The sequence below is a fragment of the Arachis ipaensis genome, chromosome B8 (assembly GCF_059453495.1).
Source record: "Arachis ipaensis isolate K30076 ecotype BB chromosome B8, ASM5945349v1, whole genome shotgun sequence".
In the NCBI taxonomy this organism is placed as follows: domain Eukaryota; kingdom Viridiplantae; phylum Streptophyta; class Magnoliopsida; order Fabales; family Fabaceae; genus Arachis; species Arachis ipaensis.
The window spans coordinates 137,460,102-137,523,050 of NC_142443.1; the positions used below are offsets into that span (position 1 = coordinate 137,460,102).

The 62,949-nt window shown below is 34.7% G+C and overlaps 3 protein-coding genes and 2 pseudogenes across 4 annotated transcripts; 4 read left to right on the plus strand and 1 right to left on the minus strand.

Moving 5' to 3' along the window:
• Positions 1–2,631: 2,631 nt before the first annotated feature.
• LOC148549998 (uncharacterized) lies at positions 2,632–3,293 on the minus strand (annotated as a pseudogene).
• A 27,286-nt stretch (positions 3,294–30,579) lies between these two features.
• LOC148549999 (uncharacterized) lies at positions 30,580–39,592 on the plus strand. Its single transcript, XM_088496190.1, has 10 exons — positions 30,580–32,246; positions 32,757–33,230; positions 33,345–33,646; positions 34,343–35,062; positions 35,143–35,421; positions 35,622–35,783; positions 35,900–36,838; positions 36,929–37,144; positions 38,188–38,448; positions 38,794–39,592. Exons 1-10 carry the CDS (start codon positions 30,854–30,856, stop codon positions 39,142–39,144), a joined length of 5,097 nt encoding a protein of 1,698 aa, XP_088352316.1. The 5' UTR covers positions 30,580–30,853; the 3' UTR covers positions 39,145–39,592.
• Positions 39,593–42,129: 2,537 nt separating this feature from the next.
• LOC148550000 (uncharacterized) lies at positions 42,130–44,100 on the plus strand (annotated as a pseudogene).
• A 473-nt stretch (positions 44,101–44,573) lies between these two features.
• On the plus strand, positions 44,574–45,885 carry LOC148550001 (uncharacterized). The gene is made up of 3 exons (XM_088495895.1): positions 44,574–45,157; positions 45,234–45,426; positions 45,514–45,885. The coding sequence occupies exons 1-3, from the start codon at positions 44,574–44,576 to the stop codon at positions 45,883–45,885; spliced, it is 1,149 nt and encodes a 382-aa protein (XP_088352021.1).
• A 3,121-nt stretch (positions 45,886–49,006) lies between these two features.
• LOC107614542 (synaptotagmin-4) lies at positions 49,007–56,418 on the plus strand. 2 transcript variants are annotated; one of them, XM_088496191.1, is made up of 13 exons: positions 49,007–49,377; positions 49,613–49,715; positions 49,831–49,883; positions 50,178–50,298; positions 50,847–50,974; positions 51,635–51,736; positions 52,310–52,384; positions 52,830–52,909; positions 53,259–53,409; positions 53,752–53,982; positions 54,574–54,855; positions 55,022–55,135; positions 55,999–56,418. In XM_088496191.1, the coding sequence occupies exons 1-13, from the start codon at positions 49,273–49,275 to the stop codon at positions 56,143–56,145; spliced, it is 1,692 nt and encodes a 563-aa protein (XP_088352317.1). In that variant the 5' UTR covers positions 49,007–49,272; the 3' UTR covers positions 56,146–56,418. The 2 variants fall into 2 exon arrangements, with proteins under 2 accessions (XP_088352317.1, XP_088352318.1); XM_088496192.1 differs by having other exon boundaries at positions 49,280–49,377; positions 49,585–49,715.
• Positions 56,419–62,949: the final 6,531 nt, after the last annotated feature.

Below are 62,949 nucleotides of genomic sequence, written 5' to 3' on the forward strand. Positions count from 1 at the left end.
GGCAATTGGCGGATTTCTTTTTTGTAGATGGACGATAGTCCAACCACCGGAAGTGTGAACACCATGACTGCCGAGAAGCAGCATCTAGCAAAATTACTTGTATGGGAGAAAATCACTTGTATGGATCAAATTAGTCATGTTAGTTGTATGGTAAATTATGTCTATAATCTTAATTATTAAACTACCCTTTAGCTTTTCTAATCTGTTCTCATTATGTTCTTCCTATAATATATCTTAAATCATGTAGCCAAAACAGAAAATTAAAGGGGATCTTGATCATGGTAAGAGGATATTGCAGTGCTCTTAACAAAATCCAACCTGGTGCCATACCCAAGGTATGTTTATTCTATTCTGTTTTCCATGGAATCAGTCATATTCTATGCTCATCTGGTTTCACGTTGTTCTTGTTGATTATCACGACTAATTGTTGGACTTGAACTGGTTTATTAGGTGGTTGAAGCCCCCAGTGATGTTGATGTTCTTTCCGATGGGAAAGCACTATCTGTGTATCAATACTTTGAAAATGTGAGGAACTTTCTTGTTGCTCTTGAGAGATTGGGGCTTCCCACTTTTGAAACTTCTGATTTGAAACAGGTGATTATTACTTTTTTTTATTATTATAAAAGAAATGATAAATGAAAGTATTATAAAAGAGATTGGGGCTTTCCACTTTTATTATTATTATTATTATTATTACTTAGCTGGTGGAAGAGGCATGAATTCAATTAGCAGCTTGCTAAGTGGTATTTACTAGTTTCCTCACTCTCTGATATTCTAATAACAATTAATATATTCTATACTCCCCGCATCATGCAAATTTTCTCATTGGGTAAGTTTGTGCCTTGCCTCACTTCAATGCCGTGTGTGAGTTAATCTTGGGTTTTTACTACATATTCTGCAAATGTTGATATTGCTTACTGATTGCTATGGTGAAAAGTGTATATTAGAAAAGATGTTTGTCACAGTTCCACACGTTTTTCTTTTTAATTTTTTTCACTTTCTCATTATTTTGAGCTGCTGTTATCCATGCATATCCCTATGTTTTGCAGGACCCACTGGTTACGAAGGGACCAAGATTGGTTCCATTGCTTGGCATAGATGTTTGGGAGCATGCATATTACTTACAGGTAAAATTTCGGGCTTGGTAGTTAACTGGTGATGGCATGATTGTTGTAATGACATTATTGAAGGCCTGTTTTTCTTTTCAGTGTGATGGTTATGATTTACGAAATGTTGTGTTAGCAGAATTTTCAAAGTTTCAAAGATTTCAAAATACCTTTCCTTGTATAAAAGTTGTTATTATCATTTTCCTTATGTGCTGATAAGTGGCTGAGAAAATTTGCTTCCTTTCTTAATATATTCTTGATGATTTTATTGATTGAGATGTCTCTTCATTATAAGATGAAATTAAATAAGTAAATGACCCTTTTCTCATAGGAAGCTAGAGCTTTACTAGGAAGCCTTGAATATCAGAAGAGTAATTTTGAAGCTACACTTCATGTATTTGAAGGAATAGACATTGCTGCTGTTGCTCCAAAGATGAAAATTTCTATATCACTTATTCCTGCTGCACTTTATTCTTTTTTATTATGTTTTCAAATTATATTTTGTTGTAGGAATTGAATCAAGAGAGTGAGATTTCATCGCCAAAAGAGTTAGGAAGTAGGTCTTCTGGAGCAAGCAATAGAGCAGCATGAAATATGATGGAGATTTTATGTATTAAGAGTTACATGTTATGACATTTATAGTTGAAAAATTATGTTATGTTTGATACTTTGTATAAGAGTTATTACTTTTGATTTTCAATACTAAAAAATCATATATTATGTTTAATACTTTGTTTATGAGTTATATAATATTTTGTTTATGGATTATGATTTCTAATAATAAATATTATTTGTTTAACACGATAAAAACGAGGGTAAAAAATTGTATTTTTAAACGATAAAAAAAAGTGTCACTATTAGGGTTAAAACAGCGGTTTAAAAATGACATTTTAACCAACCAAAAGCCATTCTGTAAGGGTAAAAATGGCGGTTCAAAAAATGCTGTTTTAACCGACTGAAATGCCACTATTAGGGTAAAAACGGCGGTTCAAAAAGGTAATTTTAACCGACTAAAATGCCATTCTGTGAGGGTAATAATGGCGGTTTAAACTGCCATTTTAACTAACCCTTAAACCGCCATTTTAACCCAGCAGAAAATCACCGTAATAACCAAAATGGCGCTCTGAATTACAGCTTTTTTGAAACCGCCGTACTTGGTAATAATGGTGTAACGACCCAATCCCCAGTAAGTCATGATCATACTAGAAATCAAGTGTCACCAACTTGTTCACCTGAAACTTTTACTATTTATTATTAAGCCTGTAATCAGGTTAGCGTACTATTGAGTTTTGAAAAGACTTTTACTTTATATAAAAAGATTCGCGAGAACAGCTAATTAAACATACACAAGCTAGCATTATATATACTCACAACACATAGCATAGACCATACATACGCATACAGGTACTATCGTATATATATATATATATCATAAGTTAGCATACCACCCTTAGAAACATTACTATGTACAAATCGACACTCCGGGCCCTGGTTCGTACAGAAAACCCCTAAGCTGGCGCCCGGACTAGCCTAGTCAACTATGTACACCCTACTCTCTCAGTGAGTCTAACCAAAAGTGAGAGATTAACACAAAAGCTAGGCTAATACAAAAAAACTATCAAAAGGCACAACCGCAGCTCCCAGGCCTCAGCTATCATCGTCAGAGGAGATCACAACCACATCAGAACACTCCTCAGGGTCCTCGTCCTCATCATCGGAAATCTCTATAATCTCAGGAGGGGCGCTGGCACTCGTGCTACTGGTTTAACCAGCACTCGCCGGTCCACTAATAGAGGCGATAAGTGGCTCCTCAGAAGATGGCTCGGATGAAGATACTGAGATCTGCTCCACTGGGATGTCCTCCTCCGGTACAGGCTCTGGAAAATGCTCCTCCATGGGCTCAGGCTCAGGGTCCGCCTGATCCGCAGGCTGATCGGGATGCTGGTGAGGCATCGGCCCATCATGAAACGGGTGAAAGGGAGCATCTGGGTGGAGCCACTGCAGTGGGAACTCATAGGGCATGTCGGGGTTAAACTGTGGAGTGTCAATCGGGTGATGGAAAGGATGATCACGCAGAATGTACATACGAGTCCTAATCTCCGCAGCTACTACATAAAACCTATGCTGTACAATATCCTCGTATATATAGGGAGGGTCCATCTCGTAAAATATAACTCCGGTCTCCATCTGAAGGGGAGGAAGAGAAGGGGTAAGAACTGGGGGGTTCTTAGTAGGGTCGAGGGTAGTTAGTTTAGTCAGGATTACCACAATTCAAGTAATTCACAATGAACTATACAAGAATTACAGAGAAGCATCTAATTACCACAATTCAGAGTAACAGTGAGGAATGCATAAACACAGGAAGGCAATCACAGATAATTTCACCATATCAAATAAAATGCAAATGCACAACAAGGATGATGCATGTCTGGTCCTATCGCAGGTAATGAGCTCATTTGTCGGTTTCGACCCGCGCCCGACGCAATCCGACTCGCAAGTCAGATAAGGCATTCCAGCGGCATAACCTCTGCAAGTTTCTACTTCTTGCAGGCGCTGATTCTCCAGCTGAAGTATGCCGAACATGACCTCTGCAAGTACTTGCAGGCGCTGATTCTCCAGCTGAAGCATGTGCCACTTTCTCCTGGAAGTCATTCCATATACATGGAATTCTCGTACAATTACACACACATCAAGCCCACGGCCTAACTTTTCACAACGACACTATAACTATTTACTCTCCGTCACTCTCTTGTGACCTTTTAATTATTTCATAATCACACGTGCCGGTTTGTCTTCTCTCTTTCTTTTAAAAAACAAAACTAATTCCCCTTTTTATTTTTAACACAAATTCTTTAACATTTTTCAAGATGTCGCCAAACGGAATCCTTCGACAAAACTCAATTACTTTTAAAGTTCACTAAAACTCCTCCAAATAAAATTCTTGAGTCAAATTCAAAGCTTCAGCCCCTTTTCATTTTCAAATCAAACTTAAACATAGTATTTTTCTTAAATAATTTTAAAAATATTGAATAATTCTTTTTTTTTAAATAAATCAAAAATCAAATAATACCATTTCTCAAATTCAATCTTTTTCTTCTAAATAAATTTTAAATCAATTCTTAAGGTTTATAGCAAAATTTCGGCGGCACCTCCCCTAAAATCCGGACTCTGCCACCCTTCTCGGGTTCCATCCAAACCATTTTCCACACTCTTTTCAAATCATTTCCAATAAAACAAACCGGCAACTTTTAACATTTTCAAATTATCCTTACCGTAATCCAGAAATCACAATCATCAGAATAACTCAATTCCTGGCTGCACTTAAACCCTCCAAACCTCAAACTTATCACAAACATCGATATAAATTCAACCGACAAGTAATCACGACATCAATTCACTTATCAAATATCAAATTAACCGATAAAATTTTACCAAAACCCTACCTTCGTACGAAATCAAAATATGCGAAGCTTCGGGGAAGCCTTCTGACCGAGCTGCTGAAGGGAAAAACGTCCGGAATCCTCCGTACCTCCTAGAACTCCAGTTGACCAAACTCAAGGGGTAGAGGAGCTACGTCACCGTCGACTTCCACCAGACAAATATAACGCCAACACGTAGAGGAGGAAGATACGAACACTTTTATCGGATTAGATTTTTTATTGGAGTTACGAATCACAAGAAATCAAAGCCGGAAAGTTTTGGGAAGCTCACGGTTTCTTTTCTTTCTTTTGGTTATATGTATATATACATATGCTGAAATGCATATAAGTAAGTTTCTTTTCCTTTTTCCCAAATGGCTTCGGCCACTTCCTTTTTTTTTTTTTTAAACTTTAATAATAATAATAGTAATAATAATAATAATAATAATAATAATAATAATAAAAGATCAATTTAAACTTTGTCTATTAAAATAATAATTTTTTTTTTAAATAACCAATTATTTAATTTTTTAAAAAAATCCGGAGTTTTACAAATGGCGGTTCAAACCGCCGTAATTATTCAAAAAAACCGCCGTTTTTACCCAAATTTTTTGTAGTGCATGTTGGTTTGGTAATGTGGAAGTTGATGTTCGTTGATGCCTAATTTGTATACTAGAGTAGTGGGAGCGGCTTTAGGTTTAATTTAATTCTCTGAATTAATCTTAACTTGTTAATTTTCGAGTTAATTATTGTCTTATTATTGATTATTGTTTATTTTCTGAGTTTTTTTGTTGTTTGAGTTAATTATTTTTTGACTTATTATTTATTGTTGTTAATTTTTTGAGTTTATTATTATTATCTAAGTTAATTATTTTTTGAGTTAATTAGTGTTGTATTTTCTGATTTATTAGTTTAAAAATTATTGAATTTAAATATTTAAAATTAGACATTGAATTTTTATACTAATTTTTAAAAAATTTAAAATTTAAGTTTACTGTCGGATAAATTTATCGGTAGTTATTAATTTAATTATTAATTAATAATATATTGCCATCAGATTTACCGAGAGATAAATTCAACGATAAAAATTACAAACGGAAATTTTTCAATGATAATTGATGGCGGACGAAAAAATCCATCGATAAATAATTGTCGACAAAATTTATACTATCGTATTTATTCCGACACTAAATATAATGGTAAATATATTATCGATGAATTTGTTTTATAAATCCACCGATAAATTCAACAACATCTAACAAATTTTTTATAGTAAATTATTCTATTTTAATCATTATCCACTTTCTTTTCTCGTTGTCTTTCTATAATTTTTTAAGATTAACTATTATGTATTAATAGTTAAAAACATTATACTATTTAATTAGGTGTATATATTGATTGATAATTTATAATTGATTGAAGATTAGAATCAAATATAGAAAGAGAGTAAAAATTTCGTTTAAAGAAACTTTTTTTTTTTTGAAAAAAATTACAAAAATAAAAGAAAGGAAGAAAAGAAAACATTTTATAAAAATGATCGCATTAATGGTAGTTATCTCATGAATGCACAAATATAGAAAAGTGGAGTGAAACATAATTTTAACCATAATTAATAGAAAAAATTTACATTTGATATCATACAAAAAAAATTAGACTTAATTTGAATAAATTTCTTAAATAAATTTAAAAAAAACTTAAAATATAAGAATTTTTATTAATAACAATTTATGAATAAATTATTCTGTGTTTAAATTTTTAGTTATAAAAGTATTTATTTTAAAATTATAGTGATTGAATAAATAACTCAAAAAATATAATTTTTTTACATAAAAAAATAGATATTAAAATAACAATGATAACAAATACTTTTTAATATTGAATGTTGATTTTACATTCTAATTTCATTTGTTTTTAAATTGTTTATACTCATCATTCAAACTAGTCTCTTTCAAGAACTTTGTTTTTAAATTTATCCAACCAACTTTGTTAAAATGTGTTCTAGATCTATTTTCAACCACCATTTCTTCTTTACATATTTTTATGAATATAATAATATTTTATTTATTTCAATCAGTTTTAATTTTTTTTTTCGGACTTGCCAATTTCATGAATTTATTGAGGGAGAACATAAAAAAATTAAACAAATATTCCGTACATGAAGAGATACATAAAAAAGTGGAGAGATATTGTAAAATAAAGGAATGATCCTATTGAAAAAAAATGGTAAAAAATCAGCACTTCTAACAGATGAAAGTGAAAATGGTGAAAGACTAGTACTTCTAGCAGATAGAATATTGCGTAAAAATAATGATAAATGGCCAATATTTCAAACAAAAATAAGAAACAGTTTTCACAAAGCTAAGAATGAAAATAGCACAATGGATTTTTTTTATTTTGAAGTAAAAAATTTTCCTTTTAATGAAAGTGATAAAATAATTTTTGAAAAAGAAAAAGTCATTTTTTTTACTTCTTAAAAAACTCTCAATTAACTTCTTGAAAAAATTAAAAACGTTTTTTAAAAATAGTACCAAATACGCTTAATATAACTTTTCATAATAAAAAAAAACTTTTGCTATTTTTTAAATAGATTCTTAGGCTGCGTTTGTTTATAGAGACAGGACACTGAGACAAGGACACTGATACACAAAATTGTGTTTGGCAGAGGAGATATAGAGAGAGATAGTGTGTTCAGAGACACTGAATTAGTGTATTTTGTGTCCATCTTGACAGGAAGAACACAGAGACACTAACAAAGACACAACTTATTTTTTATTTTTTCTTTCATTATTCTTGTTAATTTTTTATAATTATATTTTTTATTGTTATATTTTTCATCTCAAATTTTTTGAATGAAAAAAATGAGAATAAATTGAATTTTTATAATTTATTATAATTTATCATCAAACAAAATACAATAATACAAAATTTTGTATCTCTGTTCATCACTATCTTATCCTATCCTATTCTTTGTGTCTTCTCTTGTTAAGAACAAACGCAGGTTTAATTACTTAATAAGAAAAAGTTATGGAGTTACAAAAGTGGTTAAAAAAAAAAAAGTTATGCGGTTACAAAAATGTCTTATTCATTACCAAATCGTTAATGCCTCGTTTGATGTTTGTGTGATTTTGTTGAATAAATGTTATTCCCCAAAAATTTCTAATTATATTTCTTTGGGGAATTAAAGCTAAATTACTGTTGGCACCATAATGCTGGGAGAGAAACTAATTTAATTTGATGGTATACTCTTTTTTGAAGCGCATGTGTCGTTGCAAGAAACAACAATGCATGGATGGATATGGCAGTGGAATAGTGGATAGAGTCATCTACAGAGAGGTCACATCCTTTGACAGAAACTTATTCAGTCCCGATCTTAGGATACTTAATTGATTGATATTACTTTCACACAACAAAAATCAACTCAAAATCAAAGTTTCTTTATTTCCCATCAATCCTAATTGATGATTGATTAATGCATTTGCTTTTGTTAATATGTATTAAAATGTCATGAACACTAGACGTCTCTATATATACATGAGCTTATTTAATTATTTTTTATTGCATGTTTTACTTATTTCTACCGGCGGCAAAAATAATATATCCGCAATTTGAATTTTTTTAAAATAAATAAAAAATTATATTTACTATTTTAGACAAAAATAATATTATATAACCAATAAATATAATATTTATTATGTTAATATTTAACTAACAATAATTTTATTCATATTTATAGGTATGTGTATATAAAAAACATATAATTTATTCTTATGTTTACTAAGAATTTACACTTATATTTTTTTAAAATTTACATATATAAATTAATAAAATTTATTTATTAAAAATAATACAATATTAATATTGATTACATAATAACTAAAATTACTTAAAAACGATGACCTCCTAAAATTTCTCATAATAAATTTATAGTCACAACTTATAAACAAGAGAGAGAAAATAATTTTACACACACCACTTGTGAAATAGGAGCCATTTAAATAAAGATCCTTAAAATATTTTTTAATATTTTTTTATTAATTAAAATTCAATTACACATATTATTAAACCGTGTTATTTTATTTCTATCAAAATTAGATTAGATAAATTGATTTAGCAAAAAAATTAGTAAATTACATCTTAAATTAGTCTAAATTAATAATTTTTATAAAAAATAATTACAATATTTCTATTATAAAAAATGACAAAAATATTTTTATTATTATTATTATTATTTTGAAAATCCTAAATCATAACCTTTCTCATCTTTCTGTGCCGTTATAAGATTAGGATTTAGGGTTCTCAAATTTAACTAAATAAATAAATAAATATATCTATCTATATATATATATATATAATTGGAGTATTTTATTTATTTTTTATAATAGAGTTATTGTAGTCATTTTATATAAAAAAAATATTAATTTAGACCGATTCAATATTTGATTTACCGATTTTTTTGGCCAAATTAATTTATCTAATCTAATTTTGATAAAAGTAATACAGTTTAATTGATTATATGTATTAAATTTTAATTATTAAAAAATATCTTAAAAAAACATTTTAAACATCTTTATCTGAATAATTTCTTTGCGAAATAAGCTTGGAGATTTTTTTGCCAAAAAAAAAAATTTTTGCTAGCAAAATAGAGCTATTTTGCATTCCAAGACTGCGAAATCATGGAGAAGAGCATTGCCTTGACGAAGCCCTGCAAAATAGATAGAAAGATATGATATTTTAGAGGCAGTGACTGCAAAATCATAACGAAATACCATCCATCCCACTCTATATATATACTAGAAAATGAAAGTGGTTCAACAATCTTATTTCTTTTTTGTTTCACACAAATAAATTTAAAAAATGACTATTAAACGGGAATACAACCTGTCCCATTCTATATATTAGGCAGATTAATTTTATGTTACGTATATATAAAATTAGATTTATTATATAATAATATATAATAAAGAGTGATTTTATTTTTTTAAAGGTACAAGATCTTTGTTTTAAGATTATAAATTGTAATAATAGAGATGTAATATATATCTAGAAATATTATAATTAATCTACAAACACAACTTGATATTATCTTCCACGCTGCAAACATGATGCCCTTATATGTGGAATCAAAAGCATCCAAATATTGAGATATCTTTGTAATTTTTTTTTCAAAATATATATATATATATATATATCTTGTAAACAAATCTTTACATAACTGATCATGAAGCCCATTCTGAAAATGAAGAGGGAGCGCCTTATGCTTTGAATTGAATGTATGACAATAAAGTTTATGATATATATTGTAATGCGAGTGTCAATTAATTATTATGGCATGCATGATTAATATTTATTGACACCTATACTTATTAATTTATGAACAGCTTTAAAAAGTAGTAATTTCTAAGTATAAGGTTTTGTCTGTCCTTAAAAGGGTCGTTGATTTCATCATTCCATTAAGAGATAACATGTAGAATATTTACTAATGATATCGTACACAACAAAATGATTAATTGGGAACATACACTATCCAAAATAATCATATATGGTTTTACTTGATAAACTAATTATTAAAGTATCCTTTGGTGAATACCTTCATTGATACCCTTTTCTCTTAACTCTTCTTCAACTACTACATGTGGCTCTTGGATAGAGATGAAAGTGAGCCAATTTGTTAACAACTAAACTGAGTTTATGAACTTGTAAAGTAAACTTAAATCTAAATTTTAGCTTATATATTAAATAAGCAAAATTTAAATTTTGATAAGTTTAATATTATAATAATATATAATTTTGCACACATATATAGTTCTTATATATATAATTATGATAGAGGAAAGAAAGCTCTATGCTGACTAGTTTGATGCTTTAGGTGTTGGGTGTGATTAATTGCTGTTTTTGGGTTTTGATGTGTTGTGATGATTTCTGGGCTTGGTGTTCTTAGAATTTGTGTTGGCCGTTTTAGTTCTTATGATTCAACAACTTGATCAAATATTTTTATTGAAGGATTTGAGATCATTAAGTTAATTTTTGGGTATTGAAATTCAAAACACTAAAAATAGTATCTTGCATCTGTCACAAACTAAATACATAACAGATTTGTTGTCCAAAGTTGGCATGGGAGAGGCATCTCCAATGCCAACACTAATGATTTTTTCTCTGCGACTGTTGTCTTCAGGAGCTGAATCTTTTGAAGATCCTAAGTTATTCCGGACAGTGGTGGATTCCTTATAATATCTGACCATCATCTGTCCAGATCTCTCTTTTGCGGTCAACAAATTAAGTCAGTTTATGCATGCACCCCTTCTTCTTCATTGGAAAACAGCAAAGAGGATATTAAGATACTTGCAAGGGACAAAGGAGTTTGGATTGACATTTCACAGATGCAATGATATAAGGCTCTATGCTTTCTTAGATTCGGATTGGGCTACTGATATTGAGGATCGCAGTATCTGGATTTTGTGTGTATTTTGGCACTAATTTAGTGTCCTGGTCTTGTAGGAAGCAATCTACTGTTAGTAGGAGCTCTACTGAGACAGAATTCAAAAGTTTGGCATCCTGTGAAGCTGAGTTAGTCTGGCTTAAAAACTTTCTTCAAGAGTTAGATGTTTCCCTTCCAACTCCTCCCACTATTTACTGTGATAACCTTAGCTAGTTCTGCTTATGCACAACCCAATCTTGCATGACAAGACCAAGCATTTTCAGCTTGAAGTCCAGCTGATTCGAGACAAATTGAGGGACAACTCCCTGCATGCTGTACATATCCCATGGATTGAACAAATTGTAAACATCCTCACCAAGCGATTATCAACTGCTGCCTTTGAGAGATTACGGGTCAAATAGCGAGTAGCTTTTCGACCATACTCCAGTTTGAGGGGGAGGTGAAGGATAACAAAGATAAAGATTGTAAATCTTTATTAGAAACAGAGTATTAATTTGGTTAATTAGTGGTTTGTTATTTACTCTCTCTCTTATGCTAGTATATATATTAGTAGTTGACCCTTTAAAAAAGTGAGAGCATTGTATTCATTTTATACATCTCTAGGTATTTATAAATCAAAATTTTTTTTTCTACTTCGTTTTACTTTCCTTTCCTTTCTCTATTTTTTGATTTATTGCTAAATTAGTTAGTGTTCCAAAACTTCTTTACTTTGTAATTTGTAGCTGGTGCTTGTGTTGTGTGGTTTGTTTTGATTCTTATAGGGACTCTAAGGCTCACTCCCACATTGGAATCTAATCCAAGTGAGGACTTGTAGTATTGGAAAAAAAAAAAAGAAAAGAAAAGATATATAATTAATAGTTTTGTATACATAAATTATAATTTATTTATATAAAATTATAGATTATGCTAATGTTATTTGAATCATTTTGTGAGTTTGAATTAGCTTGTGAATTTTTTGTAAATTAAATTTAAATTTTACAAATAAGTTCAATTATTATTAATGAGTTGAGTCGTATGTCAAATTCAAATTTCATAAATTAAATTTAAGTTTATTCTAATTCGACTCAATTTGATTTATTTCTAGTCCTATTGTTAGGTAAATATACTTATTTAAAATAAAAAATTAATTAAGTGATGAAATGAGAAATAAATTATTATTATTAAATTATATTTTGTATTATGTATGACTGTAAACCCATTACCTTGACAAAAAATCATTAGTGTCTCATTCTTTTTACTCTATGAATTTATTTACTTTATTAGAAGAATTTTTTTTTTTTTGGTGTACTACTTTATTAGAGGAATTTAATTCAATAGAATTATAATAATTAATTCCTCTTTTTTTGTCGCGATTATTTTTTCATTAGTATCGTATTGCTCTATGTTTTTGGGCTTGATATCCTCATGTTTAAAAATAAAATTATTGTTGATTTCTGATGACAAAAACATTGGCCCACAAGAAAAGCCCAGACCTAATTTCAACCTAAATGATACGGTAAGAAATGTGTATTAGGGGAGCTAAAAAGTCTAGTGGTATACCAAAAAAAAAAAATGTATAGTGTGAGCATGAATCGTGGCTGAGGCATGTGATGCAGTGGCAAGAGTATTTGCCTCAAACTAAAGCCACAATGGTAAATAGAAGCATTAAAGTTTTCTCCAAAATTCGTATAATATGACAACGAACATAGAAATATTAACGTTCAAAAACTTTTTTATAAATACTAGAGTAGCGTAGCACAATTATACACCACACATCTATTTATTGTTCTTTTCATTTCTATTTCTCATTTTTCAATTTTTTCTTTTAAAGTTATCACAAAATGACAACTGAACACGTTAATGTTATTGTTTATCTTAATGCAACAATTAGGCTTAATAATAATGATAATGCATATTTCGAATGCAATTATCGAAATATAATGCAAACATGCAATTACAATCGTTGATTGAGCCGAAAAGTTTAATTCTAATAAACATAAATTTATTGGGGAGGAAATATATAAAGAAAATAGGATATTGATCTATATTTATCGATGAAAATCAAAGAGTGCTTATAAAGTGTTTTGGATTAAAGATGACGAATATGTTTGTGCTATGTTCGAAGTGCATGGGAAGATTGTGGCGTAATAAGCGATGGAGTTTTACATTGAGATCGTAGACATAGGTAAAAATTCTTCATCTTCATGTTCAGGCATGTTGAGTTATACCACTACGCTGGATGCGAGCCACACCCGAAAAACCGACACTGGAGTGCCAAAAGAAGCGTCGTTTGTACCACCTCCTCTTTCCTCTCGTTTGCAAATTCCAAGCCATCATTCCACATTAGACTTTGATGCTATGAAGGTTGATCTATTTTCTTTTGATCCTAGGGGTCCCTATGACTACAACTTAGATAGGAGTGCAGAGTTGCAACCCGAGTAGAGATTCTATAACAAAGAGTCCATGCACCTAGCCAGAAATAATTACAACCTTTGAAAAAGATAATTGAGTCTGATCGGATGAAATATCACTATCGTTGCAAGCATTATGCAGCTGATTGTAGATGGATCATTCAGGTTGCTTATTAGCAGAACCTTAGATACTAGGAGGTTCACAAGTACGAGGTAAACATATATGTTTGGCAACAACTATGTCCCAAGACTACATCCATTAAAGACTACTACATGTAATATCGACAATAAAGTAAATATAAATCATAAACATAACAACTATCTGCCACGTCCTCTACCTCGATCATCTCCTAGCACACCATAGGTCCCACATCCTGGAGGTTGTACCTCGCGCCTAGGCCGTTGGTATGGTGGAACTGGCTGTGGGAGCTTTTGCTATTATGGAATTGACTGCTGGAGATCGTGCTATGGTGGAACTGATTGTAGAAGACGTGGCTATGAGCCTGGAGTGGAAAAGCCAAATAAGCTCACATCAATTAACATCAGCATCTGGAAGTCAAAGAATGACCCAAATCCTACACGACCTGTGCCTCTTAGTGGCGACATGGACAACGATAGTGGAGTCTACTCCAATGTGATGGTTGGGATCATAGGTTGTGTAAACACCTGCTGAGCGGATTGCGAGTTTTGTCCCTAGTGATATGCTATTGCTAGTCTCTGCATCTCCTCGTCGGAAAAAGCGGGCCAAGTAAAATATCTCATACATATCGACCTTATCGTCATATGCTGCCCCTAATGATGAGACAACCTTGAAGTTAGAGTGTATTTGTCATTGATGCTGAGTCTTATGCTGGGACAGATCTAAAGTGCATACACCGTCCATCCCTCCTTCGGTTGGCTCCTGCTATCGGTGGTACTCAGAAGCTTCCTCTTACTCTACATCAAGCTACGCCCCTATCCTGCCTATGACTTGCACCGGTGTGTGCCCGTTTCTGCCTGTGCCTATGATCAGGATAGTCATCAGGAAGAATCTGAGGCACACAAGGTGGGACATGAGCTGGGCAATCCTCAAGAAGAACATGTATCAAGGCCGCATCCTGTCGAGCCAAGAGCCTACTACGACATGCACCCCTCACCAATCAAAGTACTCAACTTACGGTTGCATATCCGTCCGTCGGAATGACAATTGCTTGACGATCAGGTTCAAATTGTGCTCCCCAAGCACTATACCATATAGCAAGCTCGGTCGGCCACCACTTGTCCTCGATTCTCACATTCACACGCAACAAACCGTCGATGCTTACTGGTCACTCTAGAATGTTCTATTGTCCTACAAATTAACGCAACACTCAATCAGCATGGTAAAACTTTATGTACTGGAAGCAGACAATAAGCAGCACAACCATCCAAGTCAGCCTCTCACAATTACTCCTTATCCACATTAGTGAATGAGATTGTAATTGAGGTGAATTGTAAACCATCCACTAATATTACAATAACAAGTGTATAGATGATAAGACAATAAAGTATGATAAATAGCAATGAACAACGAATTAAAAATAAAAAACAAATTTATAACCCTGACAAAAGGAACAAAGTCCAATTGCTACTTCCAGTGTATCAATTTTTGTCCCGTGTCGTCTCTATGCTGTAACCTAAAGAATCAAAAACCATAAGCCTTTTAAGAATGGTTTTAATACAAAGAAAGGTATGATAAATACTAAATAGTTTAATATCAAATTCATACCTGGCAGCTACCAGAAATGATAACGTGTCTCTGTTCGGGAGACACCTTATAGTCTAGGAATCTGTGATATATCTAGGACATGAAAAGAGGGATATAACATGCTAAGTCGAAAATCCTTTGTTCCAAATTTAAAATCGAAAAAGTTGTTTTTCTGGCTCTTGCATTGAGATTAATTTTGTTATTAAATTTGTTAATGTGGAGGCATATGCAAGAGAACCAAATACTCTTAAATATAAAAAGTTAGGTAAGTTACGGTATAAAAGCTTATAAGAACTAGCATTATCTAGTTTAGTGCTAGACAACCTATTATTAGGTGAATAGTGTGAACAACTGCGTATTATCAAAAATAATGTGAAATTCCTGACTGAAATAACAGTGTTCTAGCAACACCTAAAATGTGCTGGTGTTTTCGCTCTACAATCCCATTTTGCTCTGTGTTTCTACACAAGAAGTTTGGTGTAAAATGGCAGTTGATGAAAAAAAGATTTTAGAGTGAATTTTGTCTCATTGTCAGTCCTTATATACTTAACTTGTTTTTCAAATTGTACTCTGACAAAATTCACAAAATTAATAACCAATTGTGATACCTTAGATTTACATTTCATAAAAAATCCAAGTAAATCTGCTCTTGCCACCCACCATAGTAAAAAAGTACTTATGTCCTTTATTAGAAGGGACAGACATTGGACTCCAGATATCCATATGAACTAAGTCAAAATAATCTTTTATTTCAGTTGTACTAAGATAAAAAAAATAATTTCTTTTGTTTTGCAAAATGACATGAGTCACAAGGGGTTTTAAAGCAATACAATCTATAAAAGGATAATATTTCTTCAGTAAAATCAGTTTATGCATGGGTATGTGTCCTAATCTAAAGATGTCAAATGTTGTTGTGCTCAGTGTGTGAAGGTGTTGTGTGATGAGTAGTAGCCGTAGTTGCCGCCAATGAAGCTTGCTTTGTTGGAGGAGGGAGAAAGTGAGAAAATTATAGTTATCTACTCATTGTGTATAATATTTCTCTACACTTAACAATGCCAATTATCTTCGATGTGGATCGATCTTGTATCTCACACCACTTATGATTGATTAACAGTTGGCAATTTAAGTTTGAAGTTAATTTTGACACAGAGATTGGTTTGAAATCAAAAGAGAGAATGTACAAAATATTTTTGAGAAAAAAAAATTAGAGAATGTGATTATGCCAATGATGATGCTGACAGTTTTGGTCTCATTTGGCAATATCACATTTATTGGAGCAATATTTTAAAGGTTTGCAAAATCTTTTAAGTCGAAAGTCACATGATTTATTGCACCAGAGTCAATGACCCATAGTGCAGATTTTGGAGTGATAATGCTCATAATTCTTGCATTAAAATGCAATGCGATGGTTGTACCTGAAGTGGAGGTCTAAATAGAATTAGTCAAAATTTGATTTGCATTATGAGGTTATTGCTGCACACTTTTGTCTTTGATAAACTCTAACAAGACAAATCTTTATTCTGGAGTGGACTCAGATCTTGATGTTCCAATGTTCTCTTGGAAACAATTGAGCTGAGATTATTTGTCATTGAGTATATTATCGTGGTCCTTAGTGATCAAGTGATTAATTGTGATGTTATGTTTCTGCCGTTGCTGAAAATGGAAAAAGTACCCATGCTTCTTATAGCACACATCTTCTGTATGGCCTTACTTGTTGCAATAAGAGTATGCCATTGTTGCAATAAGGGTTTCATTGATCTTGAATCGAACTTGTGTTACTCTTCAAAATTTGAGATTGAAGATTCATGAGTTGATGGAGGAGATTGACATTACTCTGGTTGTCAAAACCACAACTCATCTGTTCACCATGTCTACCATTTTTTAGAAATCAATGAATCACAGAGTAATAAAGATTCAGATCTTCTTCTTCTTTCCAACTCGTTGATCGGTACAGTTATGTTTACTAAAAAAGAATTTTGCGAAATAGCATCTCATCAAACTCTGTTGGATGAGTTTGAAGGAAGAGGTAAGAAAGGGAAAAAGAAAATGTAAGAAAGAAAATGACGTCATCAAACTCTATTGACAATTATTGACAATTCACAACTTAGTTGCTCTCCACACTCACCTCGCCTTCAAGTATGGCTCCAAGTGCATCTATCACCAACTCCTATGGGTCACAGCCATACTTCTAGGAAAGGGATTTTTTTTTTTCCAAAGTTAGGAGTGAGACTCGAACCCGCAATTTCTAAATGAATATGGGGAGACTATGTCATTAGCTAAAACTACATACTTTACACTAATTTAAAACAAACATATTCACTAATCTAAATAAATGAATTTCAAATTTGACTCTCTATTATCTTAACAACTAAAAATTAATACTAACATATGCAAACAAATTTATATTTATACTAAGTTAAGCAAAAAAAATTATCAAAAATTTACTTCTCATAATTAACAAAAAAAAAAAAATACACACTACAAACTTATTCGTTTAGATGTCCTACAATGTGTCTGTCTTCATTCAGTCGATTAATGTCGTTATTACGCGACATTTTCTCCCACTCCTTTTCTTTTCTCTTCTTCTTCTCCTTTCTTCATCTTATCTTTTCCACTTCTCTATTGATCTCGGTGCTCTTCTCTCCCTTTCACACAAAAGAAATTTGGCAAATGATTTTGTTTGAAAAACTCTAGCAAGGGGCACACTATTTATAGCCGCTACTGTCCCAATTTTACTAGTAATAAAAGCGCAAATTTATTCTTTTTTTCTTTCTGATTTTCATCATAAAAAAAATGAAATTAAAAAAAAATCTTTTTGCAATATTTTCGCTGCCAGTACTCACACAAATATCATAATCTACATTTTTGCCTCAGTACCAACGAAATTATAACTAAATATTTAAAATAATAAAAACTTGAAAATCGATTTATTTGAATAAATAATTAATTTATTTTGTTTAAATAAAAACCTGCATGTAATTTATCCGATATTATTATTATTTTTTATTTTGATAAAAATATTGACATCTAAGTTATATAAACCTCGTTATGAAATTTAATAAAAATGCAAGGGATTTAATATGAATTTTGAACATTTTTATTTTCTAAATTTATTCAAGAAAAACATAAAATTAAGAGATAAGATAAGATTTTATTTGATTTCTAAAGTTCCAACTGTTTCTTAAGCTTAAATCACATATTTTTTTCCCTTAATTTTATATCCATAAATTTAAATTAGTTCTTTACTGCTAATCTATGACAAATGCATTAGCACTCCAAAAAAAAAAAAAAAAAATACAACACTCTTTAAAATTTAAAACATAAATCCTCAATTTTAAAATTTAAATTATAAATTTTAAACTCTAATATTTAAATCACAATCCTAAAATCTAAACTCTAATAAAAATTTTTAAACTTTAAATTTAAACTATTGTTATAAAATATAATAAATAAATAATTAAGATTTGTCTAATTAACAAAAAATGCAATACTCCTTACTTAATAAAGACGATTTAAAAATAGACCCTAATCTAGTTAATAGAATATTTATATGAGAAATTCTTGGGACTAAAATTTTTTAGTATTTTTGGTCATTATTTGACTAACAAAAATACTAAATTATCTTTAACAAATAAATTTTATTTATTCACGTGTGTAAATCCTGTAAAATATAAATGCAAACTGTATTATTTCATGTATGCAAAACTCTAGTGAATATAGGTACAAATTATATGTTTTTTGTGTGCAAAACATATGTAAATATAAGTGTAAATTATTGTTGGTCAAGTGCTAGCCAAAAATGATAATATTTGATGGCCATGTAACATTGCTCTATTTATATATACGATTAAGAATTTAATTTTAATGCACTGATCGTGTAAACCATTTTACACAATAAGTCAATCAAGTCTGTATCTTTAGATCACCATCACGTATTGATTATTGAAAGTAGTTTTTTTACTAATGTGATGATATGTAATTAAATGCACGTGTAAAATTCTTTCATGTTGTAAATGCATTAAAATTAAATTCTATAATTAATTATCATTGTAATAAACTAATAACTAAATCAAGTTAAATATCTTTCCTGTCATGTGTTAAAGAGTTTAATTTTGATACACTATATAAAATATTTTACACAATTATCTAACTACATTTGTATTTTGGATGATATTCATATGATTAATGTAAAAAGTAGTTATTTTTACTGACATAACAATACATAATTAATTGTATTTGTAAAATTACTTTATATTGATAGTACATCAAATTAAATTCTTAGTTATATATCTTATTAACTAGATGAATAATAAGATAATCCACATCTGGTCAACGCCCCTTGGGTTCGTCCACACTCTACTAGGATTTCACTGCGCCACCTCCATGGTTTCACCTTTCTTTGTCTTTTCTTCGTCAAAGTCTTTTTCATCTTCTTCTACTTTCTTCTCTTAATTTCTTTTCTGTTTCTAATTCACCCCCACTTGATTCCCTAATTTTTGTTTCCTCTCCCAATTCATCCCTATGCTGAATTTCTCTTTTAATTCACTTCATTTTCTAATTCACTCATTCTATATATCTTTTATCTCCAGAATAATCAAATACCAATTCTGGTTTTCTCTACACTATAAGCAATAAATCAGATACTCAAAACCCCATATAATTGACAGTGATCAGGAAGAGATCGTTTTAGCTGATGAAGATGTTTCTGAAGGAATTCAAACCTGTATACGAAGCTTGTCTGAAAGGATTTTCTCAGATCGGATCTTTTCTATAGGTACCATGGAAGGAGTCCTTTATGCAATATAGAATAAACCAGAAGGATTCAGAGTAGTTGAAAAATCCAGGAACCGGTTTCAATTTTTCTTTGAGAATGACTCGTGACTCGAAATGAGAGGGGTTCGCCTTGGTTATTCAAGAGTTTTGTTTTTCACATTCGTAGATGGAAGCAGTTAGTAAACATGGAGGATAACCACATCTCTTCTTTTTCTGCATGGACACGATTTTGGAGATTGCCTGAACAATACAAAATGCTTGAGATTGGCCAAAAATTGGGTGGGAGACTTGGTCAAATTAAAGATGTTGCTCTGTTTGAAGTTAGAGACAAAGATATACGCATAGTGAATGCTAAAGTGGAACTGAACGGTGATAAAAGAATGAGGGATACACTGAAATTGCTTGATCCTAATAAGAAAATGCTGAAAATTGGAGTACGCTATGAACGTATAGGTGTGTTCTATACTTATTGTGCGAAATTAGGGCATGAACCTAAGAACTGCCAATTTTTTATTGATGATTCTACCTGAAACAATATCAAGGAAGATAAAGTTGGTGAATGGCTTAAGGCAGATCAAATCGATAGGCGTTTAACTGAAAAGAGAGCTTCCTTCAATCCTAATCAACCTTGGGATGGTTCTGTTCCAGCTCAACCGAAGAAAAAATCTCCACCTGCTCGACTTTTTGATAGTTTCTCAAAATTGAGTGTGCAAGATGATTATATAAAATAGAACAATGAAGAAATCACTGCCAATTTAGGTTCTAGAACAGAAAATGAGGGTGAATCAGAAAATACTGGTATGGCTACTGATACTATTTCTTCTTCTAATGCTTTATTGGAGATATCCTATCGCATGAATAATGACCAACACAATAACAACATCATGTTCAAGCTTAGAAAGAAGAATAAAAAACCAAACCTGAAACAACTTGCGAGAAAGTCTGTGATAGGTTTCAAACGGAGAAGTGGAGGTAATGTTACTGAAGATATTTCAAAGAAAATTTATCTCAATGATATTGTCTCTGATGCTATGACGGTGGAGGGTGCCAGCCTTCAAGTAATACCCAAAGAAATATGAAACTGCTCTTGTAAAATTGTCGAGGTTTGGGAAGATCCCTGACAATCCACAATCTTAAAGGGATTTGCAAATCTTACTCCTCCGATGTTGAAGGAAAACTAAAATCTTGTGGTTTTAAGGAATTGTTTATTGTGGATCCAGATGGATTATCTGGGGGGGGTGGGGTTGGCAATGGCATAGAGGGATGATTGCACTGTTTAGATTTTACAGCATGGTAGATTTTTCATTGCGGCATCAATTTTGACAGCTGGTTATAATGATCCCTATGGTGTTCAAGGTATTTATCTCAGTTCAAATGATCAACATAGAATGTCTTAGTTTGCTGAATTAACTTCAGTCACCCAATAGTTCGATGGTAAGGTTGTGTTAATGGGTAATTTTAATGCCATTTCATATCAATTGGAGAAAGCAGGTGGGGGTGTTAAATCTCCTTATTTTATTGAAATTTTTAACAGTTTTATTGATGATAATTCCCTGATTGATATTGGTATGGTCGGAAGACCATTCACTTGGTCGAATAGACGGAGTGGTGATGAGTTGATATAAGAAAGACTGAACCGATTTCTGGTAGGAGTTGATTGGCAACAACTCTATCCCAATGCATCAGTTCTTAGACTGTCAGAATTAGGATCGGATCACTCCCCTCTTCTCTTAGACTCTAATCCGAGAACTGAGATATCTAAATGGTGATTCAAATTCCAAGAAAGATGGTGTTCCAATGATGAAATAAGGAAAATTATCAGAGAGGTTTGGCATGAATAGATTGATGGTTGGGCCATGTATATCCTAGCTCAAAAAATAAAGTGTTGTCAGTATAAAATTGTCAGATGGCAGTAAGAACACAGATCTAATTTTAAGGTGGAGTTTGATTTACTACAGTCTGAATTATTAGAGGAACTTCGTTTATCAGGAATTCATGGAGACGACATCATTTCAGAAATAGAGGACAAACTTGAGAAAGCATTGTAAAATGAGGAATCTTATTGGAAAGATAATTCTAGAGTCAAATGGCTCAAATCCGGTGATCAGAATACAACTTTCTTCCATCAGAAATTTAGAAATTGAACCCGAAGGACTAAAATTTGACAACTAACTGGCAGTGATAGTGAAGTGGCTATTCAAATGCTGGTATTGTTTCTGTGGCTGAATCTTATTTCAAGGACATCTTCTTCTCCTCTTGTCATGAGAACTCTGAACCTCTGTTTACTAATTTTGAACCTAAGATTACAGCTCACATGAATTGTAGGCTTCAAAGACCAGTGACTATAGAAGAAGTGAAATGTGCAACATTTAGCATTCATCCTCAAAGTGCTCCAAGAGATGATAGTATAACATCAAAAATTTTTCAAAGCTTCTGGAACATACTTAGTGGTGATGCGTTTTGAGTAGTTAAGAGCTTCTTTTCAGGGGACAGAATTTTGAAGAGTTTTAACCACACTCAGATCTGTCTTATTCCCAGTATTTTTTATGCTAAAGATATGACTCAGGTAAGACCAATAAACCTATCCTCAGTCTTTTACAAGATTATCTCTAAAGTACTTGTACATAGACTTCAGGATATGATGAATAGACTAATTAGCCATACGCAGAGTACTTTTATTAAAGATAAATTAATCTATGATAATATCCTAATTGCTCATGAGTGTATGGTGAAATGGCACTTTCTTTGGTTTATATTGGAGAAGTTTGGTTTTGACTCCTGGTGGATCATGTGCATTCGAGAATTAGTGACAAATGTTTCTTATTCTGTCATTATGGAAGGACAACCCTATGATTTCTTCAAACCAAATAGAGGTATTTGACAAGGAGATCCTCTATCTCCCTATCTTTTTCTTTTCTGTGCAAAAGGTTTCTCCTTCTTGCTAGACAAGACAGAACAAAACAGACTAATTCAGGATCTTTAGATACATAGGCGATGTTCCAAGGTCAACAATCTCCTTTTTACTGATGATTCCATCTTATTCTGTAATGCTAATCCTGAAGCATGTTCAAACATCCTGCATTTATTGAATTCTTATGAAAGCATCAGTGGCCAGAGTGTAAATCCTAATAAATCTCTGTATTCTTTAGCCACAACACTCCCTCCACTACTCTACACTACTGGCTAACTCTATGAATATTAATCATATTGGGGCCCAGGATAGATACCTTAGTTTGCCTTCTACAGTCTTTAAATCGAAAAAGGCTTCTTTTAGTATGATCAAAGAGAAGGTTCGAAAAAGAATCCAATGGTGGAAGTGCCATCTTCTATCATCGGGTGGTATTGCTTAAAGAAGTGGGAGAAGCTATTTCTATTTATACATTGTCTTGCTTCAAATTGCTTGATGGTTTAATTTTGGAAATTTACTATCTAGTTTCTTAGTTTTGGTGGGACAAAAAGGTTTTAAAAGGCAGATGGCTTGGATTAATGCTGAAGGCCAAGAGGTAGGTTTAGAATTTCACAAATAGAATTTTTTTGTTGCAAGTATAGTCCAAACGAACAATTAGCTCTCAATCAAAGTTTACTTCAAAGATGTCACAATCAACACAAAATAACCGGGAGTTTTAAATCCCTAGTCGTCTCCCTCGGACTATGCAATTTAGGTGTACACAATTTTTTCTTGTGAATTCATGGGGGTTTTTTAAGTATAAAATGGAAAATATGAAAGAGATTAACGAATAAAAGAACTAATACAAGATCAAAAAAGGAAATTAATGCAAATAAAAAGGAAACAAGGTCAAAACTAGTGAAAATGCGATAAATACATAAAAGAGTCTTAACTTGGGAATGAGAATTAAGTAATTCTATCATCGTCATAACCACAACTGTGGCAATTATGACGAGTTAATCTCACTTCGTCAATCCCTAACATCGAGGAGTAAGTCAAGCAAGCATAATTGACCTTAATCCATAAGTTCAAGCTAACTTACTAATTAACTTAGTAAAAAGCTAGCATCAATGGAAACAAGAGCCAATTAACAACCCAAGGATTACCACTAAATATCGGGTATTATGACTCTAGTATTGTAGGAACTCATTTCCTAAGTCAAGGTGTGAAAATCTACTCAAAATCTATAGTTGGCATTTTCACAAACACCTTGTGGGTATAAAAACAAAACATGGTAAATTGCAAAGGAAAGTAAAACTATAACCAAATTATTAACAATATCAACAATAGAAATCCAATCAAGCATATATAAATCATAAAAGACCAAATTGATGAGCGGATATTTTATACGCTTTTTGGCATCATTTTCATATTGTTTTAGCTATGTTTTGTTTAAGTTTTATTATATTTTCATAGGTTTTAGTACTAAATTCATATTTTTGGATTTTACTTTGAGTTGTTGTATTTTATGATGATTTTAGGTAATTTCTGGATGAAATTGAGGAGTTTTGGCAAAGTCCGATTCAGAGGCAAGGAAAGCAAAGCAGATGCTGTCAGATTCTGACCTTCATGCACTCAAATGAGCATTTCTGGAGTTACAGAGGTCCAAATGATGCGCTCTTAACGGTGTTGGAAATCTAACTTCCAGAACTTTCCAGAAATATATAATGGTCTATATTTTTCTTTGAAAGAGCTTGCCCATATTGGGCATTGAATGTCAAGGAGTTACCCCATTTCTGGCGTTCAACGCCCCAAAGGAACCTAAGCCAGCATTGAACGCCACATTCCACCCCATTCCTAGCATTCAATGCCACCAAGAGGCACAAGGCAGCGCCAATAACCTCCCAATGGGTGTTCAACGCCCATTCCTCAAGTTGGACGCCAAACTCATCCCAAGTACTCAACCAAAGTGGGCCCAAGAGTTTATTTTTTTGCACCTCTAGTATAGTCTATCATAATTCTGTACTTCTTAATTATTAGGTTATCATATATAGAAAAAAGATCACCAATGTTAGAGATCTTTGCCCTTTTTACATTTTACTATTACTTTCTGTAAGCTATGAGCAACTAAACCTCATAAGTTAGAGTTAGAAGCTATGCTGATTCTCATGGATTAATAATATTACTGTTTCTATTTCAATACACGTTTGATTCCATTCTCTTGTGCATTTTCATTCTTCATCTCATGAATTGAGGATGAACCGTGACATTCATCCTTGTTCTACATGGGATCCGTGTGAGTCTTGACCCGGATAACATTGAACCACAACTAGAAAATGCACTGCGGATTTCAAGAGAGTGCCTGGGTGACTTTGGATAAGTGACATAAAATTCCGTTGACCGTGGGTTGCTGAGGTCTCTATGGCGTTAAGGCTAGAATCTGAGAAGCAACATTCCCTGATCCGGAAGATCCGACCTTGCCTGTGGCATTTTGAGTAGGATCGCGAAGGGGAGTGGATTGCTTAGGTCTTCACCTTCGACTATAGTGGGAAGCCATGAGTTAACTTGATGAGAGGACATGAGTTGCTCGGATATGATGGACTGCTATGGTTTAGAAGAGGCTAACTTGATGAGGATGCTACATGAGTTAGTCAATTACGACTGCCATCGAATGAATCACTGATTATTGAAGTAGGTAGTAAGAAAAGTTAATCCAGAAAGAATACGCATCTTTGAAGACTTAACTGAATCTCTATCACTGTTCTTACACCAACCTGGTATTTCGTTCTTTACTATTTTATTTATGCTTTCAAACAAACAACCATCTTTTCTAATCGTTTGACTAAGATCTACAGGATAGCCATTGCTTGCTCAATCCAATAATCTCCGTGGGATTCGACCCTCACTCACCTGAGGTATTACTTGGATGACCTGGTGCACTTGCCGGTTCAGTTGTGCGGAGTTCAATTTCGTGCACCACAAATTCATCAACAAAAGATTCAAGAAATCAAAATAGAGCAAACTAACAAAATAACTTTATTATAAGAAAGCAAGAGTAAATGTGACGTAATTAAAGAGAAATTAAAGAGTACTTATAAAAGAGATGAACAAAATCCAAGATCAAAACTAATACTATAAAATTCTACAATGAAATTTAAGTAAACCCTAATAGAGAATTGAAAGAACACTACTCTACACTACTCCTACTCCTAATTATCTATCTAATGTGTGTAATGTAGCCTCCCAAAGTGTATGTTCATTTTCCTTTGATATAGCCTTCAATTTGGCTTCAGCAACTCCAAAAATTGGGCCAAAAGGCCCCCAAAATTGCGAGCCACGTGCTTCATTAATGAAGTCACGCGCTGGGACTTGTGCGTACGCACACTTGCTGATTTCTCTACTTGTGCGTACGAACAAGAGGTTGTGTGTACGCACACTTCAGTGTGTGCTTCTCCTTTGTTTTCTTCATGTGTTCTCCCTTCTTGCATGTTTCCTTCCACTTCTACCAAACCATTCTTGCTTATTGGACCTGAAATCACTCACACAACACATCACTGCATCGAATGGAATAAAAGTGAAATTAAAATGATCAATTTAAGCACAAAAATACATATTTTCACATTTAGGTTCAATTTCGGGATAAAACATAAAAGTATGCTATTTTAGTGAATAAATGTGAGTTTATGTGATGAAATCCGTCCAATTCAAACAAAAATTATCATCAAATATGGACTCATCAATTAGTTGGGATACTATAACTCACCCACGAAGAGAAGGAGGCCTTGGATTTAAAGATCTCAGAATCCAAAATCTGGCGCTTTTAGGCAAACAGTTTTGGTGGCTCGTAACACAACATACTTTCCTATTTTCCAAAATCCTAAGAGGTAAATAGTTTAGCAATGGTAATGCTATAACTACATAAATTGGAGTCTTACCTTCTTGGGGATGGAGGAGCATATTGGAAGGTCGAAAGATTGTTGAAAAAGGTCTTAATTGGGCTGTGGGTACTGGAGAGAATATCCGAACCTTTGAGGATCCTTGGCTACCTCCTCCGTATCCTTTAATGATTTTTGACATGCCAAACAGACAGATTATTTCTGAGTTTGTTCCAAGAGTTAAAGACTTAATTTCTGAAAACAGGAATTGGAATCAGAATCTCATTCAAGAATTATTTCCCCAAGACGTATTGTAATGAAATTTGAATAAATCCAAGCAATATAATACAGCTTCACGTTACAGAATTAGCTATTTATTTCACCATCCACCTTTGGAGCTTTGCCCTAATTATATGCAGCAGAAAAAGCCGTGGATTGATCTATGAAAGTTGAACTTGCCTCACAAAATTAAGCTATTTATCTGGAAAGCTCTCTATGGTTGGCTTCCGTTGCTTGCTCAAATTCACCACCGCATCCCATCTATATCGCCAATATGCCCCTGATGTCATAAAGCAACAGAAAGAATCACTCATTGTTTAATCGATTGCTCTAGAATCAAGGAAGTATGGTCTCAGAGTTATCTTTGTGACTGTGTTTCCCCTCAGAGCCCTAACGACTTTTGGACATGGTGGACTGCATCAACAGAGATGCTTAACCCGTTGAAGAATGCTGACTGTAATTCTCAATTGCTTGCCATCATTTGCTGGAACTGTTGGAAAGCTCACAGCCAGTTAATTTTTGAAGGTTCTACTTCAATGCCATCTGCCATTCTAACAAGGTTTGTCAAGTTGCTCTGTGAAATCCAAAGAACTCCCATTTTAGATCGTCATCTCCATGAGGCAATCTCTTAATTTCATTCAATTTGATTTATCATTCTTTCTTCTTTAAGATTTTTCTTCATTTTTCGACCATGCACCGTTATATGAATACTTTCAGTGTATTGTTTTGAGAAATTTTCACCTTTTATTATGCTGTCCATGCTTTTAGACATCTTTATATTATATTTTTCAATAATTAATGAAATATAATCTACTATTTTTGAAAAAAAAAACTAGATGAATAATAAAAAAAATTAATTTACAACTATAAAATTTAAAACATAACTAAATATATTTAAAGTTTACTTTTTTTTATTTTTAATGTTGACCATGTGTGTATAACAAGAAGAGAGTGTAGTGGTGTGATCATTGATATGGTATATAACAAAATTGTGGTGTGCAAAAATTGTACCCACTGATTTATGTTGTTAATTTCTTAAAAAAAAATTAGATTCTTCTATTTATATATTTTAAAAATAAAAAAATTTAAAATTAAAATTGAATCACCGAATTTCGTTTTAAAAAATTTTGAAAATTAAAATATTTTTTAAATTAAAATAAGATCCTTTAATTTATGTTTTTGAAAAATAAAAAAAATAAAATATTTTTTAAATTAAAATCGGAATTTACAATTTTATTTTCTCTAAACAATTCCTATATTTTGATAAAAAAATATAAAAAATAGTATACTTAAATCAATTCTATTAGATAGACAACGAGAGTATAAATAATGTGAACAACAGGTTGTACTTCTAGACTCAATAATTATGAAAAAACACCTCAACATAATTTCACTTTTACCTTTTCCATTACTTATTTTCACCCACATTAAACTCTAAACCCTATTTCCACTGCAGTCTCCCACCGCCGTCTCCTCTGAAATGCCATCCACTATCGTCGGTCAAAAAGCTGCAGCGTGCTATCGTCGCCACCTCGCCTAGAACAGAAATGTTGTTCCATCGCTACTCCACGCTGCACTGCTGCCTCTCCTCCATGCCGCACTGTCGCATCTCTATCTCTCCTGAAGCCTGTGAAGTGCCGTTGCTACCTCCGTCCCTGCTCCCCACAGCGGCACCTTGCCTTTGTCCCCAACAGTCGCGCATTCTCGACGAGTGAGATGGCCATTCATCGCCCCACTGCGTCGTGCACAGCCGCACCGCCCTACTATTCCCCTGCGACGCGTATTCCTTGAGGAAGAAGGCCGCCCATCATTCAGCCGCATTGCAAGGATGCGACGCGTCTCTACTTCATCCTCGTCTTCGTTCACCTACCCAAATGGTATGATCCAAATAAACATCCACATCTTAGTGAAAAGAACCATCCGTATACATAATAAAATGAACATCCGATTTAGTTGATAAGAAATAAATAACGAGACAACAGCTACGAGAGACACCAGGGTCGCAATACAACAGCGGCAGCAATGGCACAAAATTGTGAGAGAGCAGTTGCGACAAAAATAAAAAAAGATTCAAAATTATGATCAAACATAATTAATTTAAAATTTTATTTTTAAAATTAAAATTAACTTTTTTTAATCTATTGTTTATATTATTCAAAAAAAATGTTGTTCCCCTATACTTTCTCTACTTAAATATTACAAAATGTTTCCTTTAAAATTCAGATACTAAAAGTCCAAAATTAAACTAATTATTAAGTGATAATTCATTACCAAATTGTTCTTTTTCTCTAGGCTTGGCAGTGGAATAGCCAAAATGGACCGATCCAACCTATTTAAATTAGTTTTATTCTCGGATCAGAATATTTTAGTTTAAAACGTTTGTGACTAGTTTATGGGTTAAATAGAATGACCTGTTTATTTTTTTATTTTTTTTATAATATTTAACAAAAAAATCACTTTTTAATAAAAAATATCTTAAATAATTATGGTTCATTTTATTCACGGATCATAATATTTTAGTTTAAACTGTTTATAACTAGTCCGATGAATTAAATAGAATAGTTTGTTTATTTTTTTATTTTATATTTTAAAAAATATTTTAACAAAAATATTACTTTTAAATAAAAAACTTAAAATAAATAGTGAATTTTTAGTTGATAGATTGAATTTTCGAATTAAATTATAAAAAATATTAACAAAAAAGTATTAATTTTTAAAAATTATAAAAAAAATTAAACATACCACTTATTTATTGTGCAAATTAACTTATTTAATTCGTCATTTTTTTTTGGAATTAATCGAGTTCATCTCGTCAAATGGATAAACAGACTTGTGTGATGGATTTAATCCATTTTGATTGCCCTACTTGGCAGTTGGCAGTAGGCAAATTGGCATGACATGAAGCCGAAAACCCTAATTCTCCTCCCACAAACGATGACGTGGCCCCTTTGCAACGAAGGATCCAGTTCCTCCCACCATGACCACGTGCGTTCATTATTGGGCATTCGAAGCCCAATAAAAGGCGTCATGTAACCCATAACCCTATTTTCAGTCTATTCTTAACCCAACCCATTATATTGTTGAGATAATTATTTTCGTGATTAAACACTCACCGCAAATAAAATTCATGTGTAATTTTATTGTACCACATTTCTACTATCTCATCAAACATGTTAATAGGAAGGTCAACAAATTTTATGTTTTATTTATTTTATTTACTAACCAAACACACTAATAAAATAGAAATTCCCTGGACACATTTCATACATTTCATTGTTATCCACATTCCACATCCAAACAAACTTTAATTTAAATAATAAACATTCTAAATTGATCTTCAAACATTTGAAAATTAAACACAATTATATCCTTTAATTTAATCAAACACAATTATTATATTCTTTGCAAATATTTCAAAATGTATTTTATGTTGTTATACTTTTATAGGATAGGATATACCTAAAAACTAAACTTTCCAACATATTATGTACAATTTTTTTTTATATTACCATGTAAATTCAAATACTACATAATCTTTTAGTAATTAATATACAAAGAGAATAAATATATATCTTTTATTGAAGGAGAATAAACATATTAAGATTTAAAAGCTAGAGGTTAATTAAATTATTTATATTAATTAATTAATTATTAATTATAAAGTGAGTTTGAAAACAGAAAATAAATTAGAGATAGAAGCGCAAGATTGCTATCGTGCGCCACGTAACTCGTAAGCAAGATGGCTCAAGATGGCGCAAGATAACCTATGATGCGCCACCCTCCCCATTGTCCAAACCTCTCTCTCTTCTCTTCTTCTTTCACACACCAGACACCACATCCCCCCCTCTCTCTCTGCCTCCTCCTTCATCTATTCTCTCTCTGTTCGCGTTTCGTTCTCTCCGATTCTCATTTTTCATTTCATTTTTCGTTTTTCTTTTCAATTTATCGAACACGGAAAAGCAATGAAGCACACTTCCTCCGAGGCACTCCCTTCTCTCCCCTCCGCACCTCCTTCGTCCGACCAATCACAACCTGCCACGTCATCATCATCCTCCGCTTCCTCATCGGACAAACCCTCGCCTTCATCCTCCTCCGCCGCCGCTGCGGAGGACCTCGCCGTAACCACCCGTGACGGAGGCGGCGGGGCCGCCGCACAGGAGACCGTCGTCGTCGATCGCCGTGGCGAGCACGCCGCAGTGTGCCGATGGACGGTGCAAAATTTCCCGCGAGTGAAGGCACGCGCCCTTTGGAGCAAGTACTTCGAGGTAGGAGGATACGATTGCCGGTTATTGGTGTACCCTAAGGGCGATTCGCAAGCTCTTCCAGGTTACATCTCAATCTATCTTCAAATCATGGACCCTCGCGGCACCTCTTCTTCCAAATGGGACTGTTTCGCCAGTTACCGTCTCGCAATCGTTAACCTCGCCGACGATTCCAAAACCATACACCGCGATTCTTGGCATCGATTCTCCAGCAAGAAGAAATCTCACGGTTGGTGCGATTTCACGCCTTCTTCAACCGTCTTCGATCCCAAACTAGGTTACCTAAACGCCGCCAACGACGGCGTTTTGATCACGGCCGACATACTCATCCTCAACGAGTCCGTTAACTTCACGCGCGATAACAACGAGGTCCAGTCTTCGTCCTCGTTGTCGTCCGGTTCGGCCGCAAGCTCTTCCGTCGTTGCTGGGCCGGTTTCGGATGTTCTGAGTGGAAAGTTCACTTGGAAGGTTCACAATTTTAGTTTGTTTAAGGAGATGATTAAGACGCAGAAGATAATGAGCCCTGTTTTCCCTGCTGGCGAGTGTAATTTGAGGATTAGTGTGTATCAGAGTTCGGTGAATGGTGTTGAGTATTTGTCAATGTGTTTGGAGAGTAAGGACACTGATAAGACTGTGATGTTGTCTGATAGGAGTTGCTGGTGTTTGTTTAGGATGTCTGTGTTGAACCAGAAGCCCGGTTTGAATCATATGCATAGGGATTCGTATGGGAGGTTCGCTGCGGATAATAAGAGTGGCGATAACACGAGTTTGGGGTGGAATGATTATATGAAAATGTCAGATTTCATAGGGACTGAGTCAGGGTTCTTGGTTGATGATACTGCAGTGTTTAGCACCTCGTTTCATGTGATTAAGGAGTTTAGTAGCTTCTCCAAGAATGGGGCTATGATTGCTGGAAGGAGCGTGGGTGGGGCGAGGAAGTCCGATGGCCATATCGGCAAGTTCACTTGGAGGATTGAAAATTTTACCAGATTGAAGGATTTGCTGAAGAAGAGGAAGATTACTGGCCTTTGCATCAAGAGCAGGAGGTTTCAGATTGGTAACCGGGATTGTCGTCTTATTGTTTATCCCAGAGGTGTGGCATTTACTTGCTTTGCAAATCTTTTTTTAGCAATTTATCTTTTACCATTTCCGCTTATATTTAGATACCTATGATTTGATTTGATGTCTTGTGAGCATTTTGGTGCAATTCTTACCTAAATTGACACTATGCTGAAAGAGTGTACTAGGAGCACTTTATACATACACATTTTTTACTCCCCCCCACCCCCACCCCGCACGCGCGCTCTGCGCCCCGCAGCGCGTCCTCCTTTCAAATTAACTTGTGATAAATTGATACTTCATACTTGCGAAGTATATCCGCTGATACAACAAACACACCACATTTTATAGATGATTTTATGGATCTTGGTTTTCCCTGTAGAAATATAGTTCAATCCTTACATTCAGGGGTCTCCCTCCCTCCAAAAAAAAAAAAAGAAAAACATTGAAAAGATTTTTAGGTTGCTGCTTTACAAATAGTTAGAGGCTGGTCCTTAGATGAATGTAGCTTGGTAACACATTTCCATGGTTTTAATGCTATCAGGGCAGTCCCAGCCACCATGCCACCTTTCAGTGTTTCTTGAAGTTACAGATTCTAGGAATACTTCCAGTGATTGGAGTTGTTTTGTTAGTCATCGTTTGTCAGTTGTGAACCAGAGGATGGAGGAGAAGTCTGTCACCAAGGAATCTCAGAACCGCTACTCCAAAGCTGCAAAGGATTGGGGCTGGCGTGAATTTGTGACACTTACAAGTCTCTTTGATCAAGATTCTGGTTTTCTTGTCCAGGACACTGTTATATTCTCTGCTGAAGTTCTTATATTGAAAGAGACATCAATAATGCAAGATTTTACCGATAATGATTCTGAATTGAGCAATGGTGGTTCCCTTGTTGATAGTTTTGGGAAAAGAAGTTCGTTTACATGGAAAGTGGAGAATTTCCTGTCTTTTAAGGAAATCATGGAGACTCGGAAAATCTTCAGTAAATTCTTTCAGGCTGGTGGATGTGAACTTCGGATCGGTAGGTGTTTATTATGAAGATACTGTGCAATCTTTGCATTTTATTCACTGGAAGTTGTTATTGCAGATTTTGCATTTCTTTTTTTAATTAAAAGCTTATGTTTCCATGTAACAGGTGTCTACGAGTCCTTTGATACAATATGTATTTATTTAGAGAGTGACCAGGCTGTCGGTAGCGATCCTGATAAAAACTTCTGGGTCAGATACAGGATGGCTGTTGTGAATCAGAAAAATCCGGCCAAGACAGTGTGGAAAGAATCCTCTATCTGCACAAAGACGTGGAATAATTCCGTTTTACAATTCATGAAGGTCTCAGATATGCTAGAAGCAGATGCAGGGTTTCTTGTCCGTGACACCGTTGTTTTTGTATGCGAAATATTGGACTGCTGCCCTTGGTTTGATTTTGCTGATCTAGAGGTAAGTTCCTATGGGATTGCCCGGTTTATATATTACCTTTTGCACCAACTATTGTTAATGGATGGTACCAAATGTTCTCTCATCTCACAAACAGAGATTGTTTCTATGAAAGATCGTGGATCTTTATTGACTTTAGGTATAAGACTACCTTTATTTGAGTGGATGTCTATGTGATCCCGGCCCTTCTGCCCGAGGTGTTAGTAATTTAACATATAATATCTGCTCTTGCATCTAACTTATATTCTGTATGGTAAGATTGGAACAAGCAAGTTAGGAAATATGGCGTCCTCCTTGGAATTTTTGCTCGTTGTTTGCTGATACGATGCATGGAACAAGCTGATAAGTGACTCAAGTTACAGAAGTTGATTAGTGATTCAGTTCATAATTTTGCATCCCTTGAACTTCGTATTGTATATTTAAACTAGTAAGTTCACACCGAAGAAAAGAAATTGCAAGCATTTTTCTACCCCATGTATGGGCCAAATTATGATTGCAAATATTTTTCTCTCTTAAAAAAGCTTGTGATTATACATGTGTTTTTGGTAGAGAAGGAATTTGTCTCATAGGTTTACCTTCCAGCTTGTCATGTTCTGAATTGAAGTGATACTATTATAGCTACTGATTGTTTTGAATTCATGTCGCTCCCATTGAGAGGTTGCACTTGCCTCTTCTTCTAATGTGATTTTTAATATACAGGTGTTGGCATCAGAGGATGATCAGGATGCATTGACAACTGATCCTGATGAGCTCATTGACTCTGAAGACAGTGAAGGGATAAGTGGAGATGAGGAAGATATTTTCAGAAATCTTCTTTCCCGAGCTGGATTCCATCTGTCATATGGAGATAATCCTTCACAGCCACAGGTTACTTTACGAGAGAAACTTTTAATGGATGCTGGTGCAATTGCTGGGTTTCTGACTGGACTTCGGGTTTATCTTGATGATCCTGCTAAAGTAAAGCGCTTGCTTCTTCCTACCAAGCTCTCTGGTAACTGTGATGGGAATAAGACCAGCAAGGCTGATGAGTCTTCACCTAGTTTGATGAATTTGCTGATGGGAGTTAAAGTATTGCAGCAAGCAATCATTGATTTACTACTGGATATAATGGTTGAATGCTGCCAGCCTTCTGAAGGGGTTCCTGTTGCTGATTCTGTGGATGCATGCTCGAAACCTCCAGATGGCAGTGGAGCTGCTAGTCCTCTTGAGTGTGATAGAGAAAATGGAGCAATTGAGTCAATCCAAGTTCCCGTTTACGAGAGGTTGGATTCTGTTGTTGAAGAGAGTGGCGGTACATCTGCTGTGCAGAGCTCTGATTTAAATGGGAATGTTATTCAGGAAAAGGCTGTTCCTGGACAACCTATTTGTCCACCAGAAACATCTGCTGCTGGTTCAGATAATGCAACTTTACGGTCAAAGGTATAATTTGGTATTAATATGAGGGGATTTTTCTGTTAAATATTATCTATAATTTTGATTGTGTAAATTTGGAACTTCAGACAAAGTGGCCAGAACAGTCTGAGGAGCTCCTGGGATTGATTGTGAACTCACTTAGAGCTTTGGATGGAGCTGTTCCGCAAGGATGTCCAGAGCCAAGACGACGACCTCAGTCTGCACAGAAAATTGCTCTTGTATTGGACAAAGCTCCTAAGCATTTGCAAGCAGACCTTGTTGCACTGGTGCCAAAATTGGTTGAGCTGTCAGAACACCCACTGGCTGCCTGTGCACTTCTTGAGCGACTACAAAAGCCAGATGCAGAACCTTCTTTACGAATACCTGTGAGATAAACCAATATTTATTTTCTCAACACCTTATCTGTAATACGTAGTCTTATAAATTTAATGTCATGGGATTTCATTCCCCCTAGTATATATGCTTCGGCTGCATTTATCTCACTACCAACATAATGCTAAGCATGGTCACATTGTTTTTCTCTCCTATTAATGTCCTTTCTCTTTTTAACTCCTTCCTATCTTAGGTGTTTGAAGCTCTTAATCAACTGGAGTGTGGTAGTGAAGTGTGGGAACGCATTCTGTTTCAGTCGTTTGAACTTTTGACAGATTCAAATGATGAACCCCTTGCTGCGACGATAGATTTTATATTCAAAGCAGCATCTCAATGTCAACACTTACCTGAAGCAGTAAGCTTTAAGATAGTTTGAAATTGCACCATATTTGTTAATATGTTTATCCAAAATATTTTTTGAAGCACTTGTGTTTTTTTTTTTTTTACTTTTTATTTTTATCAATTATGTAGGTTAGGTCTGTTCGTGTAAGGCTGAAAAATCTTGGTCTTGATGTGTCGCCTTGTGTCCTTGACTTCTTGAGCAAGACTATAAATAGTTGGGGTGATGTTGCTGAAACCATACTTAGGGACATTGATTGTGATGATGATTATGGTGATAGTTGCTCAGCTCTGCCTTGTGGAATTTTTTTATTTGGTGAACACAGCACCACTACTGCCGGACTTCATGTGATTGATGAGCAGGCTTTTCGTGCTAGTCGTCATTTTTCTGATATATACATACTGTTTGAGATGTTATCCATTCCTTGTCTTGCTGTTGAAGCCTCTCAAACATTTGAGAAAGCTGTAGCTCGAGGTGTAATAGGGGCTCAGTCTGTAGCCTTAGTATTGGAAAGCCGCCTTTCTCAAAGATTGAGTAATGGTGCCAGATATGTTTCTGAAAATTTTCAGCATCCAGAGGGTGCATCAGAGGGAGATGTAAGTGAGCAACTTGGAGTTCAAAGGGAGGATTTTACTTCAGTTCTTGGTCTTGCTGAAACTTTGGCCCTTTCGAAAGACCAATGTGTGAGGGAATTTGTGAAGTTGCTTTACACGATATTGTTTAGATGGTATGCCAATGAATCTTACCGGGGGAGGATGCTGAAGAGGCTTGTTGACCGTGCCACTAGCACAGCAGATGCCGGTCGTGAAGTAGATTTTGATTTGGATGTCTTAGTTACTTTAGTCTGTGAGGAGCAGGAGATTATTCGACCTGTTTTGAGTATGATCCGTGAAGTTGCTGAACTTGCAAATGTTGACCGGGCTGCTCTGTGGCACCAGTTATGCGCTAGTGAAGATGAAATTATTCGTGTTCGTGAAGAAAGCAAAATTGAGATTTCTAATATGGCTAAGGAAAAAGCTATTATAGCACAAAAACTGAGTGAATCCGAGGCCACAAGCAATCGCCTCAAGGTATTTCATGTCCTAATCATTTATATACTGTGGTTATCTCTTAATTTGCTTTAATAGAATTTTTTACTGATCCAATTTATGTTTCAACAGTCTGAAATGAGGACTGAGATGGATCGGTTTTCTCGAGAAAAGAAGGAAATATTAGAACAGGTTCAAGAAGTTGAGAGTCAGCTTGAGTGGCTTCGTTCGGAGCGGGATGAAGAAATAACAAAGCTTTCTGCGGAGAAGAAAGTTCTTCAGGACCGTTTACACGATGCAGAGACACAAATTTCTCAGTTGAAATCTCGAAAACGTGATGAATTGAAGGTATTAGATATAATACACTTGTTTACATTATGAAAAGAGAAACCACTTGCTTATATCAATGTTAGTATATATTGCTGCACTACAATGACTATATGTACATAGTTAATGAGCCTGCTGCTTGAATAGAAAGTAGTAATGTTTCAGTTACGTTTGTGCGCGCGCCGTTGTATACCAAAACCCAAAATATCTTCACCTAATTTTGCCAAATATTGTCGGAAGGTAATCGGCCTTCTGTTTTCACTTCAGCTGATGTATTACTCCCCTGCTAGGAACAGTTCTGATTCTTCCTAAACTAACCACTTGATCTCTCAAAGATACACGTAGCATCAATGTGGTTCCTGAAAGTTTTTACATTAATTTAACTCTTAAAAGCTATATTGATGTCAGTTTAGTCCTTGAAAAATTTGACATCAGTTTGTCTTTAAAAAATATATGTAATGTCAGTTGTATCATTTAGGAGTGAACTGATGTAAAAATCTTTCAAGGACTAGACCAATGTGTATCTTTAAGAGACTAAATAGTTAGTTTCATGTTCAAGTAAATATTAATTTCATCACAAAGTTTGCGTGGTCTTGTGTGCTTTACCTTCAGGTCATATTTATGCTTTTGAGTGAGGGGGCATATTAAATGCCACAACTCATTTCTAGGTTTCCATTCAGCGCACGTTTTTTTCAGGAAACTTTTTTCTTGTGTTGAATCTCCTTTTCCGAATCAACCTTTGGTCCTTTCTTTTGTCATTCATCATATTACCCAATATAAATATAAATAAAATGAAGAATTACTTTATTATTCTCATTTCCTTGTTTGGATCAGTAATTTTGTTGCTGGATCTGATACATCATGACTGCCAAAACAAATAATAGAGGAATTAGAAAGCAGCTTGATCTAATCTTTTGACGTGAAAACTGTATGCTCAGGAGATTACTGTCCTCCATTTTTTGTTCTACATTTGAAATTAGTTTTCCTTTGAGAATTAATTTTAATTTGTATGATATATATAAGCATGTCAGTTGTAAATTAATTTTGATTTGTATTGTCCACAGAAAGTAGTAAAAGAGAAAAATGCACTGGCTGAAAGATTGAAGAATGCTGAAGCTGCACGCAAGAGATTTGATGAAGAACTGAAAAGATTTGCAACAGAGAATGTAACACGGGAAGAAATCCGGCAATCACTTGAGGATGAAGTCCGTAGACTGACTCAAACAGTAGGGCAAACCGAGGGAGAAAAGCGGGAGAAGGAAGAGCAGGTTGCTAGGTGTGAAGCATATATTGATGGCATGGAATCTAAGTTGCAAGCCTGCCAGGTTTGTCTTGATATGGAGATTGCACTTGTCTATTATTTATATTATATCATGGTATATATTTACACGTTTGACTTATACAATGAGGTTAAGCATATTTAAGTTTCAGTGCTACCTGTTAATTGCATGTTTTATTAACTGTAATGTTGAATTTATTGAGCAAAATAATGTATACTGTTTTTCCATGACTAGCAACATTCCATTTAGTTCTTTATCCTTAGAATCAGAAGACCAACCTTTATGCTTGTGTTGTTTGTTTTCCATGTATTCGCATACTAATTAGTCTATGCCATACACCTTGGAAATATGCAAATCGAAAGTCCTAATGTGTTTGTTTTCTTTTTGCAGCAATATATTCACACGCTAGAGGCCTCCCTCCAGGAGGAAATGTCGCGACATGCCCCTCTGTATGGTGCCGGTCTGGAAGCTCTATCAATGAAAGAGTTGGAAACACTATCACGTATTCATGAAGATGGGCTGAGGCAGATCCACGCCCTTCAACAGCGTAAAGGGAGTCCTGCCGGGAGTCCACTTATGAGCCCCCATGGCCATGGTCTCCCCCACAGCCACGGATTATATCCTGCTGCATCTCTGCCGATGGCCGTTGGGATGCCCCCACAAATCATCCCAAATGGGGTAGGGATCCATAGCAATGGCCATGTGAATGGTGCAGTTGGACCTTGGTTTAATCACACTTGAATTCTTCCCCCATAGGATCCAATTCTTTTGAGTTATTTCTTTGGCATGATAGCTGGTAGGGCTGTTGGGTAGGAAGAAAGGTTGGTTGAAATTTTGCCACAAATGTTAGGAAGTGACACCAATGGAACTATCAGTTGCAAATGCCATACTCATTTGCGCCTACTTTTTTTGGTTTAAAAAAAGAATTAATTACAGGCCTTTTAAGTTTTCATAGATATAGTATGTTTCCACATAGTTTAGTTTGGCCAAAGTGGTTGAATCCTATTTTTATTTTTGTCATGGCCAGAATTGAACCGCTGTAAGAAATCTTGATTGATAGTTTGAATACGTAATCAACATAGAGATCTGAGATCCTCTTCCCACTGACTGACACTCATTGGTGAGAAAAACAGTTATTCCTCGTCTGATCCACTTTTAATGTCTGAATAAAATCCTCTCTTGTCGGCAATCATTTTTCTGCCCTGTAGTTTGTGTTTCTCTTACAGTTTAGCCCTTTGCCCGTACGGAATGCAATGAGAATGGTATTTATTGATTGAGATCTGAGAAAAAAGTCATTGTCATAACGATGAATTATTATATTCTGGTACATATTTTCAATTTCTATTGCTCGAGAGTTGAGAATATAGAAATATATTTCAATCATAGAAATTAAAATGATATTTATTATGCAGTACTCCATAAAATAAAGGCATGCTAGTCAAATATGCTTCTTGCAGCATTTATTCCCCTGACTAAACTAAAGGACAATTTCTTCTTTCTGAAAAACAACTAATTTTGCCTTGTTATTTGTTTCTTCAAAAGGAAGCCAGCCATTTCTTAAATAATTTTTTCATCCTAGATTCTCTTGGCTCTTGCTGTTCTACTGGGGTTTCTTTTTTCTCTTTTATTTTAAGGATAAAATTAATTTTTGGTTTCTTCATTAAACCTTTATGAAGCTGAGACGTGCCCGGCGCAGCATGCATTGAGTATCTTTTTTGAAAAATAAAAGAATTCAGTGCAAAACTATAGCAGTCGAATGTACCGGGGAAAAGAAAAATAATATTAGAGGATCAATATTTTTAGCGTAAAAGAGAAAAAAGTTGATTAGTGTTTATTCAAATATAAGATAAAATAAAAAAAAAAAAGGTTAATCACCTAGAATTTCTCTACAAAAAACTATACCTGAGGAAATTAATAGGACTATGGACGAAAGTTATTTCCTCGGTTTTTGTTGTTAATTTCAATCTGCCTTACATAAAAGAATATTATTATGTTATATTTAATGTTAACAAAGTGAGATTGATTGTATCATATATATTGATATGTTGTCATTACTTCTGAAAATTTTTCCTAAAGACATTATTACCAGAAAAAAATTGATAATCTCACAAAATGCAATTATGTTATATAGATATAAAAAATTAATATGAAATCACTATATATTTATATTTATAATCAAATTTTATGATCATAATAATCAAACTTTGATTATAAATATAAATTTAATTTAAAATTTGATTATCTTACATATGAAGTTTAATTATAAATATGTATCAAGTTTGATTATATTATTTATAAAACTTGATTATATTTGTCTTCTTGTATAAGTGGTGATTTCTTGCATACATGATTGTTGGTTTATAATTTCAGAAACTCTTGGTTGGCAGTTTTTAATGATTTTGATCCGTATTTGATCAATATAAATATTAAATTATCTTCAACAAATAAATTTTATATTTAAATAAATTTAGATAAATATAGGTGTAAATAATATTAATTCATGTATGTAAATTCTGATAAATATATGTATAAATTATATATTTTTTTAATGCAAATTCTATAAATGTGGTGCAAATTATTTCTATATTAAAGAACTATTATAATTTATTATTCTTGGTCACCAGTTAGTCATTAATGTTTAAAAATATGAGATAAAATATATTATTGAATTACTAGATTATACTTTTTGTTTTTGATATTGGAGTAGCAATGGTATTTTTTTAAAATGTGGACTGCTGTCTGCTGAGGTGCTATTCTTAAATGTGGAATTATTTAATTAGAGAAACAGAAATCAGACCGTTCGATTTATGAGAGGTACAAAAATTGGACCGAGAAATTTCTATTAAGAAAAAGAGTTATTCTCCACATACAAGCATTTTCCCATACAAGTCATACAAGTCATTTATATTCATGCGTTTTTTCACGTTTTTTTCCGTGCCTTTTTTTCTTCTTCTTTCTTCGTGCATCCTCTTCTTCGTAATTTTTCTCTCTCGTTATCGTCGTCATCAATACCACATCTTTCTCCTCCTTCTCTTCCTCCTCCTTTTTTCATTGAAATTTTTTCTCCTCTTTTCGTTTTCTCTTTCTCATTCATCATCAGTTATCTCGTTGTTGAAGATAATAAATAGAGTAGACTACCATTTTTACCCATGGAAGTTGAAAACGCTGACAAATCTACCCACAAGAGACGGAAACTACCAAATGTGTCCATCAATCATGAGTTCCGTGGGACGAAACTAACCAATCCATATTTCGGTGTTGACTCCGTCAGTAACACTCCCTACGTGGCACTTCACGGCGTGACATGGCTTGGGAGGCTGCACACGTGGATATTATAATTATAATTAGTTAAAAAAATAATTGAATTTTGAATTTTTTTTTGAAAAAAAAAGGGAAATTAGAAATGAACAGTTAGCAAAGGTTTTTCATCTTCGCGCGATTCAGAAAACAAAGGGTACAGCCCTAGGAAGAAACTGTTCATCTTCAACAATTAAAGAAAACCTCCCAGGCCGACGATAATCTCCGTATTGAAGAGAGGGTGCTTGTTGGCGTGGACCGTTTGGGCGGGTGGAGTTGCGTGGTGTCATCCATAGGTAAGTAGTAACCATTCGTCTCTATGTGATGGTTTTCTTGTTTTCGGTGCATGGTTGTGGAAACTGGGTTTTTATTAGGGTGTGCTTGTATTTGCTATGATTTGGTTGTTAATTAGGGTGTGTCTGTTTGCAGATGGCAACTATCCACATTACGTTAGTGATTAGTCACAGAGAAAAATTTCAAAAGGGTGATGATGGCAGAGTGGCATACATTGGGGGTGAGAAAATAGAGATTGAACGAGTGAATGTCGATACCCTAAATAGGTTCTTCATGAATGACTTAGTAAAGGATATAGGGTACACTGATGTGAGCGAGCTTTACTGGCTTGAACCTGGGAAGGAGTTGGATGGTGGGTTGAGGTTGCTTAGACTTGACATGGATGTGGTGACTATGTACGAAGCAGCCATCGCTAATGGGAGGAGAGTGGAGGTGTTCACTAAGCATCCAGTTAACCTTCCTGAGTTTGCAGAAGAAAACAATGAACCTGAAGAGGATCTTGAGATTTTAAATGTTACGAAGACCCCAGTGAAGCACAGAACCAAACTGTGTGTTAGGAGACCCCCAACACCAAAGAAGAAGCACAAGAAAGTGGTGAAGATCAGTGAGACTGAAGGAGGTATGCCTGGACCGGATACCCAAACAGAACAACCAAAAGTAGGCAGTGACGAACCAAATCTCCCCACACACTCACCAAAGGTAACCTTCGAAGAGCCACCAAGGATCATTCAAACCCCGGATGCACCCACCGAACCCAATTTGCCTCCACATGAGCCGTTGATCAAGACTCCTCCAGAGCCTCAACAACCATGTGTTTCAGTTGGAAGTCATGAAACTGGGCACCGAAATCCAGTGTCTGCGGAGTCAGTGGCTCCCACAGTTGATAAAGGGCCTCCGGAATCTAATGAGATTTTCACACAATATATTCCACAACTTTGCAATGAACCAGAGTCTTAAGAGAAGACCATTCAGAATGAGAATAGAACACCTTGTGAAGAGAGTCAACCTAGCAGTTCACAGCCCGAACCGTCTACAAACCCAGATGTGGGTGGTGGTAGTCCAAAGAAGCGGAAGAGACGATCAACAGTCAGGCCTCCTCCATCAGGGCAAACGTTCATACCTAACCAGGATCCAAACAAGCATCCTTCAATCTTTATACCTATGGAGGGTGAAGATATGGCTGGGCCAAGTGCAGGGATGCATTGTTACGAGTCTGAAGAGCTGGATTCTGTTGCAAGTGATGATGAAGATAGTCAGCAAGCAGCATTTCCTCAAGCTAATCCCGATGCTCCAGTTAGGGAGGTAAGGCTGGAGGTTGGGATGGAATTTGAGAATCTGGAGCATTTCAAGAAGGCAGTTAGGAAGTTCAACATCAACCTAGGGCGAAGCATATTCTTTCCAAGAGTTGATTCAACTAGGTGCAAGGCCATATGTTATGACGAGGATTGCCCATGGAAGATATATTGTGTAAAACGGTCGTTTCCATTAAGCTTCCAGGTGAAGACCTTTGTCAACAAACATACCTGCAGCAGAGTTAATAAGAACAAATCTGCAGATGGAAAATGGGTTGTTGAAGAGCTTGAGGACAAGATCCGTGACCATCCAGACATGACTCAAAGGCAGGCACAGGATTTTTTCAAGAAGGAGTTTGATGTGATTGTCAATGAGAGGAAGATATACCGTGCAATGGTGAAGGCGAAAGAACTAATAGAAGGATCAGAGATAGCTCAGTATGCACTTCTACGGGATTATGCTAATGAAATTATAAGGACCAACCTTGGCTCCACCGTAAGGATTAGCACTGATTATGTCGAAGGGACTGGGTATAAATTCAAAAGAATTTACATATGCTTGGAAGGGTGTAAGAAGGGCTTCTCGGTTGGCTGCAGGCCTTTTATCAGGTTAGATGGTACTTTTTTGAAGGGATACTACCCTGGGCAGTTGTTGACTGCGATCGGCCACGATGCCAATAATCATATATACCCTATAGCCTATGCTGTGGTGGAGTGCGAATGCAAGGATAGTTGGAAGTGGTTTCTCGAACTTCTCCAACAAGACTTAGGGGACGCAGCTATCAATGGAATTAACTTCATGTCAGACATGTAGAAGGTAATGGTCTCAATTCTTAGTTACTGCTTTATATAGTTACTGCTTTCCTTCTTTATATTGTTACTGCTTTACTTTTCCCACTAGGGCCTTTATATAGTTACTGCTTTCCTTCTTCATAGGGGATAATGATTTACTTGCTTTACTTTTCCCACTAGGGCCTCATCCCAGCTATGCGTGAAGTAAACCCAGGTGCTCATCATAGATATTGTGCTATGCACATATGGCAGAACTTCAGAAAATAGTGGGGTGATACAGAGTTGAAGATGGCAATGTGGAGGTGTGCCAAGGCCACAACCTCCCAAGAGTTCAATGCTGTACTGGATCGGATCAGACGGGTTAATCCACATGCTTAGGAGTATCTGAACAGGATCCCTCCAAGTCAATGGAGTAGGTCTGGCTTTAGCGAATACCCAAAGTCTGACAATTACACGAACAACAACTGCGAATCGTTCAATTCTAGGATCAAGAAGATGAGAGGGAAGCCTATTATAACTATGCTGGAAGAGGTGAGGGTTTACATGATGAGCATAATTGCTAGAAACAAGAAGGCATTGGTGGGATATAACGGAGTTATCACTCCGGTGCAGCAGAGTAGGCTGGAAAAAGAGAAAAGGGAGAACAATAAGTGGCAGCCGTTTCCCACTGGAGATGATCCTGAAAATGTGTATGAAGTTCAGTGCTTGCCACATAAGGTTATGGTGGACTTAGGAAAGAGGACTTGCAGTTGCAGATTTTGGCAACTGATTGGCTTGCCATGCAGGCATGCATGTGCTGCCCTTGCATACCAGAATAGGCGACCAGAGGAACATGCACACAACTGGCTTTCCATGGGGGCATATAACAGCACATACCAGTTCCCCATCCAACCTGTTCCAAGTCAAGAATACTGGGAGCATGTTGACCTACCACCTGTACTGCCACCAGTATACAAGAAGCAGATTGGGAGGCCAAAGTCCAAAAGAGACAAAAGAAACGACACCCCAAAGGAACCCACCCCAGATCCACATAGGGCCCCCATAAAGTATGGCCCCATCACCTGCAAGTATTGCCTAAAGGTAAATCATACTTCATATGTTACATCACTTATGAATTCATGTTCCACGTTTTGTTTCATTCCACATGTTACTGCGGACTGGACATAACAGTCGCAGTTGTTCCAAGAAGAAGGAGGCAATGGCTTGGAGTGCTGGGGGACAAAGTGCAAGTCAACACCCACCTGCTGCGGATGACGAAGAGGAGGCGGCAAGACTGGAGGAGATGTTATGGGAGGAAACTCTTGAAGCTGTTGAAGCAGCTGAAGCAGCAGCAACTCAGCCCCCGCCTGTAACTCTATTGATTTATTTTGCAATCCCATTTTACAAGTTAGAAGTTTTATGTCATTATGTCACTCATACGTTTCTATCTGAACAGGAGACCACCCCAGTTAGGCCACCTACTGCAAAAAGGCCACCAAAGAAGAAGAAGAATGTGAGGAGACCGCCACCAACTAGTCAGCAACCACGACCTCCTCCGCCGATTGTCAGCCCAACAACACCAACTACTACTAGTTCATCACCCCCAGCCTCTGATGTGCCACCCACTGTGACACCTCAAACTATGCAAGCTGCCTCCCAGGGTACTACTTCAAGGTTCATGGAGTTCATGCCAACTCCCATAGTTAGAGTATCAACCACAAGGAGGTGGCCGCAGCCAGCCTTCCGTCCGCCAGGCAAAAAGGGGTCAACAACTGCACAGTTGAAAGAGGGGTCAAGCGGAAGCAGCAACTCCACTCCAATTCCGTGAAGCAATAGTTTTATAACTTATTTTTTTTTGTAATCCTGTTGGCAGTTTATCGTACAATTGTTGGATCAAGAAACATATTATGCCTTATTTTGTTTACGTTTTGATAACTCTTAGTACAATCTTGCACGTTTCTGTAAGCCAGTTACTACATACTTATCAGGATATTATTCCTGTCTTTGATGTTATTTTGGACCAGAAAGTAAACAAGAATTGCAATTAGTACCAGATAATTTTTTCATGTTACATAACTTATAAGGTTACATCTGACATTAATTGGATACCATGTGTGCACAAATGACATATTTCGAATCGATCATGGGTATTTTTGTCATGATCTTACACTAACAACTAATAGGGATCAAACCCTCCTAAGAATCAGATACACAGTGCACACAACATTACAAACCACAGCCATTGATATCATCAGAAGCCAAAACCTAATTTTTCTAAATTCAGCTTCAAAGCTCCCTAATCTGGTGAGCATCTTCACTTCAGCCTCAGCCTCATCAACATCTTCCTGCATCTTTCTTTCTGACAGTGCTCTCCTCAAACCCTCACCCTCCCACTGCCCTTCCATTTCATCTACCCATGCAAAGAAGTTGGAGTCCGAGTTCTATCCATGACAAAAAAAGTAAAATCAGATGCACATTCAGCTCCCACAAAATAGGATGTACAACGGGTTACCTTCCAATTGGGACAACGGACGAACCACCTCCCAGGATTCATCGCTGTCCCGGACTATAACAGCGTCACCCCCAACCCACAGAAACATCTGCCATTGAACTTCCTATCATGCACCCGTTTTGAAATTGAGCTTCCAGACACACTACCGCTGCCATTCGAAGGTAGAGTAAAGAGTCTTCGCCTTGACATTGGTATAATTTCGAAGATTATTGTGAATCTAGGGTTCGTGCTTTGGATGAAAGCATGTTTGAATTTGGGAAATTTTGAGGTTGAGGGTACATTATAATGGTCAGACATGTCAGCAATCCACGTGTGCAGCCCTCCAAGCCATGTCACGCCGTGAAGTGCCACGTAGGGAGTGTTACTGACGGAGTCAACACCGGAATATGGATTGGTTAGTTTCGTCCCACGGAACTCATGATTGATAGACACATTTGGTAGTTTCCGTCTCTTGTGGGTAGATTTATCAGCGTTTTCAACTTTCATGGGTAGAAATGGTAGTTTACTCTAATAAATAATTCAGGTTCAGATTGTCAATTGGACCAAAACGAAATTGATTATTGTTTTGAATCCAAGGCTAAGGTGTGATTTAATTTAGAAGAAAAAATATAGCATTAGAGGAAACATTTTTCTGCAGCAAATTTGGGTGTAGTACGAAGATATTTGGGTGTAACACGAAGATATTTGGGTGTATTTTAAGAATTTTTGGGTGTATTTTTATTCTGATAAGTTCTGCATAATTCAAAACTCTTCTTCTTCCTCCTTCTCATATTCTACTGTTTCTTTTTTTCTTTTTATCATCATCACCATCTTCTTCTTTTTTTTTCTTATTCATTTTTTTTATTTTACCTTATCAAGTTTCTTCTTGTTTTATTCTCTTAACAAGAATAAAAATAAAAAATCAAACAAAGAAGAAGAAAAAATACATAATGCTGCAAAATTACTTGAAAGAGAATGAATTTACATTCATTTAACTAAAAGAAAGAAAGAAATAAGGAAAAAAAGAAGAAGAAAAAAATGCAGCATTAGAGAAAATATTTTTCTGTATTTGCAGCAAATTTGGGTGTAGCACGAAGATATTTGGGTGTATTTTAAGAATTTTTGGGTGTATTTTTTATTCTGATATAAGTTCTGCATAATTCAAAACTCTTTCTCTTCCTCCTTCTCATCTTCTACTGTTTCTCCTTTTTTTTTTATCATCATCACAATCTTTTTCTTTTTTTTTCTTATTCATCTTTTCTTTTTTATTTTACCTTCTCAAGTTTCTTCTTGTTTTACTCTCTTAACAAGAATAAAAACAAAAAAAATCAAACAAAGAAGAAGAAGAAAGACATAATGCTGTAAAATTACTTGAAAGAGGATGAACTTACATTCATTTAACTAAAAGAAAGAAAGAAATAAGGAAAAAAAGAAGAAGAAAAAAAAAACGCAGCATTAGAGAAAATATTTTTCTGTATTTGCAGCAAATTTGGGTGTAACACGAAGATATTTGGGTGTAATACGAAGATATTTTGGTGTATTTTAAGAATTTTTAGGTGTATTTTTATTCTAATAAGTTCTGCATAATTCAAAATTCTTTATCTTCCTCCTCTTCCTCTTCTACTGCCTCTTCATCTTCTACTGTTTCTTCTTCCTCATCTTCTTATTTCGTTTTCTTATAATTCTTCTTGGAAAAAAATCAAACAAAGAAGAAAAAAATACATAATATTGCAAAATCAATAGAAAGAGGAGGAGGAAAAAATGTAGCAACAACAACGGTAATAAAAAAATAACAATGAAGATGAAACACGCGAAGAAAAAAGAGGAGAAACGCAAAGAAAAAGGAGAAGAAAAAGAAGAAAGAGGATGAGGAGAAGGAGGAACGCGAAGAAGAAGTATCTTCCATAACAGTGAGTGAAAACGCGCTTTGGAAAATGGTTGAGTGACGCGCATGTTATCATGCTCCGGTCAGTTAATATAGTTTTTGTTAGATTTGGCCCAACTTGTAAGACTTGTGACTTATATGTGTAGCATAGCTCTAAAAAAAAAATTAAAAAATTTGAGGTACAGAAATTGAGCTCTCCAATTTGTGTACCCTTCTACACTTTTAAAAAAATACCAAAAATTATAATATTAGAGTATATCACTACTTTTATTTTTATACCAAAAAAAAAATTAAATTAAAAAAAAATTAGATTAAAAGAATTGAGTTGATAACTAAATAATGACTAAAAAATAAAAACAATAAATTTTAATGGCCTAATATTTTTTTATGTATAATTAAAGAGAAACAAAAGAAAAAGTAAAAGAACCAATAAAGAGGACGAAATAAAGAAAAGCATATATTACTTTCTTAATTGACAATACTACTAACTCATTACTCATGAGTTCATATGGATTATTACTGCTTTATGAATGAATGAATGAATTAATTAATTAATGACCACAAGCTCATTGTATTTCCCTTTACTACAAACTTCCTCATATCACAACGTAACTAACTCATCATAACGATTAACAGAAACACTCTCTCTTCTCTCTCTTTTATTCTCTGCGTTTGAGTGACCAATGAACGTTGGCGAGTTCCAACAAACATGGCCTCAAGAGTGAAAACCTAACCATGCTTGAGCTCATCAACAAAATTATCATCATTTCAATAAGAGGTGAAGCAGAGATTATTATTGTTCATCTTCATCGCAAAATCGCGTTTCTTTTAGTAGCATTATGGGATTCATCGGCGGGATGATCATCGGCATCGCCTTCGGCGTTGGATTGATCGTTGCTTTTGCTCGCTACGAAAGCATTCGATCCAAGCGTCGTTCTGATTTGGTAAATTCAAATTCACCTCCATTTAATTTCATTTTATGAGAGATTTATTAATGAGGACAAATTAAAATGGTCATATGTATGTTAATTATGAATTAAATTCAAATCTGTTAAAGAGTCAATGAACAAAATGCGAGGTTAGTTCTCGCATTCTCACGAATTGCATTTAGGTGAAATGTATTCCATTCATTCATAGTGAGTCTTAATTAGGCATTGTGGATCTGTGGTGGCTATTTAGGCGAAGACGGTGGCGATGTTTGCGAGGATGACGGTGGAAGATTCTAGAGTACTTCTGCCTGGAAAGTTCTACCCTTCATGGGTTGTATTCACTAAGAGACAGAAGTTGAGTTTCAAGTTTCAACTCTGTTCCCTTACATTCTTCTGCCTACTCTTACAATGGCAGCATCTTCAGTCATTGATGTGGATTTTGATATTGGCTTTTTTCTTTTTATGTGCAGTTAAAATGGCTCAACACGCAACTCGACAAGATGTGGCCATTCATCAATGATGTACTATGCTTTTGTTATTGAATTTTTATCTTTCTTTCTTTCTTGTTCATAGTATCTATTAATTTAGCTATGTATACACATTTTATTGTTTATTGTGATAGATTTGTGTAAAAATAACGTTGGAAGTATCTTTATATTATATTAAATATGAAATTGAAAGTGAAAAATGTATCTAAACTAAACATTATAATGAATATAGGACACAGTATTTGTGATTACTAAGTGTGATCTGTGATGTGTATCTAATAATTTTGTTGATGAAATTAATATGGAAATCTGCTTCGGCTTAAGTAGGCAGCTTCGGAGTTGATAAAGAGTAGTGTGGAGCCAATTCTAGAGCAATATAAGCCAGTTATTTTGGCTTCTCTTACCTTCTCCAAGTTGACCCTTGGCACAGTGGCTCCACAATTTACCGGTTAGTCATATTCATTCATTGAAGTGATATATATACTCTAAACTCTTTATGCTATTATACATAATCGAGTTGATGTTCTATTTGAAATGAAAATCAGTAAACCACACTCCATCCAATAATAATAAATTGATAAATATTAAAAATATGTTATTTAAATACTTTCTTTCCTTTTTTCTTATTTATCCTTTGAAATTTGAATGTTATTATTTTATGAGTAATAATTAAGAGTTTTAATTCATTCTCTAATTATCCTCTTAACTTTTAAATGAATAATAATTTAATTATATATTTAATTTTTTTAAATATAAAAAGATAAAAAAAATTCAAAACTTTTTTTATTTAGAACTAAGAGGATAGTTTAAGGTTTTCAATTATTATTATTATTATTATTATTATTATTTGGATCTTTTACATGTATGCGTTATGTAGCAATTCTATACTATTGAATTAAATATGTTAGGACTTCGATTAATAATGTCATGATTTAAGAATTCCATGCATGCTCTTAATATACGCTGCTTTTGAAATATGGTGCTGGAAATATGTAGGAATTGCCATACTTGAAGAGGAAAGTGGGCCTAATGAATTTACCATAGAGTTAGAGATGCAGTGGGATGGTGACCCCAACATTGTTCTTGATATCAAAACCAAAGTTGGCGTCGTACTTCCCATCCAGGTGATACACATCATTGGTCACTGCCACTCCTGATTTTCCTTTCTTAGCATTATATTCTATTTTAATATATCTAAGAGAAGAAAGCAAACAAATGTTTTGATTGGTGAAAATATAATTTATTTGCATTATAAATTTTCAAGACTTGATGGCCCACCTGATTCTTGCTATTTTTTTTCCCGTTTTACTGATAATATCATTTTCAAAGTTTGTTCATTGAATTATATGACTTGTTATCCAAAACATACTTCTGCTCAGCTTCAATAATATATACTAATTATGATTGCTTTCACTGATCGTTATGTAAATGTTCTGTTTTGGAGAATATTAGCAAACTTTCATGTCAGTTTTGGGGAATGTTGGCAAATTATTCATTCAACTAGACAAATCTTTTCTGCTAATGTTAGAGAGAAATGTAATATAGTTCAGTGCATATATGTCTCTATTTTCTGATTCAAACGCTTAAACATCTTCATATAGGCTTCTATCTCTAATAGTTAAAAAGATTTACATACTTAGATCAATAAAGCCGAATTATGCAACTAAGTCTGTCAGTGGCACCAGATTAATGACTTTGAGACTCTTCATATGGAAACATTTAATTTTTTGGAGTTATTCCTTATCATTATGTTCTTTCTCTCTTCTGGCAACTTGTTTATATAGGTAAAAAATATTGGATTCACTGGGGTCTTTTGGTTGATATTCAAACCACTAGTGGATGAGTTCCCTACTTTTTCAGCTGTTTCTGTTTCATTGAGAGAAAAGGTGAGCTGTATTATCTCCTAACTTGTTCTTTTTTAAGTTTAATATATATTTTAGGGTTTATTTAGTTATATTGTCTTGTATCTTATGCCAAAGGTGAATAAACTACTCTCTTAATTTTTGAAAGATTAGTTTCTTTACAAAATAGTTTGTAAAAATTGATCATTATACTTATACACCAGAAAAATGAGTTTTAAATGAACTATTATTTTAACTCTTCAAATATAGTTGTTGACATTGCTCCTCAGTTGGGTTGATTTGTCAGAAGAAACCAATATTTTGGGTGCCGCAAAATTAATATAAAATTTTCAAGGACTATCTTATCAAGAACCGAGGTTTTTGAGAGTGAATACTAGAGTACTCTGTTTTTCTAAGTTGATAAAATATTTCAACACGTTGAAATAAGGATTACTTACATGTTGTAATAATCTATTCTCTACGATGTCATGTAAATAGAAATAAACATGGCTTCATGGATGATAGCAACGTAATGAAAGTTTGCTCAAATGTATGTAGTACGTACAATCCCGGCCACTAATTTAAATTTGTATGTTCTGTTTTTTTTTCTGCCATCAGAAAGATCTGGATTTTACTCTAAAAGTAGTCGGCGGTGATATATCAGCTTTACCGGGGGTATCTGATGCTATAGAGGTATAACCAAATTACATCATAAAAGTTTTGTTATTCCTTGATATTGTGCGATATTAATTTGCAGATACTAAACTACCACATATAAATAACTGGAATTCTTAGTTGTGTAATAAAGTAATAGTCAGGCATCATATACAAAAAGTTTTCACAAATTTTCATGAGTGTCGATTCAGTTTTAATAATGGAAAATTGGAAATCTTCTCTAGTTGTTTCGAAAGGTAATTGTCTTTCTTACATTTACTCCATTCTATTCTTTCTGGAAATCTCCAATGTTGCTTCTGAAATTTTCTTAATATTTTTCAAAGGTTTGAATATAGAAGGTGCAATGCACAGTACTAATGCATCGTTGTATTTATAATCTGGAGAAATCAAATAGAAAAGGATAAGCACGTTACCCACAGCTTTGTAACTCATAAAGAACTCTCAACTCTTCTCTTTTATTCAGGAAACAATTCGGGATGCTATTGAAGACTCTATAACTTGGCCAATGCGCAAAGTCATACCAATTTTACCTGGGGATTACAGGTATGTGTAATTTTACTAACTTTATTCTTAATTCCTTCCAAAGGAGAAAAGGCGAAAAAGTGTGTTTGATATGTGAGTAAACATGATACATGGAGCTCATCTGAAATTTTATCTCCTTATTCTTTTACAAGCTCTCCAGAATCCATATAACACTGCTGGTAACGAAAATGAAATGGAGATAATATTTGGAAAAAATTGTCAAATGAATTACATTTTTTAAATAGTGCATTTCATTTAATTCTTTTAGGACTAAATTATCATGTCTCACAGTAAATATAAATATGGGATGCTGATATTGACATTAGTTCTGCACAACAGTTATGAAGTTTCCTCTTTTGTCCTCTTACAGTAATCTGGAGTTGAAACCGGTTGGAATATTAGATGTGAAACTGGTGCAAGCAAAGGACTTAACAAATAAGGATATCATTGGTAAATCCGACCCTTTTGCTGTTCTGTTTGTAAGGCCACTTCGTGATAGAACCAAAACAAGCAAAGTAATCGTAAGACAAACCTTCCTTTCTCAACGGAAAGCTTCTTTGCTTTTTTATTTATCATAGCGTCAATTACACTCACTTCCTCTCCATTTTTGTGGTGAACTTCAATTCGTCTCCTGTTTATTTACAAAAATACTTCCCAAGAAATTTAGCTAATATTGCATTTCGCACACTTGTATTTTTATAAAATGTGGTGGTAAATATAAAATTCACTACTATTTTAATTGGACAAATAGAAGGAAATCATGATAAATTTCACCAAACTTGAGAGGAGGCCAGTGTAATTTGCTTACCGTTTATTCTGCTATTGTTGAGAGGATTAGTAATCCAACTGTTTGGCACATTCAGAACAATGACTTGAATCCAATATGGAATGAGCACTTTGAGTTCATTGTTGAAGATGCGGATACACAGCACTTGACTGTAAGAGTTTTCGATGATGAAGGCATTTCTGCTGCCGAGCTTATTGGTTGTGCCCAAATGCCTCTAAAGGAACTAGAACCTGGTAAAGTCAAGATTGTGTGGTTGAAACTGGTCAAGGATTTGGAGGTCCATAGGGATAACAAATACAGGGGTGAGGTAAGATAGTGTATGCATGTTCCTTGCGTGTGCTTCCACAGTTCCACCTCCTATCATATGTGACATATCTTTCATTTTGTTGGTTGATGCTGATTGTAAAGATACGTTGAACTTGGCCCCTTAAACTTCACCTAGAATATTAATTTAAATAATAACTATTAATGTGAGATTGGTCAAAGTGTTAAACATTTTAAATTAAATAAAAAATCCTAAGACCACTATTTTTTTCATGGTACTTCAATCAGAACAAGTCGAGTTAATTGAATTCCAAGTAAAATCATAACCGGTACAAGAAAAATATTGGATTTAACTTTCAAGTACAATAACTTGTTGAACCAATCTGATCATCAGAAATATATATATGTCAGGTGTACTAGGCATAGGTTCTTTTCTTTTTTCTGAAGGTCTAGTTCACTATTTTTTTTTTTAACATCAAATCTGGCTGAGTCCGAAAAAAAAAAAAAAGCATCAAAACTGGCCTATTCACTTATCATTTGTATTCTGTTATCTCATCATATTCTACTTGTGGAAGGTTCATGTTATGGCAGTTCATAGATAGATCTTCTTGAGCTTCTTGTCATCTTGCCATAGGTGCACTTGGAGCTGTTGTACATCCCACATGGAACAGATGACAGCTTTAGGAACCCCTTCGACCCTGATTTCGCATTGACCATATTCGAGAAGACCCTCAAGAGTGGAACTGAACCAGAGGCTGAGGATATTACAGCACGAAAGAAGAACGTCATTGTAAGAGGTGTTCTCTCTGTGACGGTTATTTCAGCTGAAGACTTGCCAGTTGTGGACTTAATGGGCAAGGCTGATCCATTTGTTGTCCTGACGTTGAAGAAATCAGAGAAAAAACTCAAGACTAGGGTAAGAATCCAGGCATTTTTGAAGTTTCATTTTTCCTAATTAGAATATGCGGTAAAGTTCAATTTTGTATGAGAAATATGTTACAACACATATACAATTAAGTAATACACTGATTTCTATTTAGTTCACGATAAATTAATTATTAATGATGACTCTTGCTTTTCAGGTCGTAAATGAATCCTTAAATCCAGTTTGGAATCAAACATTTGACTTTGTTGTAGAGGACGGCTTACATGAAATGTTAATTGTTGAAGTCTGGGATCACGATACTTTTGGGAAGGTGATATATCTTTTGAACCTTGTCTCAAATGATGTTTGCTATAAGCCTATAACTAGTCTCTATTCCATCATATTTAGATACAATTCAAAGCTAAATAGATTGATCTATAAATCTATGAAGAAAAACAAAATTAAAGTGACCATCAATATGAAATGCAGAGAGTAATAGTTTAATAACTAAATACTACAATAACCTTAGACATCATCGTCTACATTTGCTTCCATCTTCTTGGTCTTATACAGAACGTTTTAAAACAATTTAATAGGTATCATTCTTAGTTTTCATAAATTGAGTAACCATTTTTTAAATAAAAAAAAAGCATCAAAGCAAAATTGGCAATTTTCTAGCATGCCTGGGTTTAGTTGTTTGTACCCCACTAATATATTATGTTCCATCACTTTTTAGTAATACCTTAAATTTCACATTTTTTTTAAATAATGCACGTTTGTTATATTTAATTTTTCTTTTCATCAGGTATACATAAAGGTGTACCACAAAAATAAATGCAAATAAATAAATAAATAAATGCAGTAACAGTACTGTAAAGTGACATGCATAAATGTATGATGTGTTGCTAACATTCAATTAGAATCTTAGAAATAAAATAAGAACTCAATTTAACTGATGCTTCTCGCATGATGTTTGATTTATGGGTTGATTAATACTGGTTTACAACAGGAAGTTAGCTGAAAAGACATATAAATTAGATTCTCCAAACTGATTCAATGATGTTATCAGTCATTTTTTTTCCTAAAGAAAAATAAGTTTGAAGTATACATACACACAACTGACCATAAGCTTGTTCTCAACTTAGATTAAGATTTTCAAACTGAATTATTACAAAAAATGTATGGATTTTTCAGGACAAAATGGGAAAAGTGATAATGACTCTAACAAAGGTGATCTTAGAAGGGGAATATCAGGAAACGTATACACTAGAGGGAGCTAAATCTGGAAGGCTTACTTTGCATCTGAGATGGACACCACAGCACAAGTACCGGGATCCTTAGATAGTTTTCACAATTGGTTGTAGCGACAACACGTTATAGACCATGGTAGCCAAGATCAACATCTATAGAGCTCAGGTTATTTTTGACAATTTTGATCTGATGTCAAAGCCACAGAAGATTTCAAGAGAAAATACTACAGTATGAACAGTTGAACACACAACAGAATGACATTTGCTATGTACATATAGGCATGTTTTTACCTCTAGCAAGAGAGACAAAAGAATTCTAATGTATTCTTTTTTATAAGTGAAAAAGAGCATCTATTCTCTTAAATTCTCATTTAAACTTCAATAAAACTATTGAGGACTATATATCCTAAACGTTCAGGACTATTCCAGAATAGTATCCATATGGAAGTGGTCAAGTGCTACCTAACAACCTACAACCTGCCCAACTAAGGATCTGTTAAAATGAGATTGTGACATGCGATGAGAAGAAGGAAGAAAGGACAAGTTGTGATAAAGATAAGAAGGCAGTTTGCTCATTTAACACCACGTTGTTCAAATTATCCATTATAAACAACAATTAGTTCTGTGAAACAGAAGGTTTTAAAGAAATAGTCGAGTAAATACCCATAGTAGTCCCTGAGATTCACGCAATTACTCATAGTAATCCCTAAGATCTCGATTTCCCTATTGTAGTCCTCCAGATAGAGCTCCGAGCACTCAAACTAGTCCCTGACCATATTTCAGGTGATGACTCATCACCGGAGCGCTGACGTGGCCTAGGATTGCCACGTGGGACATGTCCAAAACGACGTCGTTTTGGGTTTGGCGCCCTTGAAAGCCAAAAACGATGCCGTATAGTTGTTACTTGTTATGAAAAACAGTTTTCTCCACCAACACAAACACTTCGTCTCTTCTTCTTCCACCCTCTGAGTTCTTCTTCATCTCCCCATCAATGGCGTAGTCGTAGGGTTGTATTTGCTGGGTTTACAAAAATTTGAGAGAAGAAGTCATATGATCAGAAGTTGTTGTCGCTCTTCCCTTCCCTTCCTTCACCACAAAGACGAGGTTCTGACGTTGTGATCGGACTCAAGGTAACCTTTTTTTTTTACTTTGCATTTTGAATACAGTGTTAGGTTGATGATAGCATTGGTCAGTGTTGTTGAGGTTCTGGAGTTTTGGTGTCATTGTAGTGTTTAGGGTTTGAATCTTGGTTGGGGTTTGTGGGGTTGCTGTAATACCCAAATGAAACAGGGAAGAAATAGGGAGAAGTATGGAGGTTTGGAAAAAAATATTTTCTTGTGGTGATTATTTTTCCTTTTTAATGCATGAGTAAGCTTTCAAATTCTCCCTATGTATTGTAAAAATTTTAAATTTATTGCAGATGGAGGAGAAGGTGAAGAAGGTATGCAGCAAGCTTGTGAAGAAGGTGAGAAAGTATCCAAATTTTAGACACTGCGAGGCTACAACTTACTTCAAGACACGGTTTGACTTGACTCTGAATAAAAACTCAATATCCAGGGCATTAATGGATGCAAGAAGTGTAGTGTATGGGGATGAGAAAGAGCAATATAGGATGGTGCTTTCCTGAAGACCCGGTTTGGTGGACAGATTTTGTCAGTCGTGGGGTTAGATGCAAATCATCATATCTATGTCATAGCCTGGGCTATCGGTTTGGTGGACAGATTTTGTCAGTCGTGGGGTTAGATGCAAATCATCATATCTATGTCATAGCCTGGGCTATTGTCAAAGTGGAGAATACAGAGACATGGAGATGGTTTCTTGAGCTACTTCATCAGGACTTGGAGCATTATAAAGAGTATGACTGGTGCTTCATATCGGATATGCAAAAAGTGTGATTTAATTTGAATGTCTTGCTTTGATTTTATGTGATCTTATATTAAGAATTGTGTTGTTATGCTTACTGTGAATAATTGTGCTTTCATTGGATTTTGATGGTTAGTTTTTAGGGTAAGACCTTTGATGTTATGCTTGTCTGAATTAATTGTGAGATAATTGGATTTTCATGGTTAGTTATTAGGGAAAGAATTCTGCTGTTATGCTTACTTGAAGAATTGTAGCTTCCATTCGAGTATGATGGTTAGTTATTTTGTTAAGAATTTTGCTGTTTTGCTTATCTGCATTAATTGTGAGATGATTGGATCTTCATGGTTAGTTATTAGGAAAACCATTGTGCTGTTATGCTTACTTGAAGAATTGTGCTTTCATTATGCTTGTAGTGCATTTTATGGAGAACTTGTAATTAGTGGTTTTCTCATTAATCTAGCTGTCCTATTAAACGTTAGGGACTTTTATGGGTCACGACCTTCAATTGTAGGGACTATTATGGGGATAGTAACCAAATGTAAGGGACTATTATGTGTTACGATTATAATGTCAGGGACGATTATGTGTGTAACATTTACTGAATCTGGCAGGGACTGATATCAGCAGTGAAAGCGGTGATGCCTGATGTGCATCACCGTTTCTGCGTCTGGCATTTATGGAAAAATTTCAACAAGAACTGGAAGGACTTACAGTAAAGGGGACTTCTGTGGGAATGTGCAAGGGCAACAACATACCAAGAATTCAGGGATGGAATGGAGAAGATCAAAAGGTTAATACTTAATGCCACTTATTTCTCCTATAGGATCTTGCACCGAAAAGACCTTCGAAACTGTCACCACGAAGACGATCCTCTAATCAGCCAACCGCACCAACAGTGAATCCCTTGCAGGGTGCATCTTCAGCAACATCTTCAAAGTTTGCCAACTTGATGCAGTTCATCCCAACGCCAGGATTTAGGCCCCCAAGAAAGAAGAATTGAATACTTTAGATATATGTACTTAGGAGTTTCTGTTTTGTGTTTTGTTATTAGTCTTTTCCATAGTATAATGACTAGATGGTGAACTGTGATGCAAAGGTCTTTTTGGTATGCCTTGGCCTTGCTTTTGATGAAACTACAGATAGCAGCAACATGGTTTCTAGGCTGCCTTTTACAGTCAACTTTTGTTGTTTCTTGATAAACAATGGAATTTATGTTAATATACTATGCTATGTGGTTTACCATTCAAGAAGCAGGTTCTTTATTTTTTTCATACACAATGGAATTTAAATTAACAACAATTTCATAGTTAATAGCACTTTTCATTCCATCAAGAAGCAGATTTTTACAAATGTTGATAACAACGAACCCAAAACCACCAATTCATTCATCATTTACAATACAGGATCACCAACAACACTGTCAATACACACACAGCTAACACTAACAACTGGGTCATCACTTTTTGCATCTGGACATCCTCCTCCAACCTTCGAAGCCTCCAATCAACGTTGATCTTCACTTCATCACCACACGATTCTGACTTTTCAACCTGTTCCTCATTCACAGAATCTGCCCACACAAAAAGCTCGCACCATCTCTTCCCACTTGTCTGCAACCAATAAAGGATCAAAGTTTAGAGAGGAACAGCTCAAGAACAGTCAAGGGAGGCATAACAACACAAGAACAGTCAGGGGAGGAGAATAACAGCAACACAAGTGATTATTCTAACCTACATTATAATTGGGGCAGCCATAGAACGGTTTATTCGGATTCGAATCTGTGCCAGACCATATGAGAACTGGCCTACAGCCACAGCCGCACCATTCTAGCAGGGCCGATCTTCTGCTCTTCGTTTGCGTTCTACTCCGGTTCCAGCTAGATGGGAAACGAACAGAGCTTCCACCTGCAGTGCTACCTCCACCCATCATCGACATGAGTAGCAGCCCCAGAGGAGAGTGCATGAACAGGAACAAGTGTATGGAAGAAGAAGAAGAAGAGGTGAACAAGACGAAGAGGGGAGGTGTATGAGAATTTGGGGATTTAGGGTTAATTATACTAGGAGGGACCAATCTGGGTAAAAATTGGAACTTAGCCAGCTCAGCTAGCCATTGGCAGCACTCCAGCGTGGCAATCCTAGGCCACGTCAGCGCTCCGGTGATGAGTCATCACCTGAAATATGGCCAGGGACTAGTTTGAGTGCTCGGAACTCTATCTGGAGGACTACAATAGGGAAATCGGGATCTCAAGGATTACTATGAGTAATTGCGTGAATCTCAAGGACTACTATGGGTATTCTTATACATGCGTCTTTTAGTAGATGTGTCTTTAATCGGATTGAGAAGATAGAAACCAGATAGAGAGAGGACACTGCGGTGGACGACAGCAATGCAGATCGCGAGGGTAAGGGTGTCGCGGTGGTCCTGCGGAGGAGAAAATTGAATATGCAAAGCGCGCGTTGCAGCGATGGAGATTGGTTGCGAAGGGCACCGGCATTGCCCAAAGGATCGTCGGAGTGGAGACCGTGGCGGTGGCACAGACACGAACCACCGCACACATTCCGAGCAGTGCAACTAACGGCATAACGCAGGATCGGGGTAGGATGAGTTCCTCCTTCACGGAAATGGTGGTGTCATATATGGGATCGGGGTGTGGCGGGATTGTGTCGAATGGTGTGCGCGGCGTTTTGGTGAGGGCGCAAGTTCGAGGATGCTGTTGATGACCGGAGAAGGTAATAGAGGATTAGAGATAGCATGACTTTTGTTGCTTCACGTTGCAAACACTCCTAGCGGTTACAATCCTAATTTTCAAATTTATAATTAATTGATATCAATACCTTCCTAATTTTAATTTAAAAATAATAAATAATTATTGTTGTCAATAGTTGGCAGATTCATTCTTGGTTTCTTATACTTTTCTAAAAAAAAAGGTCACGGATTTTAAAGATAAACTAGTGTATGTTTCTGTACCCTGTACGAAATAATATATAAAATTATATAAAAAATTTTATTAAAAAATTAAATAAAATAAATATAGTAATTATTATAAATATTTTACAAAGTTATAATTAAAATCAAACTCTCCGGATTTTTAATATTAAAATATTAAAAATAATTAGTATTTGTTTTAATCAACTTGGGTTTGTTGAGTGATTATCTCACTCGTCCGCTTAAATAACTATTAAGAGTTAGAATCTCGCCTTATGTGTGTAGCAATCCATTGGCTAGCAGTAAACCCTTAATAAATGGAGCATCAATACGTGGTTAGACTTGGCAAGAGTATCTGAATACGTGGGTACCCGACTCGTCTATACCTGGTTGGGGAGGGTAATAACTTGACTCGAGTTGGGATAGATTTTGCTTAGGACAGGACATAGTCGGATTTAAGATTTGTCTCACATCACAAATTTAGTGATTCACAACTTCAGTCCATACTCTATAGCCGTGCAAGAGAAACTCAGTCATCCTCACCTAGAGTCTTCTTCTTCTCGGCTTCTTCATAAAAACCTCATAACTCCCGTCATCGTTGTTGCTAAGCCCATCGCCGCCTACCTCTTCACAACTCCCATCTTCTTTCACAACTCATGTCGCTATCGCTGCTTATCCCGTTACCGTCGTTGTTGAGCCTATTGGCACTTCTCTCTCTCTCTCTCTCTCTCTCTCTCTCTCTCTCTCTCTCTCTCTCTCTCTCTCTCTCTCTCTCTCTCTCTCTCTCTCTCTCTCTCCATGAGTATGTTAAGTTCTTCTCTTCTTCTTCTTCCACAACTCATCACTTAGTATGAGTCCAGGCGTTGCCGTTGCAATTTTATCTGAGTCTGTCACCGAATAAAATAAATTTTTTATTCAAGTTGGACCAGTTGAAAATAGGCATGCATAATATCATTTTTGCATATAATTTCTGAATTTTCTCCCAAATTTGATCTATGTGGTTGAGTATTTTAGTATGGCAATCATCGTGGTTTCGTTGCGACACTAATGTGATAAAAGTTGTGGTAATTTCATAACTAATATATGAGACATACCAGATTATTAAAGTAATTAGGGAAATAACATTCAGATGTGCGCATAAAATTTATAAGATGTAATTATCTCAGAAAAAATATATATGTATAGCCTGAGTGGAAAATTGTTAGGAAATTATTATTTCTTAATATATTTATGCACAATACATATATTAATTATAATTGAAAATTAAGTAATTTCACATTAAATGACTTATATGACAGTGATCTCATTTATTGTCATAAATGTTGAATTAAATAAGCTATTATTACTTTTGATTTGGATAAATGAGACTAAAACTATAGTACTAATTTATTTGAGTTTTAGGGTTTAATGAGTGTCACACTCAAATATAAATAATGACTTCAGGATTTTGGTCTCCAACACATCAAACTCGTTTCTGTAGCTCTTTTCCCACAGTGGAGTTGTGATTCAGCCCTATCAAGGATACAGAAGGTTTTGGTTGACGAAGATCAAAGAACCACAAGAGCCAAGCTCTCTGATCTCAATCATACTCTCGAATGAAGGGACGCTCCTGCGTTCTCAGTTATATTTTTTAATGATTCAACATGGATGATCTTGAGATTGAGAAATCCTAAAATTTTTAGATAAAATAAAATTTTTATTCAATCAAAATGATGATAAATAATTTTATTGAATAAAATTATATTAATATGATCATTGGATGATAAAGAATGCTAGAAAAATAAATAAATAATATTTTAAGAGTATAAAAATATTAAATTGTCATTTCAATTTACTTTTTTAATTAACGACAATAAATATCTTGAATTAATTAAATTTTTACAAAAAATTATATACCTAAAATTATTTCATTTTTTCAAAAATCTTTTAAACATACAATGGTTCAATGAGAAGTTGACTATTGAGAATTGAATATAATATTTTTAAATTCATATTTTTAATAAAAAGATGTACTTAGTTCTATCCATCCTAGATAATTCTGTATTCACTATTACTTATCTATCTAAATAATTCTAACATTGATAGAATATTGTTTTTAGATGCAAAA

Bases quoted from the DNA above. Each gene is read 5' to 3' on its own strand.
- LOC148550001 (XM_088495895.1), top strand. From the start codon at position 44,574: ATGAGAGGGAAGCCTATTATAACTATGCTGGAAGAGGTGAGGGTTTAC. The intron at 45,158-45,233 runs GGTAAATCATAC...CATGTTACTGCG, and splicing joins ACCTGCAAGTATTGCCTAAA to GACTGGACATAACAGTCGCA. The intron at 45,427-45,513 runs GTAACTCTATTG...CTATCTGAACAG, and splicing joins CAGCAACTCAGCCCCCGCCT to GAGACCACCCCAGTTAGGCC.
- LOC107614542 (XM_088496191.1), top strand. From the start codon at position 49,273: ATGGGATTCATCGGCGGGATGATCATCGGCATCGCCTTCGGCGTTGGA. The intron at 49,716-49,830 runs AGTTGAGTTTCA...CTTTTTATGTGC, and splicing joins TGTATTCACTAAGAGACAGA to AGTTAAAATGGCTCAACACG. The intron at 53,983-54,573 runs GTAAGATAGTGT...ATCTTGCCATAG, and splicing joins ATAACAAATACAGGGGTGAG to GTGCACTTGGAGCTGTTGTA.
- LOC148549999 (XM_088496190.1), top strand. From the start codon at position 30,854: ATGAAGCACACTTCCTCCGAGGCACTCCCTTCTCTCCCCTCCGCACCT. The intron at 35,063-35,142 runs GTATAATTTGGT...TTGGAACTTCAG, and splicing joins ATGCAACTTTACGGTCAAAG to ACAAAGTGGCCAGAACAGTC. The intron at 38,449-38,793 runs GTTTGTCTTGAT...TTCTTTTTGCAG, and splicing joins CTAAGTTGCAAGCCTGCCAG to CAATATATTCACACGCTAGA.